This window comes from Epinephelus moara, chromosome 7 (genome assembly GCF_006386435.1).
Source record: "Epinephelus moara isolate mb chromosome 7, YSFRI_EMoa_1.0, whole genome shotgun sequence".
Taxonomy (NCBI): Eukaryota; Metazoa; Chordata; class Actinopteri; order Perciformes; family Serranidae; genus Epinephelus; species Epinephelus moara.
Genome location: NC_065512.1, coordinates 19,478,487 through 19,549,075, shown reverse-complemented (window position 1 = coordinate 19,549,075; position 70,589 = coordinate 19,478,487). Strand labels below are relative to the sequence as shown.

Genomic DNA, 70,589 nt, shown 5'->3' with positions numbered 1-70,589 from the left:
ATTTCTAAATAAACATTCACCTCGTCGCTAGATAGATCTACTCCTGAAAAACTTGTGCGCAAGGCTTTTTGTCCCTACGAGGCCACCGTCATTTACCCGACGGGAGGGGTGAGCGAGTGAGCCCTGCAATCTAGAATTTGACCACTGATGTCACTGTTTTCAACCCATTTTACACAGTGGCCCTTTAAGTATGAAAAGCAAAATTACTAACACAGAAAAGCAAGTCATTTTATAGTGGTATTTATTATGCATTATTATCATTATTGTATTTACATGTAAGCAGCTGGTTGAGCTGTAGCTAACTCTAACTTCTTATTCTGCTTTTTTTGTAAACTGATCATATGTTTTGCATGTATACTTTAAATCTGCAAAGTAACAAGAAATTGCAAGTTGTCAGAGGAGTTCAAAAAATACAATATTTCCCACTGAAATGTAGCAGAGTAGAAGTGCAAAGTGGTATAAAATGGAAATATTCAGGTAAAGTACCATAAAACTGGGATACAGTTGGCTGGTTGAGATTTTCAGATGCATTTATTTTATTTTATTTCATTTCATTTCAATTTATTTCATTGTATTTTATCCACAAGCTGAATGCCACATAGTTCCATTATATTTGAGAGAACATGGCTGACATCTCCAACACTCGGCAACACCAAATTAATCTAGACTGATAATTAACACTACAGGTAAGAGGAAAAAAATGTGTTTTAGACTTTGGGGTGAACTGTCCCTTTAAGTACAGCTCTTAAATGTACTTAGAAGCTTTCCACCCCTGAACACAGTATAATGTAATATAATACAACAACAACAAGGCAAACTACATCCTTAAAATGACCACAACACCTCTCTGTAACAGGGCCAACACATCTAAATACAAAGAGACAAACATTTCCCCTTTTATCCTGAACTGAAACACACTTATGTTCAAAGGCCTTGCCATCCTTTGGAGTTTGGGTCAAAGGTAAGCGAGAGGTCCAGTTTGTTTGTGTTTACAAAGAAAACGTCACCAGAGGAGTCATTATCCAGAGCCCTCTTTCCAAACCAAACATCCTTCTCCACAGGCGTACAAAGTAGAGAGATCAGGCAGGAAAGCACCATCCAGCTGGGTAATGGCTGCTTATAATCCCCTCTGATTAGTGTTAATCCCCTTAATGCTCCTTCCTGGGAATAAACACATGTTGACCCAAGTGACCCACTCCTAATTAATGAAGTTTGGTATGCTATCATCTCTTCGCTGTGGTCAGTCCAGTGTTACACAAGTTTGTATTGAAGCTCGTAATGATACAATTTACAGGTAATGACTCACAATGACACTTTTACATTAGGATCACCGGCTGGTGTCAGCTTTTTCACGATGCAACACACCCCCAGGCGTGACTAGTGATGAGGGGCAACTTTCCGTCTTGAGTTCTTCTCTCCTGTGAAGTCAGTGCGCGGGGTCGGTAGCCGGGCCTCAGAGGCGAGGCAAAGTTCACAGGTCAGCGTGTACCCAGGAGGATGGACGGCAGCGCGAGGGCAGGGCCCAGGCTCGGGGACAAGGGGAAAGGTCAGGGGTTGAGTTCAGATGGAATCCACACAGAGGATGTTAAAACAGATATCGTCGGGGGAGAACAGAGCTTCCTCTACTTTTCCTGCCGGCCCGCCGCTAAAGACCCCACAAGGCAGGAGCAGCAGCATCAGAGACCGTAAACACATCCCCAGCTCTGAGCACTAATTCAAAGGTGTTAATAAGATGATGCATCTGCCATCCAAAGTGGCTGTTACAGTAGAGGAGGAAATTATGACAGGCATAATTTGATGTGTAAACACTCGGCTTCGGCACCTCTGCTTCCTCAGTATGTCGAAATAAACTTGCGTGAGAGGAAAAAGAGCTGTGAAAAATGTGTTCTGAGGGATGTTTAGAGATTAAAATCCATGAACTCTTTTCGCAATAAACAAAAGAATCGGAATCTTGCTTCAGCTCAAACACAGTTGCACATTTTTAATTCAGAGTTTTCTCTGAGGAAAATCTGCTCTGTCTCTGTCTTGATTGTTCCAGATTGGCAAAGACTAAACAGTCGATCCGTTCGTCTGTCTGCTGCACTGTCTCTCTTCATGCAGAGGGACTGCTAAGGATCAACATCTGGTTTATGCCCAAAATAATAAATGTACCTGTTTGTTTACATGCGGAAAAATGGCATCAGAGGTAATTATTGCTCACAATAAAGGCACTGGGATGTTTTTTTTTTTTTACATTTCAGTTAAATCCATTTGTCGTCCTGAGAAAATCAAAATGAGGCATGAGCTGAAAAGGGAGCATGAAATCGATTACACTGTAAAAGAACGGCTTATATTTGCAATCACAAAAGCTTTTACAGCCCCCCGAAAACATGGAGCGGCAATTGACTCCACAAATAAATTAGCACCAGGATAATACGATTTTTTTTGTTTTTATTTTGTATGAAGACGTTGATCTAAATATATTAAAAACAAAGCCGGCACATGGCTCAGCAAACCGCAGTGTTTATATAATGAATATGCAGTATTTCATCCTGCCTCTGTGTGTGTGTGTGTGTTTGTGTGCGTGTGTATGTGTGTGTGCTCCAAGGCTAAGAGCTCATTTCCACCCTTGATGATCACAGGCACCATTGATTGTAATGCTGACGAGCAGGCTAGTTCTGCCTGTGGCGTACAAAAGAATCTGGACATGTTTAAAGCACTAACTTTCATGTTTTTTCATGCTGGTATGAAGTTGAATGCTGATGTTGCGGGCAGCTGGCTCTCATTAACAAAACATGATGTCAAACAGAGGGCCTGGCTGGTGAAAGTCAACCGTTCTCCTCCTCGGCGTCTCTTGGCGTATACCAGATACACTGGGTGCTGTTCGACCTGGTGGACTTGATGGTTTGGTTTTGGTCAGTATTGTCCTGCAAAGAATCTAAGAACATCCCTGAATGATGGCTCTAAGTTTGGGGGGAAAATCATGCACATGTTTAGGCCAATATAGATATAAATTCATAGCTGATACACTTGCTTTTCACGCTACTTGATTTCATATATCTGCATGTTAGAAAAATAGGTTCCATTTTCTAATAAGACATCACTCATAAAATTTAATGATGTTACTGTTCGTTATCAAATCATGTGAATGCTATGGGTAACCATTTGTAAGAACAAATTGTGGAAACACACTGTTGGCTGGAGTATATCGTCCTACAGCAACTTATTTTGTCTTTAACTAACTCACCTCATTTTATGTGAATGTCTCATCAGTGTTTGAGGTAAATGTAGTTAATTGAGGCAACAAACTGTGCGTTATATTGACAGAGACGTCTGAGTTCTCATGGTCACACAGCCGTGTGGGCAGTGCCTACATGTACCAGGATGCATTGTATATGAGCCTCAAAACATATTAGGTGACAAAAATACTCACTCAGTGGTAATCTGTCTTCTTGGTTGACTTTTCCAATTTATCTCCAGCAAGTGAGAAGTAGAACTTTTGTGCGTAGTAATGCACACACAGGCTCTCTCAGGAACAACAACAGATTTTGCAACTGCAAATCCAACTTTCTTGGTCAATCTAGCACGTGCTGAGGAATTCCTTAATTGACTACTTTTACCATCAACATTGATTAGACATTCACATGAATGGTGGGAAAGTTTCCCTTTAATGCATCAAGAAGACTGTGAGGGTGCCCTGGTTGCCTAGAGACTACAGCGCCAACCATGAACTGCAACGCTTGCGGTTCGCTTCCAGCTGGGGTCATATACAGTGCTCAGAAAAAAATTTAAGGGAGCACTTAATCATCACAGTATAACATCAAGCCTTTTAAACATCAAAGAAATCAATCTGTCTATTTAGGAAGCACAAGTGATTGTGAATCAATGTCACCTGCTTTGGTGCAAATGAAAGTGACAACATCTGTTATGGAGAAGCAGAAACAAGACAACCCCCACAGATCCCCAGGATACCATTCGCCGACTCATCAGGAGCATGCACAGACGTTGTTGGGAGTGCGTACAGTCATGCGGGGGCCATACTCACTACTGAGTCACATTATGACTCGCCGTGATAAAATTCACACATGTTGGATCAGCCTGTGATTTCAGTTTTTTACTTTGATTTTCGGTGTGATTTTGGATTCAGCCCTCAGTGGGTTGATGATTTTGGTTCCCACTGACTTTTGTTAGGTCATTTTGTTCTCAACAAAGTAAACAAGGTACATGAGTAAAGATTTTCAACTTGAATAATTTTGTCCATCTAAATCTGATGTGTGATTTGAGTGTTCCCTTACAACACATTCTCACTCCGACCTCGTCACATATCGATGTTTAGTCATGGACTTCTCATGGATCTTCCACGTCCACATACAACGTGCAAGGTACCCTGGGTGCGTTGGTTGTTGATGTTCTGGGACACCGTGTCAAGTTCTGCCTGTTACATGCATTGTCTTCTTTCAAAATACACTTCTGTTATCACAGGAAATGTACAGTTTACATACAGTCTCTTTCAAAATAAAAGCACTAAGTCAGTACAACAGTGCAAACTGACATCTCTTTTCCTGCAACAACAAAAACACATGGTTAGGTTTAGGAGAGAAGAACAGAGTTTGGCGTTAGGCGATGTTTACATGAAAACGATCCACTGAAAACAGAATCGTTTCTCATTTTTGTTTTGAAAAAAGTTCTGCGTCAAGACAACAACGTTTTGAAAACAATCGCCATGCCGACCAAAAACGCTGCAGTATACATGCCAGGCCAGTAGTTGGCGATGTGACGCTTACGCTTCCTTCTACAGAGCGCCGATGTATAAACAAACAAAATGGTAACCGCATGAACGTTTGTCTGGACGGACGACGAGGTGGAGTTGCTACAGCAAATCTACACTATGATGGGGAAGCGTTGATAAATTGAATAGGGTGAGCAGCACAAGCAGAGCTCGGGAGTCTGCCATTGTTGTTGTGATGGTCGAATTTCTCACGCATGCCTAGTGACTGGAAGCATAATGCGCATGTGCGAAAGTCTCCGTTTTCATTGGAACTGCATATTGCAAGTTTACATGACAACGGAGACGGTGCCGTTTCCAAAAAATTGCACTAGGGAACCCGTTTTCAAAACATTGCGTTTTCAGGCACCCAAAATGCAGCTGTCGTATAAACGATCGGCCAAAACACAACTTAAGTTTACCATTTTCAGTTGAAATCGTTGTTGTATAAACGGGACTTTAGAATCCTATTGGACGCAAACACCGTTCTCTCAGGTGAAGGGCGGTGTTTGTTGGACCCATCCACCACCCCACCAGCCCACCCCAATTGGACTTTCGTCACCTTAAGTTTCGTCCTTGTCCCGCCCTGTTTCCCCCGATGCCGCCGGGGGCCATTCAACTACAACAGCGATCGGCTGCATGTCATGCTGACGTTAAAGGACGCCTTTTATTGTTTGTTTCTGAGCGCCAGATTTCAATGGCCTCGGAGTGAGACCAGGCTCTCCCTCAGTTTTTCTGAGCAGTGTACACTGCAGTCATTCCTCATCTCATACTGTTTTAATTTCCTGTCATGTTCCTACTGTTGTCTATCCAATAATGGCATTAAAAGGCATGAAAATGTAATGTAGGAAAAAAAGAATAAAAATCGTTGTGATGGAATAACCCTTTAGTACTTACTTACCAATAAGCCATTAAGGCTACAGTTATGCTACAACAGCATTATTAAAGGTTAACAGCTTTGTAAGAACTTTCTAATACGCCTTCAGCTCTGGCCAAATGTTGTTCTTATGAATGCTTTATTGCTGAAAATGATGAAATGAATTGCAAATCAGGAAAGGAGTCATTGGAACCCATTAAAAAGTGTACCTTATCACCAAACAATGCGCAGCACAACATCTAATACTTTCATGACTTCAATTTATGACCTCAGTGATGGCTGACCATTTCCTGTGCCTCAGCATGCTCGGAGGCACAGCCTGCCTGGTCTTGTTTGTCTCAGAGGGTGCGTATGACAGTGAGCAGAGCATGATGGTATATATCTCAGTCACATCCCTGGAGCAAATTGTCCTATTTCAATAAAGAAAATACATTATTGAGGTGACAATAGAGCTGTATGCGGTGGATATGAGCTGCTAATATCTTGAAACAGTGTTAAAGGTGCATCAGCAACAGTAACATCCTGTTCATAAATCCCTTGTCTAAATGCACCGTTACAAGTGCGCCTGTTTGCAACATAAACAGTTCCGTTTGTGTGAAGGTGTTGAGTGGACCCCAGATTTAGGCGAGCTGAGGGAACCCTGTGATTCAGTGTCAGGACAGGCCACTGTGCCCGCGCAGCCTGTAACACATTTATGACACTCAAGAGGAGAAAAAAAACCATATGGTATACATGTTAGGGAGGTTTGCACAGCACGGCGAGACAAGGGATGATCTCTCTTTTTCCACGCTTTGATGGTAAGTGGCTGTTAACCACATCCCACCTTTGGGATAAATGACATTATCAGCTACTTATCTGAGGACAATCTGCTTTTCATCACGTGTGACAGAAACCTAAAGCGCATTTTTTCCAGGCTCAGTTCGCCCGCCAGTCCTTTATGCCGATATGTGATGACTGCAGCAACATATTTGGGGGTTTAAATTGCTTGATGTTTAATTACTCTACATGAGAGGCTCTTTCTTGTGACACATTAGCTGTCATTTGGCAGAAGCACAGCACCTCAAGAGGGATGATTCCTGAAAAACCACTGAGTTGCTGTTATATTCATATGTGCTAAACAAACAAACATTTTCCTCTCTCTTCGATTCAGAAACAGTTTACTGCTTTGTATGATTTGTGCCGCGTCTATCAGCCTTTTCTCTTCTCACGCCTGTGAATGCGCGACGTTGCCAAATATCCCCCTCAACTCAGCTCATCTCTGTGCTCATCTCTTCTCATATTCACAGTCCTTTCAAGCAAAGCTCCAAAGACAATGAAATATTGTGCAGATCTGATTGAAAACAGCCGTCATAATGTGGAGCTAGCGATCTCTCAGACTTATGTCATTCCAGTTTTAAAATAGACTGTTTGAAACATCACAGTAATTTGATTAAAACGGATTGACAACCCGGTGAGTTACTGTCAGTGCGCCAGTGGGAAAAGAGTGTTTCTGATTTCTCCTGAGGAGAATCCTTCACCTCCCCAGCAGTTCTTTTAATATAAGGGCAGCGTCTTTCATCTGTTCCTCCGAGCAAGGCTACTAATGCGTTGCAGATTCTTTTCAGCTCTGACAACATTTTACCATCATCTTTTTAGTGGCTTTCTGGATTGTGTTTCAATTAATCTTACGTAAAAGCAAACTTTGTTTCAAAGTCAACTTAATGAATCGCTCACTCCCATGCATGTGGATAAATAATGCCATGAGGGATTGATGCAGTATTTCAGATTATAGTATCTATAAATTAAGCTCTGATTGCATCAGTGGTGGAAAAAGTACTCAGATCTTTTACCTAAGTAAAAGTACACCACAGAAGAAATACTCTAGTAGAATACTGAAAATATTACTTTAGTAAAAGAAGTATTGGTATCAAAATATACTTGTTGCAGCTGATAAAGGTGACTTTCTGTATTACTTTACATACAGCAGGGTAGCTTTTGAATTTCCTTGGGGATCAATAAAGCCTTACTGATATCATAACACATCATAATTTTGTGTTGATAATCTGAATCTGCTCATTTGTAACTAAAGTTATCAGATAAATGTAGTGGAGTGGATTACAAGTATAAAGTTGGATAAAATGGAAATACTCAAGTAAGTACCTCTAATTTGTAGTTAGTACATTACATGAGTAATACAGTTACTTTCCACTACTGGATCACACTAATAGGCTACATTATATATTTAGGTAACACTTTATATTAAGGTACTGTAATAAGCGTTAATTAATGCTTAATAAGCACCAATTAACAGTTAATGGACACTTATAAGACAGAATAAGATGTTTATTACCATTAATAAGACTATATAAGTGTTAATTATAGCATAATTAACACAGTTATTATTGCATAGAGGAGCATTATAAGCACGTAATAATACCATTGACCAGGTGATGAAACACCATGAATGCATTTTACGACCAAATTTTATTTTTATTCTTTTTTGCGTATTGTGTTGACACCCAACACATTCTCACTCTGACCTCGTCACATATCGACGCTTGGTCATGGACTTTTCATGTCGACATGTGACGTGCAAGGTAGCCTGGGTGCGTGTGAGTTGGATGTTGACGTTCTGAGATGCAGTGTCAACTTCTGCCTGTTACATGCATTGTCTGTTTTCAAAATACACTTCCGTTTCCATAGGAAATGTACACTTTGCATACGCTGGTACAACACCGCGGATTGATGCTGTTTTTTTTCAACAACACATGCACGTGGTTGGGTTTAGGCAACAAAAGCACATGGTTGGGTTTCGGAAAAAAAGGAAGGGGTTTGGCTTTATATTCAAACAGGAAGCAAACACCAGTCTACCGGGTGAAAGTTGGTGGTTGTTGGACCCGCATGCCACTTGTCCCGCCCACCCACCTCAGACTTTTCGCCCCCTTCACTTTCATTGTTGTTCTGCCACGTTTCCCCCTGATGCCACTCACCACTGTTAAACAATAACAGCAATTGGTCACATATCATGCTGATGTGAAAGGACGGCTTTTTCGTTGGTGTCTGACACCATAAGTCACTGCCCAAGTGCTGGTTTTCGATGACTTCTGAGTGAGACCAGGTTGAGATACCACAGTCACCAGTGAACTGTTAACATGTTGTGCAAAGAAATACACTGATCACATGACCAGAGACAGACTAATACTGCTAACAATGTCAAGGAATAGTTCTATATTTTGGTTATTTGCTTTCTGGCCAAGAGTTAGATGAGAAGAGATACCGCTCCTGTGTTTGTATACTTCATTTTAGGCTACGGTGCCAGCAACTGATTAGCTCAGCATAAAGACCAGAAACAGGACTGTGTCTTGAAAGAAAAAGTAAATTTATGCACAACCTGAACTTTATACACTTTTGTTTTGGTAGAGATTAAACTATATACTGTATAAATAATGCACGTAGCTACTGTAACTACTGTGGACTCATGTTTTGAAGCTTCAAGTTTAGCATTTTGGCTGTCACCATCTTAGTTTTTGGGAGCTAGAAGTGATGATATTTTTGGTGAGAGTCTGGAGCTGTGGAGAAGTGAGGGGTGGATGTGACTGTCTGTGGGGTTTGACTTGCTTTTGGAGCCAGCCTCAAGTGGTCATTAGAGGAACTGCAGTTTTTGGCTTCATTTTTTAGCCCTGGGGGTTGCCGCTTGGATTCAACAAGCAAAATGTAGCCTTTTCATTTGTAAGCTTTAAGGCCTTTACACACGGTGGCTATTTGTGTGTGTGTGTGTGTGTGTGTGTGTGTGATTAATTTGCACATCAGTATATATTTGTGAACTGTTGTTTTTATCACGAGTACAGATTTTACACATCACATTTCACATATCACACTTTGTGGAGAAGGCGTCATGCCACACTGTCACAACAGTGGCGGACCTGTTGCTACTGTTGCAAATTTGCATTACTGCAGATATGAACCGTTTGATTTGGATATTCATGTTGTATATTTCTCACACCCCCAGTGTGTAAAAGCCTTTGGAGCTCTGCTTCCTTTGGACAGAACCAGGCTAGCTGTTTCCCTGTTTTCCATCTTTTCGCCAAGCTGAACTAACCATCTCCTGGCTGTAGCTTCATGTTTAGCTTTCAGATATGAGTGGTATTGATCCTCCATCCAACTCTTGGCAAAAAAAAAAATCAATAGGCGTATTTGCCAAAGCATCAAACTATTCCTTTAATCAAAGCACAGTGTTGCAGCACTCTCACCTGTCATTCATCCCCTTTCTACATATTCATTTATAATTTTCTCATGCTCATCAGAGTATATCAACCATTTGCTGCAGGGCACAACACTCTGATCTCTGATTAACTCAATTAGTACGACCAAATCAAGATCAGGAAGCCACAAAATGTAAAGATAACACAAAAAGCAAACATTACATTAACTAACCACTGTAGTGGTTTGCTGTAAAATCCCTCTAGTAGTCCTCTGGCCTTGCTGCACGATCTGTCTTTCATATTGGACCAGTGCTGGCTGCCAAGAATAGCACTCTGGCTGATGTGTCTGGCTCTTGTTAGCGAAGGATAGGTTTGTGTCAAGCACAGCTTCTCTGCAGGCTGAGCCGTGTTGTTGTTGTGGTTGAAAAAAAGATCATGGCACTGTTGTGTGCAATCGCTCACTGACAGAGATGTCGGGGCTGCTAAATGACACACTTCCAATCAACTGATCCTCTGCCAGTGTGAGTCATCTTTTTCTCATGGCAAAGGCTCGGGAGAACAGTCTTTGAACAGGTGTCCAAAGCTGTTGTTTTTCTTTCTCACCGCTCTTTTCTCATATATATATATATATTTTTTTTAACGTTACTGTTTGTGTATCTGATCCCATCTCACTCCACCCCTCCCACTCTCATACACACACCCACACACTCGCTTTCTTTTGCTCTTTTCATACAAAAGAAATAGTGTTGGCCTCTGGCATTTATCAAGGATGAAATGTGTTCAGAGAGAGAAAGTGCCTTTGAATTTGAGCCTATTCAACATACTTTATGAGAAAATATTGAATTGAGTTATACTTTCATACTGGGTACATTTTTTTTAACTAGAAAGGGGGATTATATTTCTTTACTGCGATTTTTCTCCTGTATTCTGATCCTCTTTAAATTGACTAAAACTTCTTATGAATTTCTTCCAAGTGCTGTGTCACTGAGTATATATCCAGTGACTTTCTTCTGCTGAATGTCTGCCAGCTATTGAGGGGCTGCTTTTAATTGAGTCATTGTCCACATGGTTGGTGTATTCACGGGCATTGCCACGGGCAGAATTTCCTCTCATCAGAAGCTGCTGTTGGTTGAACATCTCAGATCTGAGGCCAGTAATTGAATAGATAGGCTTTTGATTGATGTTTAGAGGAAGTCCCTTTCCTATTTAAATATTCATGGGTCTGTAGCCTGCAGGGGTGAGACAGGAATCCAAAGCAAACCTGTGCACAACAATAGCAGCTCAGAGTTCCTCCTGTCTGTTTCTCATTACAGTAAATACACTCTCAGAGCTACCATCCCTGCTGCATTCCTGCTCCCCGCTCCGCTGGGCTCCACCTAACGAAGGGTATTTGGCCCTCTGAAGACAAGCCTAAATGCATGGAATGAAAAGACAAATCTCCCATCATCATCGCTGTTTTGGTAAATAAAAATCACCAGCAACATAAATGACAGACGGCATGGGAAACCATTAGTAGGTCTCTATTTCTCTGGATTTAACGGCCCTGCTATGCTTCATTTTCTCGCAGATTGAAAGTGACTGTAATGCTACTTTCTTTGAAACACGCAACTCATATTACAGGTGTTGCCTTTGGCGCCGTGTCTCTACTCCTAATGCACTCACGGTCTTTCACTCCCACTGAATCCCACTTGAAATGTGTCAATCACAACCGGCCTGTTGCTACGACATCACAGACATGTCGTGGACTCCCCAGTCTGCAAAATGATCCCAAACGCATTAAACATGTGCAAGAAAACGGCATTATGCGCGATTTAGTCTGTGGCTTTTCGCTCTTGGATCAAGGCCCCCAGCATGATAATACTGTAAGAATGTCTTTAAACTTCATATCAAGTGGCTTTAAACAATTATTTTCATCGACATTAGCATGTGATGACATGCAAACCATTAACAGCCGCTTGAACGCTTATTGTAAACTAAGACAGATGAAGTAACCTGCGAGAGAGAACAGATAAATCAAAAGCGATCCGTAATGTCCAGCATAATATAAAGTGCTAGTTCAAGGTTCATGGGCAAACACTGTCTTTTTCTTCCTTGGGAACAGAGGTAACATTACAGACTTCTTCTTAGCTCTCAAAAACAACCATTTGAAAGACATGAATCATTAGAAGTGGCGAGAGCTGCCAGCAAACCGAGAATGCAACCTTTTCCAAGGAAACGCCTTCTGACCTGAGTTAGAAGGATGCCTCATTAGTGTTATGAAATCCCACCATAATGTCAGGTATGAAATCCTGGATGCCTTGAGTATTTTAATTGCCGGGCCTCTGTTTGACTGTCAGCTTACAGCAGTGTAAAATTCCACCACTGCCTTGCAAGACACTGACAAGAAGAAAAAAAAAAGAAGCCTGTTGGAAATAAATTCACCCACTTATACGCCAACAAACACAGACACAATCTGGGTTGGAGTGAGCGCAGCCCTCTTTGGGAAAACAAAGGGCCATGAATTGTCTGCAAAAGTGTTTTCAGCACGGAATATCTCATTTCTTTCCACAAACACATTTTCAATCGAGGATTTAATTAAGCGAGTGTGAGAGTTTGTTTGAGGAGAACCAGGAAGAAGCGGAATAATAAAAGCTCTGTTATAGAGCCAGGGAGTCAAACAGCATGCTGCTAAACACACAGCTCACATTTCTGTCTGATTTTTTTTCTTCTTTGCCATCGTGTGTTATTTGTCTACATGCTTTTAATTTATGGGGCTTGTCGGTCTGAAGCCAAGACATTCCTCCCTGATGTTGATGCTATGGGATCATACTCGACCAGAAGTTATGTTTTTATTGCTTGTTGGGTTGTGTGGATTTGTTCTATTCATTTTAATAGAGTTTGAAAATTAAAAATTATCAAGTAATACTCTTACAAATATGTTATATAATATGTTCTCCTCTAGTAGCTGTTCATAGAACAAGTAAGCCCGGTGAAATATGTCAGTCGATTCCCAGCAGTGTCTTTGAAGTGAGAGACAAAGTGGAATGAAGCATAATATCCCCAGGGTCCCATTTTGTATTTGGGGAAAATAAACATTTGCCAAGCCCGATCTTGTGTGACTGACTCTGTACGTATAGGTCTGGGAAAAGAGCCAGTAGTATTTCTACAATGTAATTAAAAGGAGAGGTATTTAGGAGATGAGTTGCTCTTTGAGGGGTAGTGATGATTTCATTATTCAGTCTTGTTGACTCCAGAGAGATGCTGTCGAGCGGTGATACTCAACTTATGGCCTCTGGGCCAAATCTGGCCCACGCCCTGGGTGGCCCGCCGACCATTGCCTAATTCAATATTAAATAAACTGAGTCATGCTGAGATTTTTTTTTTTACCTTGACTGTAAACAAGGTGGGAGAGTGTATAAAAAATAGGGCTGGGTTTTGTTTAAAAAGTGATGACACCAGTACCAATACCGTCATGGCACACGTGTTCCTGAGCAGCTTTTTTGTTAAGGTGCGACTGCTGTGTTCAACTTTTGGAACTCAGCAGTGCGCACTGCATGTCATAATAATAATAATAATGATAATAATAATAATAATAATAATAAATTTTATTTGTGTTGCACTTTACATTTTAGCAATCTCAAAGTGCTACAGAGCAGATAAAAAACCAAAACAAACAAACCAAAAAGCAACTGAAACAGTTAGAATTAATACAATTTAAAAGAATTATTAAAAATGATCAGAAACAATAAATAGTTAAAAGGAGAACCTATAAAAGACATTTAGTAGAATGCTTTTGTGAAAAGATAGATTTTTAGGTCTCGTTTAAAAACATCAGTAGTCTGTGGGGCCCTGAGGTGGTCAGGGAGGGCGTTCCACAGCCTCGGAGCAGCAGAGGAAAAGGCCCAGTCACCCATGATGCGGAGCTTGGTTCTGGGGGCTTGGAGTTCCTTGAGGTAAAGGGGGGCATGTCCGTGAATGCACTGGTGGGTGAGGAGGGAGACCTTGTACTCAATTCTGAGTGGGACAGGGAGCCAGTGAAGCGATTTCAGGATGGGGGTGATGTGATCGTGTTTGCGCACCCTCATCAGGATCCTGGCAGCGCTGTTCTGAATGTATTGCAGTCTCTGTATGCTCTTGCCAGAGATCCCGATGAGGAGTGCATTACAGTAGTCGAGCCTGGAGGAGACAAAGGCGTGGACGAGCTTCTCTGCATCTGCCAGGGTGAGTGTTGGACGGAGTTTGGCGATGTTCCTGAGGTGGTGGAATGAGGTCTTGCAGAGGTGTTTGATGTGGGTGTCAAAGGTGAGTTGAGAGTCTATTTTAACACCCAGGTTGGTGACAGATGTGGTAAGGGGGATGTTTTGGCCAGAGAAAGTGATACTGGTGATGGTGGAAGAACGGAGCTGATGGCTTCTGAACTGTTTAGCTGTAGGAAGTTGAGCTTCATCCACGCCTCTATCTCCTCCAGGCAGGTGGTCAATGTGGATGTTGGCAGGGGAGCAGAAGAAGTGGGGGTTGTCCTGAGGTAGAGGTGTGTGTCATCAGCATAGCAATGGTAGGATATCCCATGCTTGCTGATGACATTGCCCAGGGGGAGCAGGTAAAGGGAGAAGAGGGTGGGGCCCAGCACTGAGCCCTGAGGGACACCGCAGGTGACATTGTGGGTGTGTGATTTAGCTTTGCCCAGGGCGACGTGCTTGGTTCTGTCGGTCAGATATGAGGTGAACCAGTTGTGTACATTATGTCATGTGACAAGGACCAACCACTCACAGTCGATGGATATCTTTTCCTTCTTCTGTAAATTAGCCTGTGTAAATATGGAGAGCTTTACATCTGTCCCATGGACAATATTATTGGCCTAATACACACTTAAGTATTCAGACGGGATTAGTTTTACATAGGGATGTGGATTAATGTCAGTTTACCACAGGATGTAATATAAATGTACGATTCACACAGGACAAGAAATCTCCGTTATTCTACCAGAGATGGGAGTGGTAACTTGGTTTGCGCCCTGGCGTTACCTCCCTGTTGGCATGTGCGTGCTACATTGCTTCCTGTAAGCATCAGCTGAAGGTTAATAATGATGAATGATTACCCCAATAGTATGAAATATTGCCCATGATCAGGATTGTGTGTACACAACGATTAGCAATATGGATTTATATTAGGCCTACCTAACACAACCAGAAGTCCCGTGGCTCTGAAAAGTGTTTTCTTCTCGACCTTTTTGATCGGTCTCCCATGTAGGGCTATGCGATCATTAGAAGAATGTCCACTATCACGACTGCCGACAACACCGAATGCTTCTTCAACCGCCTCCATCAGCAAAAAAATGCAGAAAACTAGTCGTAAACGCGTAAAAATAGTTGTAAACAGGACGTGACGAAATATTCACATACATTTTTACAGAGGATCGCGTTCGCACGGGATTAATATTACCCGAGGTATTTTCTCCGGACCATTTTACAGAAGGTAAAAGTCGACGTTATTCTTACTGACATTATCCGTAATGATTACAGACATGGTGCGCTCGGACGGGACTAAAATCCCTAGTAATAATTACTTTACCCCATGTCTCCATGTTAAACTAATCCCGTCTGAATAGGGCTTTAGAAAACATGGGAGAAGATCTGCACTGCACAGGATTTCAGGTAAAAAGGCTATGATTCAGTGCTTGTTAATGCTGCTTAGCAACCTCAGACACAACCTGCCGCCGCGCTCTTGAAAGCTGGCACAGAAAAGACACAAGAGTAGCACCCAGCGCCTAACCTCATGTTATCCTGGCGGTTAAAGATGCATCATGTGTACGGCCACTTAAAGAGATACCAATACCATCAAGAACATCATTTGATACCCATAATGTGAATGGAGTGGTGTGTAGTAAAGCAAAACTTTCTAACAATTTGATGGCAAATTGGCATGCTGGATTGCCAACTCCATCAAATACACAGCGCTTAACTTCACCACACCACAGACTTTATGGGGTGAAGCTGCTGCTGCGGGAGCCAGCTCTTTGCTGGGGACAGTTGTGAGAGTGGATGCATGCACAGAGACAGGGCTAACTGTTAGCATCATAGGGCAAATGTTATGTAACAGTTATTATTGGGTCAAGCCGTTCAGTGTTGTGTTAGTTTGTGGTGGATGTTCAGTCCAGTTCAATTTCTTTAATTTTGTGAATGGAAAATAAAACAATAAAAACACTCGTATTCAAAGCACACATTGTTATATTCCCTTATGTTATTCTCAGTTTAGGATGTTTGAGACAACAGTCACCAAAAAGGCCATTTAAATGCTGATTAGGAGCTTTCAGTTAAATTATATGACCTTCATCAGCAGGAGGAGTTTTCCCAGTTGTCACGCAATCGCACTGGTTCAAATTTCCATTTTTGTGTGAAGAAATAATCTGAAATAAAGCATAATAAAAAAGACATTTTCCTCGTGTTGGGTTAGGAAGCATTACAACAATTAGATCTGATCAGTGAAAGCAGATCTGAAGACTAGAAGATGAAGTCAGACACAGCCGAGCTTTGACTCATCAAAGCTTATCTGTGCCTTTTTAATGACAAACTCACTTCTTGGCATTTATTCAGAGGGTCCTTTCCAAGAAGAGAAAAATAAAAATCTTTCTTATGACTGCGAACATATTTTTTTCATCCTACTCCAAAGCCCACACTCCAACCACTCACAATATTCCTGCTAAATGTCTTGATTTATTACATCTTCAAATTTCACAATCTGGGGACAAATTGGTCTCCTCAAAAATGCATGAACATGGCTAAGAAGCCCCATATTAGATGGAAATGCATTCCCGATGTTGCAACATGAGAGAATGCGGGCATGGTTATGTCACTGTGGATTAAAGGAAATGCCATGTTTTATGACCTGCAATACTGTTACTAATTTGGGGACACTTGATATGGTGCATTTCATTAGAGGGAGACACAAACATAGAAACCCACAGTGCTGTCTCACTCGGCCCAGTCGCTGAGCTCAAGGTGACAGAGACACATGGCCCGCAGGGTGGCTGGATTAAGCATCTCTTTCTAACAAGAGGAACAAAAGCATCGTGAAGCGGAACAGGCCGTCATGCCAAAACACTCATAAAGAGGCATGAACTGGCAAGTCCTCCATCTCCACATCTTGAGAAATAATCACTCCCTTCTGGATGTGTTTATGAGGGCAGAGGGGTCTGTGCTATGACGCCTGTACAATATACAGAGGAAGAAGCATACAATGCAGCTGATCTGTGCCTTGGACTCTCGCAGAAGGGCATGCCTGAAGTGACATTGTGCTTTCGTCATTTCGTTTATTTGTTGTGAATCTATCGTGGAGATTCAACAGAGCTGAATGTAAAATGTCAGTGACAAAGATGACATATCTATCAGTGACCACGCAATAAAAACATCACGCATTGTTTCACTTTACAGCTACGGCTTTATAATCGTAGGTGTTCTCCACATGTGCTTCAGATCAAATCATAAAAGTCAGGCGTACGTTAACTTTTGTAAGAAAAATCATTTATCCTAGCGCGAGCTTATATAAGGTTTGCCGTAAAAAAAGAATATTTGTCCCTTGGCACTGAGTTATTGTGAAGTCCAAGGAAAGAGAGAAGAGAGTCGAGTCCAGTTCCTCTGTGACTACAACACCATCCACTGAAAGGCTCTTTCTGATTCAAATGAATGGAGCCAAGGTCGGGGCCAAGGAGTCTGGACACCACGCAGCATGCAATCACCTCTCAAAGCAGCACTGAACACATGTTTTTGTGAGAGACCAGGGGCGGGTTTAGAAACTTTTGAATGGAGGGGCCGCACTGGGGCACAGTTTAGAAGAAGGGGGGTATATTTATAAAATTAGTAAAAGTATATTCAAATGAAACTCGAATCTAAAGTCTAATAATAAACTGTACATTATTAATAGTTAAATATTGGGTCTATTTGTGGTCATTTTTTTGTGTCTCCTTTTGGTTGTTTTGCATCTCTTTTTGGTTGTTTGTGTCTGTTTGTAGTCGATTGTGTCTCTTTGTAGTTTTTGTGTGTCTGTTTTTAGTTGTTATTCATCTGTTTGTGATTGTTTCTTTAGTCATTTTACATCTCTTTTGATATTTTGTGTCTCCTTTTGGTTGTTTTGCGTCTCTTTGTGATCGTTTCTTTAGTCATTTTACACATCTTCCTATGTTTTGTGTCTCATTTTGGTTCTTTTGTGTCTCTTTGTGGTTGGTTCTTTTGTCATTTTACATCTCTTTTGTTGTTTTGCGTCGCTTTGTGTTTGTTTCTCTTTAGTCATTTTACATCTCTTTCCATGTTTTGTGTCTCCTTTTGGTTGTTTTGCGTCTCTTTGTGATCGTTTCTTTAGTCATTTTAAACCTCGTCCTATGTTTTGTGTCTCATTTTGGTTGTTTTGTGTCTCTTTGTGGTTGGTTCTTTTGTCATTTTACATCTCTTTCAATGTTTTGTGTCTCCTTTTGGTTGTTTTGCCTGTCCTTGTGGTTGTTTGTCTTGTCATTTTACATCTCTTTTGATGTTTTGTGTCCCCTTTTGGTTGTTTTGTGGCTCTGTAGGTGTTTCTCTTGTCATTTTACATCTCTTTCGATGTTTTGTGTCTCATTTTGGTTGTTTTGCATCCCTTTGGATTGTTTCTTTTGTCATTTTACATCTCTTTCGATGTTTTGTGTCTCCTTTTTGTTGTTATCCATCTCTTTGTGGTTGTTTTTTTGTCGTTTTACATCTCTTTCCATGTTTCTGTTTGTAGTCATTTGTATCTCTTTGTAGTTTTCTTGTTTTTGGTGTATCTATTTAGCTGTTTTGCTTCTATTTAAGATAATGTCTTTAGCCAATTTGCATATCTTTAGATGTTTTATGTCTCTTTTTAATCATTTTACTTCTCTTTAGGTGTTTCACATCCTCTGAGTTGTTTTGCATCTAATTTTGTGTTACTTTGTGGTGCTTTTGCATTTGTTTGATTGACTCGCTAACAAGACAGAGGGGTGACCTTGGACACTGTGTGAGATGACAGAACAACATTGTGTGTTCAGAAAAAAAAAAAAAGTCTATAGACTTTACATTGGAATTATGTGGAAACAGATTGTAAAAGCATGACATATTGTAAAACAAGAAAGACGCTGAAAAATACTTTAGTGGGAATGAGGTATGTCATGTGAGCAGTAGACTGTTTACAAGTTACCACAGGATTAGGATAGGGTGGATTTGTGTCCCAGCAGAGGTTCAAATAATTCCATGTCAAATGCAGGGATATGTGTATTTTGTCCACCCATTTAAAAGCAGCCCTTTCAAGCTGATGGATATGGTGAGAGCACATGACATGCAGAGGATTTGCTATTCCCTTTTATGATTGCTGTGGCATTGTTTCTGTCTAAGCTTTGTGAGCCTCTGAGGACATCTGGGGGAAGCCAGGCATGTGTTTGTTTGTCAGGAGCCCATTTATAATAGATCCATATTTCAAAACAAAAGCAAACCATCAAAGTGTTTATCTTAATCATTACATCCTAGTCAGTACAGCGTTTATGAATTATGTTACAGTGAGGAAACGAGCTTCAAAACAGGAAAGAACAAAAGAAACTTAAGGATTTAGTGATACTCGATACAGTGGAATATGAATTAGCATCCATTTAGTGGATAGTTGGTTCACATAAAAACAAGTTTGTCTGAACCCAGGCCGTTTGTAGAAATGTTAAATTCTTTTTATAAGCCACTGTGCATGCTATGATGGTTAAGTCATGATTTATTTTTCTTCCAGTCTGATTTGCATTTGGAGGAGGACAATTCCTCTGAGAAGCTGCTCAGAAGAGTTGCATCAACCTTGTTCTCTGGATAGACGCAGAGGGCTTTATGTGTCTCTGCGAGCTTGTTAAAAAGCAAAGGAGAATGTCAAGGAAAGGAACACGTGGATATACCATTCCCAGTGGAACACCCCAGACTTTAAGAGCGAAATCTGCTCCAGTCGTTTTTTTCCTCAACGGCTTTTGCTATCAATATATTTTATTAAATATGAAAAGTTCACTAACAAACCATGCCACTGACCCGAAATGTCATAAAATTTTCCTGGAACGCAACTCGGAAGTTAAATAAAAGTGTTTTTGTTATTGCTGGTTCTGAGTCTGTGCTATTGTTCATGGAGTCACTGACGCTGCTACCTTTGAATTGATAGTTAAGATCATGATTTATTTCCTACAGATGACCTTAGTGTATTAAAAGGCTCTCACAAATAGATCTTCCATCTAAGCCAAAGTTACGCAAGTGGAGCAACAGAACAGCCCAGATCCTGAGGAGTCACTGAGGCTGGAGGCCACAGTATGTACTGTAATGGAATCCAGGTTACGACCTATTTTTGTTTAGATTCACCTTCGTTTGCATGTCATGTCTGCAGCAGTTTCTGTGCTGACATTTACAAGGCCTGTGATGAATGTGAGTAGCTGTTGCAGGCTTCATCGTCTCACATGAAGGGTGATGGGTGGGGTACAATGTCAGCCTGTCCAGCGTCTGCACCAACCACCGAGCATCCTGACAGGTCCATGTTGCAAGCCTGGTGACATGACGTCCGGACCTTGAGCTCCAGCTGCCTTGTAGCACCACAGGACCACTTCCTCTAATTAGTTTCTTCATTCATCAGTCAGACCCTTCACCACATGCAGTTGATGTACAGTGATCCTGAAACTAAGAGCTCTCCTTTGATATGGAAACAACACAATTCGTCACCTTCTCCGCTTCCCATCACACCGGGCAGCTTAACTCAGACAAACGACATTGATTGTAATGGTTTGCCATGTGATGGTGCTCCCTTGAGTTACTTCTGATTTGATTTTAATATGAATCTAAAGGTGTGATCACAAACAGGCCGAGAATCAGTGGAGCGTTTCACATTCGTATCTCTGGAACTCATTTCTCGCAGCGCCTGGACCTCGCTGAGAGGTGTGGATGGGAAACGAGAGACAACGTTGTAGTGGCTACAGCTGAGAGTAGATCTATCACCCTGCCAACTGTCCTCTCTACATCCCTCCTTGGATGAGAGCTTTAACCTTGAGGGCAAGCCAGTGCTGAACATATGCAAGTAATTTGTATAGAATAAATAACAGGATGATCTTATGACAGTCGGTGCAGCTGCTCTGAGCTTTGTTGTTGGCTTGGAAGAGGCAGCTCTCTGGAGGCAACGGTGCCAGGCTTCTAGCTGTCACTGTGGAGACCTGGAGCTCTTTGTAAGTTCAAACGAAGCGGAAACCTTTGGGGCTAATGAAAAAAAAAAAAGCCAATATGTAAGAATCAGAAACTGCTGTTCCTTGAATGGCCATGTGAGGCTGGCTCCAATAGTGAGTCAATCCCCATAGATGCCCATGTTAAAACAGCTTACTTTACAGCAGCAATAAACATGTTTACAGCCTGGTACAGAAAACAGTTTTGACCTCTATAGCTAATTTCAACATTCATGACAACAGTACGGTGGGTGAATTTTTAAACAACCCAGCCGTTTAAATTTTACTAAGGCTCAAAGTCATACATGATTAAGGGCATGGCTGCTCACAGTGACAGGCTGTGTGCGAGGCGTCACCACAGTCTATGAGTCAGATCCACCCTCTGCTTCTCCACAGCTCCACCCTCTCATCCAAATATGGCTACCTTAGGTCATTTGGTAGCCCCAGATTCATGAAAACTCCCACGAGATTTTATGTTCCATGTTTCAAGTGGTCATTTTAACCCAAACCCTGCTCTTTCCAAAACCTTAACCAAGTGCTTTATGTGCCTAAACCTTACCAGACCTCAACCACAGTGTTGCCATATTATTAAACAGCAAGACAAGAATATTTACAAAAGGCTCGTGAGAGTTTCTCAGATCTGGGGTTACCCTCCCCTTGCATCACTTATGGCTCCAGAAGACGGTGAAGCTTTGTCACACCCGTGGCATCTCATAGCAACGCACAGGGCACCCTTTAGCATCTTTGCGTGACTTACAGCTGAAACACATTGTAGCACTTAGTTAATGTTGTGAAACGGACGCTGTTAAGTAGTCAACCAGTTGTCGTCATTTAGCACCCACACTTGTGTGATCCCACACTTTGGATTTCCTGCCCGACATGTCATTAACTTCATTAACATTAACTTTCTGCGACTAAGTGACCAATGACATCTTGCCGACTAATGACCTTTTGCTCGACCAACATTTGGTCAACTATTAGAGGGCAGCCCTAGACTTGTATTTTCACATAGGACATGAACTGCGGTCTCCTAAATGAAAGTCCTGTTTTCTTTGAACCATTCAAATCACAGTGCGTCTCATAAAGACATTAGAGGGTGCCTTTAGCATCTATATCACATGCCAAGGGGCGTACAAAGTATTAGTATTTGACAACTTGGGGATGCAGATGGGCTAAGGTAACGTGGGCGGAGCCAGACGTTGTAGACATTCAGGGCTCAACCGAAAAAGAAAACCTAAAAGACTTGGAGCTTTTTAGAAGGCAACCTGATTTATTGTTTTTCCACATCTATTTTTCACATTCTGTGTAATTAGTAATAATTAGCCTAAACTGGTGGCCACAATTGTAAGAACATCAAGACAGCAGGAGAACATGTTTGTGGACTTGAACTATGGGTACAATATGATCCAAAGGTCCATCATTATACTGAGGGTAAAATCTGGGCATGAAAACACTCACGCAGCCGAACACGACTTCATATTCACACACCATCATATGTGAAGGGTGGGGAACTATTTGGGAAATGTCTAACAGCGTGCGAGTAATGGGTCATAAACTTTCGCGTCTCTGTAGCTGCATTTTTTTCTCTTTCTGTCTTTTTTTGATGTTTGATGATTCATGGTATTGGAGAGCTCAGATAGTGGAAGCAAACAGCTTTATGCATGTTTTTTTTTTTCACCCGGTGATTCCACTGAGATGTCTAAGCCAAACAAAAATCTCCTGGAAAGATAAACCTGAGCACCAGATCGATCATTCCCGTCACCGTGTCGGATCAACTTGCCAGTGCAGGTACAGATTATGGATCTGCTCATTTCCTCTATATGAGCCAAAGAGCAGATGGATTGCACATTAACAGACCGCAGACGTGCCAATGGCCATTTATAAGAGCTAAAAACGCGGGATAGCGGTGACATCCTTTCATGAGAGAGAAAGATTTAAAATTGTGTGATTTTCCGAAGACCTCAGTAACCAAAAGGCAGTTGGACAGAGGGCTTAGGGTGAAATATAACCATCTTGAGTTGTTGTGATGTGTTTTGTATATGAGTTCATAACATTTCAGATGAATGAATGCAATAAAAACTCCATGCAGCAGCTCAAGGTTAAGATGCTCATTAGGGAGCATGGCTAAGGAGGATCAACAAATTACACACTGGGAATTCAATTAGGTGCAAATGGATGCATGTGTGTTTATGGATAAATGTTCAGCCCACATGTTGAATATTGGCATCCTAGTAATTCTTACCAGGACTTATTCTGGCTCAGCTATCGGAAGGAAAACATTGCCTGATGCTTTACAGAGATTAATAACAACCTTGGTCGCACAGTACATTTACATTAGATGGATGAGAGAAGAACATTTTATCAGACATCTGTTCAGCCCGACTAATCTCAGACAGTTGGAAGTGAGGCTCGTTTGCAGAACCAAATAAAGCCGTGAACTGTTGCTAACACTGCACAGTGACTCGCCGTGGACTGTCATCCAAGAATACCACATAAAACCAAATCATTCTTATAAAGCTCTGCTGTCCCCACGGCTTTGAGCTGGGGCTTCAGAGCTTATAAAGGGGATACTAAGCCCCTTTAAGAGACTCCATGGCCTCGGGGTTAAGGTAACAGTTAATTGTTTCGCTTGTGTCCTGAAGATATTCGCAGTGAGCTCATGAATCAAGCATGTGACTTATGCATCAAGCCACATCCCCTCGCTCTCCTCATGCAGCACGCAGCCTGTGATTTATGGCTGGACAGTGGCCTGCAGAGGTGTTGGATTCAATGAAATACAGGGGAGAACATCTGGAAAGCTTATTAGCTCCGAATCACAGCTTGGGCCAGTTTGATAGTGACGGCTGATGCAAGCCTGGAATTGACATGGTGGTGCACACCGAGGGACGCTGTGTCTCTCTCATCGAACGGACCTGTGCGAACCGCGGTTGTTCATATTTTAAGTAGATCAATATTAATGGTCCTACTTAAAGCGCCAGGTGAGCTAACAAGAGCCTTAAATGAGCCTCTTCCATGTGTCCCTAATGTCTCCCAGATGTAGAGTACTTCAGTCCTGTTGGCGTCCTTGGTTGGAAGCAAGAGGAACTCTTAATCTGAAAAATGAAAAGGCCTTGATAGGATAAAACATCCATTCCAAAGCTGCGTGACACAGCCAGCATTGCACAAGTCATTCTAGTCAAGGATAATTGGGTAAGAAAGAGCATCGGCGGGGAGTGTCTGAACAAGGTACCCCTGCCTCCACTCATCTCAGCCCCGTAATAAGAGCATGGGGAGGTGTGTTGAAATACAACCCCGTCACTATTCATCCTCACCCCCTTGATGCAACAATGACTAGCATGCAGTCTGCTTTTCATTTAAGGGAATTACCTTTGGGAGGCCAGCAGACGTCTCCTGAGTTGCTCTGTGTGTGTTCTTCTCATCCCTGCAGAGCTGTCTCATTAACACAGAACCCAGCAGGCTCGGTTTTAGCATAGCCCTATCTCTGTCCTGCCGAAACCTGCAGCCTGCTGCATGGAAGCTGAAAATAATGACTCACACATTACAGAGTCCCTGTGCGCGGTCCCCAGCTCCAGCACCACTCCCCAGGTCGCTGCAGCTTAGACCTCCAGCCTCTCTAACGAGTTGACTGTAATGTTGAGGCCACTAAGACTGAGAGCCAGGAGGGAGAGCGGTTATGTTATGTGTTACGTGAAGCAAGAAAAGCAGCACTACCTTAGTCTGATTTATGACTTTCACGAGAGATTCTGTGACAGCTTGTGTAGCTTACCTAATGAGGTTTTTGACATGGTACATGAGTTTAGATTTTCAGTATGAAGCATGACCTGTTGTCTCATTTAAGTTTGGAGTGGGGGAGCTATTACTCTTCCTCTGTAAAACATGTTTTACAGCCATTGAAAAGACCTAATTATTCAATCATCAGGAGGGTGGCTACTTCCTCTTGAACACTTATGAGTTCAGGCGTCATCTCACCGGGGTGTAGCTCATATCATTTACATTTCATTAAAGCACGCTGTGAGACATCATTGATTTCTCAGTAAAGCCGCAGTTTCCATGATGCAAGCTCATGGGTGGGGGGAGCGGTAGACGTGTCACCCATCAGGAGCTGTCAGGAGCTGTCAGAGGACAGGATCCAGACCCTTGGCCAGGAGAGGCCAGGCCAGCCAGCTGTCACCTCTCTGACACTGGCTGAGACCATCCATCTGGCTGAGAGAGGCCCACCATGGGTGGAGAGAACCTTGCCAGATCACAGGCTACATGCACATGACGGCAGGAATGCACATGCACAGGCAAGACATGTTTCATGTGCATATGAACAAACATTTATGCTCGCACAATGACATGCACGCACTGCTCTACGCATGTATGCACGTATGAACTCGTACAAAGCTGCATGCCAGGGCTATTTTGGGTAATCACCAGCACAATCTGCGGCGCTGTCCACATGAATCATTCCCCCACAGACAGATCCGGGAAACAGAAGTGACATGCTGCCATCAAGCTGAACAGACACAAATAAACAGTTATAACATTTGGCTGTAATGCTCCCTTTCACATACAGTAACCCTCTGTCTCACAGAGTGAGCTTTAACAGCAGGAGGGTTTCTTTTCCCCACCATATACCTATGCATCATTATGGAGTACATAAAAAGTCCTCTGCTGGCAATAACATTTGAATCAGTGGCAAGCTTCATCTACTCTAAATTTAGACACGCCACAGTAGTCGATCTATCTCTCCTTGTTAGGTTTCAGTGGAATTTTTATTGCTGTGATACTCGTGTAAAGTAAAACAACAACATTACCGCACATTGGCCGAGCGTGGAACACATCCACCCTGGCAATGTTTAAGTACGAGGGGTCAGTGGAGTTGCCAGACATATGGAGAGCATTTGGACATATTCAGACTCCGCATTGACCACAACAGAGCCAGACGGAGTGTTGTACATCTTGTTTTGGTAACATCTCATTTTCATAAAAATGTTAAATAGCCACAATTGTCCCCCAAAATTCTGGATCTATTTTACTAAAAGAAACACTCAATTATTCATTTGCTATTTTCAATATTTTTAAAGCCTTTTTGTCGTTTTGACATGTTGTAACTGAAAACACATCACCATGATTATAGCTCTTAGCATATTAAAAATGGAATTTCTGTCTTTTGGGTCAGATTTTAATTGTTCATTAAGGGTTTATTCAGTTAGTGGGGACTGGTTAAACCAATTAACCAAGACACAGTTTAAATGTGGGTGACCTCCATGTCAAACCTTCAGTTTCTGCCTGCTGTGCTGTAAAAATCTCGCCTTTTCCCACAGTTATACACTCAAAGCGGTGATTATGTGTTTGAATATTTCTCGGAATTGATTTTATAATTGCTGTGAACAATGCTCCTTGCAGTCAATGAAAATACCACAGGAGGCTCTACAGTTGTGGCAGAAAGCCTACTTTTTGGTGTGAAGACAAAATACACCACCAGACTGGCAACAATTACCCAGAGTTGAAGTCTCAACACATTATTTCCTCCCATTATTAACAGAGGTTAGTGAGTGTTAGAGTCAAGTAAAGGTGATTAGATTCAAAGCCTGGGACAAAAACAGTTAAAAGTGCATCTCTGTGCACTCAGTATGTTATTCCGGTGAAGTCATTGTGATTTCTTATCGCACTCAGGAGATGAGAGGCAACAATGAGCCCTGAGAAATGTCACTGAAAGACACAGGAAGGCAAAGACAGACAGAGCTGGAGAGAGGGAGAGCGAGATCAATGATAATGTGATCTGATGACATAGTTGAGCGAGCTGTTCCCCTCTGGTGGTCTCACCATCGACCAAGTCAGAGTTGAGGAGAGTGAATTTTGTTTGGATTGGCTTTAATCTTCCCATCAGACAATACGAGGCGAGCGGTATGCTGCAAGTGTTTTCCATTTTGCCACGAGAGAATTGTGTCAGGTTCTGCAAGTGCACAAGCGCAGATACGTCAGCGTGGCACGTTGACAGGCAGCTTGTTCAAATAAAGAACTGACAGAGCCCCGAAACCGAGCGGCTCGACTGTTGCGCAAAGTATTTACAGAAACACATGCACATGACAACAGAAAACAAAAACAAAGTGATGCTGGTTCTCAGAAACTGTCTGTCCATGGTGCTGAAAGGATATTGCAAATTGCTGAAAAGAGCTATGCATAGTTTTTCCGATCCAAAGTTAATTACAAATGGTTACGGAGCTGTTTAAAAATGTGAGCAAATGGAAAACATTAGCTTTTGTGACAGCTTTGCATATGCAAGAGCATTCAGCAACTTGTGTGGAGCTTATCTTTGATAAATAGCATCATATGGGGCTGGTTGTTTTAGATAAAAGAATGTGAAACCAGACGATGAGTGATGCCCGTTGCTACAGAATACTGCATGTAAATCAAAGATACTGATGTGTCATCATCCATCTATTGAATCCCTATCGAAAGACTCCCTGCTCAACAGCATCTTTATCAATGACAAAATGCTGATTCTGTGAAGAATGAGGACGAGAGAACAGGACAGTCTCCAGCCACGCTAGCAGCTTTGTTAGGCTGTAGTTAGGCAAAGTGGTGCTTTGAGCTAAATGCTAATGTCAGCATGCTAACATGCTTACAATGACGAACATGCTGCTGTTTTGCAGGTCCAATATATCCTGTGTTCACTATCTTAGCATGTTAACATGCTAACATATGCTAATTAGCACTAAACAAAATACAGATGAGACTGATGGGAATGCAGTTAGTTTTACAGGTATAGCAAGTAAGTGGGCTTCAGAAATTCATGGCTATCAATACGGGTCCATGTCATTGGTCCGACAGCCCATTGGTTCAACATCCCATTAGTCCGACGGTCCGCGGTGCTGAACGGCTCCCGGCAGGTGTATTTCTACCTTGATGGTGCGCCGCAACCGGCTCTGGGTCAGCTGGGAAAGGCTTGAGGCGAAGCAGGCTCACGGCTTATGTGTTTGTCACTTTCTTTTTCATTTTAACCCACACCATGATCTTTTCCTAACCCTAACCAAGTGGTTTTTGTGCCTAAACCTAACCAGACATTAACCACAGGGCATCATGATGATTTCGGAACAACGGGACTTCCGAACAATGGGATGTCGGACCAATGGGCTGTCAGAGTTCCCATCTATCCAGTCAAGTCCACTTTAAGATCATGTAACAAAAAAAACAAAGTGTCAACGTGATGGTGGTGCTAGAGGAAAAGTCAGGGGATCACTAAAGTCATTAGGATTCTTGGCAGCCCAGTCTCACTCCCAGTATGTCAAAATACACTGCTTGGGCTAAATGATGCCCCCCATTAAGAGTCTGTATCAAATGCACCGGGCTTTCCACTTACTCCATTGTAAACCCATTAATGTCATTAAAAGACGTTCAGAGCAACTGGCGTACCAAAAGAAGTGTGAAAGTCCACTCAGGGTGGGCAGGATAGGAGGAGGATGGGTCTCACAAACACTTAACTTTTTTGGCAACATCTGTGACCTTTTTCTATCCATAACCAATTGGTTTTGTTGCCTAAACCTAACTGCTGACCCCTTATGAGAGTTTCCACACGAACAACATTAACCATGATCTTTAGGCAAGTAGTTGTGTTACCTAAACTTGACTGCCGACCCCTTACATGGGTTGCCTCACGTGAATAACATGAACCACGATCCTTACTCTATCGTAATAAAGTCGTTTTGTTGCCTAAACCTAACTGCTGACCTCTTACAAGAGTTGCCTCACATAAACAACGTTAACCATGATCTTTACCTTACTGTAGGCAAGTAGTTTTATTGCCTTAACCTATCCGTTGGACCCTTAAGTGAGTCGGCTCACGTAACTAACGCTATCCATGATCTTAACCTTACAGTAATCCGTAAACAGTAAACCTAACTGCTGACCGTTACATGGGTCGCCTAACATGAATAACATAAACCATAATCTTTTCCTCACCATAACCAAGTAATTTTGTTGCCTAAACCGAACCTGGCAACCACTTCTTACTGTTGTGTTTGTGGCACTCAAAGCCAGGTGTTTTCTGGTAGCATCCGTGATCTTTTCCTAACCATATACAATTGATTTTGTTGCCTAAACCTAACTGCTGACCCCTTACGTGAGTTGCCTCATGTGAATGACATCAACCAAGATCTTCTCCTAACTATTATCAAGTAGTTTTGTTGCCTTAACCTAATAACTGACCCTTCACGTGGGTTGCGTCACATGCATAACGTCAAACAAGATCTTTTCCTAACCGTAACCAAGTAGTTTCGTTGACTAAACCTAATTGCCGACTCCTTCTGCTTTACGATATAATGCAAAAAGCTGTCCCTGGTGTCATTATAGTTACGCCCAATTCTTCTGCCTAAGTGGCAAAATATGACAAGTAGGGATGAGATCACGTTTGTTCTCTGGGACTATAAACGTCCAAAATGTCATGGCACTCTATTGAACAGTTGTTGAGAGATTTTAGTCAGGACCAAAGTAGTGCACTAACAACTGACACTGGCGTCCCTAAAACAACATTATACTACTACAGTCAAACTAATTTTTCTGATGCTTGACAAAAGAACCAGTGCTTTTTCTTACACCAAGAATTGCTTGCCTCTGTTACTTGCTCAGTCGTGTGCCAATACTGTTTAGATAAAATGCACAAATTAGGCCAGGTTCTGTGTTTCTACCACAAAGATGAAAGCTGTCTCCAAAGCAAAAGCCCAAGAGAAACCATAATGAAAACATGTAAATGCTCCAAGATTTTTTCCTGGCCATGCAGAAGAAAATATTTACTCATTGACTTAACAATTGATGTTTCAGAGGGGAAATTATTGCCAAGACGTTGTGTGACAGAGAAAGTGTGCATGCAGGCACAGAGATGCGACCGAACTCCAGCCAGGCCACAAGGAGATGTCTGAGACTCTGTAATTACCTCTAAGCTGTCCTGATGTTAAGGAATCCGCCATGAGACTCACGCAAACACGGCTGGCGCTGTGCACACCTTCACTCAGCCTGGGGGTCTAATAGCCAGTGTTTATACTGTGGTCGGCAGATATGAACGTAGCAACGCTGGTGTGTTTGATAGACCTGGTGTTGTTCAAACTCAACCAAACAGTAGATAACATCCTCCAATTAAGTTCCTTATTAGTGGAGCAATAACAACATGATGGCCGTATAAATCTCAACAGTGACCTAATCAGGTTTTTCCCTCGCAGAGCAAGGCTTCTGTTATCGAGACCACAAAGGAGCTGAGGTATATTTGTAGTGACTTGAATTATTTCTGACTACTGAGATCATGTTTTGGTTCAGGGAGGACACTGAAACAGCTTTCAACCTTCCACCCTACACCTATTTATCTCTCCCATTTGTAGCATTTATAGGTATATAAGTAGTATATTAATACGTGTTTCCATCATGTTGGTTGCTGCCATGGGTGTAATAATCTTTTCGCCTTGGGCACACTTTATATGATGACCAAATGCAGCAGAAAAATAAGAGCATAGACATTTAGCTGGACCTAAATATACAGCCATAAACATCATCACCCAGGAGGGAAACTTTGTTTAATATAGTACAATAATAACAATGACAAACAATGCTCTACTATCACTTCTCATAAACGCAGGTTCCAAAGACAAATCAGGCCTTAATGGAGGCCTTTTATAGAGATAGGAAAGGATTATTTCATTATAATGTCTCAACCACACTTAACAATTTATCCACATAATTATGGTGGGCGCCCAGGTTGCGCTGTCACGGTAAAGAACGGCCCAGTGAGAGCCAAGAACTTTTATTGAGCTGATATTAATTGATTTGTCCTAACCTACCCAGACCTGGCCTCCCTGGGCTCAGCTTCCTCAGTGGAGCATTGCCAAGGTCTGTCCTAACTCTGCATAAAAATAAATGAGAAGCTATGGGGCTAGTCTCTAAAGCCAGAGGATATTGTTCGATTTCACGTCAGCCCTCCAGGAGGCAATTTAAACAACCCAGCATGCTAATCAACCTGGTATAAAAGGCAGCTCTGGAGGGTGGCCCATTCTTTTTTACTCCCTTCTCTCCTATTGCAACAAGGCCAAAAAAGAGACCTAAACAATCTGAGGGAGGAAAGTGTAATTGTGCCTGTATCTGAAGGAACATTACACTCCAGTGTAATGTAACTATATGATGTGGAAAGGGAAACAAGTACTTTAAAAGGCATTCCCTGGCCAGTCAGGCTGGCATGCCATTGTTGTATTTCTCAAAATCCAAGAAAAACAAAGCCTCTTCAGTGTAACAATCATCCCAGGGAAAAGATGCTTATATAAAAATATGTTGGCGAAGGAGGTACAGTTGCTCCACTGGAAGACTCTCCAGCCAGGATGTGAGCTTCCCTGCTGCCGTCGACACATCGACAACGTCTCAGTGGAACCACATTGTGACCCTCGTCTGAAAGAGGCAGAGCCCCGTTCCCCGCAAATAATTCAATACTCTAATATTCCCCTGATATTCGTTGTGACCACAGAAATACGATAGTGTTCATTCTCTGCTTGTGCCCTGAACCTACAGGTCAGGTGGTAGCAGATCATAGACTCCTCTGTGACTCAGAGGTTAAACTAATCATGCATGACTTTCTCACATGGCCCAACAAGCACCTTTAGAAATCTACACCGGCTTGTCATCTAGCAGTGGGTGAACCTGCTTTTCAATGCATTTACATCTTTGTGATTTCAGCTGCTGGATTACTGCGGCAGCTTTTCACGAAACTCACCTTTAATTACACAGAGCCACAACACGCTCCTACACACTGCATTCATACAACTCATCATCAACACCCTGCCCTGACCTATCTGTATGCCTCAGACTTTAGAGAAATGTTCTGCAAAAATTCCTGTAAAGCCTCATTTTTATTATTTGTTAAGCTTCCCTCTATAGCTGAGGATGTCCTTCAGCTCTCTCTGTATTAAGATCTTGAAAAACATTCATTTTAAATAAAAAAACAACAACTCAGTCCATTAGAGGTAAGAGCTAATAAACACTGCCCCCTACTGACACAATGATGTTCTTACAGTTACTTACCAGTGTGCTGATGCAGTGTCAGTGTTTAAGTGTGTAGGTTATACATTTGATTTGCTGCACTTTCCTGCCAAACACACCATCAGTTTATCACCTTATTTTTCTCCTATTTCACTGCAAGTGTATTGCATTTCATTTCAACCATCATTCCCCCCCTGATAGACGACTTCTCCTGTAAATAAATTCCTTGAGGTTTCCGGCTCCATTCCTCAGCTTTCAAAAGGACTCTCAAAGCAAACACAGCAACCTGCAATAACTGGTGCTCTTACTCCAATATGTCTTTTGAACACAGTTGAATCTAAGACTCTTTTAATATAACAAAAAGAGAAGAAACTGGACATAAACTACTCACACTGGCACTGCTTTTACTAGCGCAACGAAACCTTTCCATAACATTCATCATCAGCAAAAACTGCAGCGAAGAGAAATGAAAACAAAATACAAATAAAGTCCAGCTGTAGCTTCATACATGGAAATCACATTAATGGATAATCAACAATGACAGACATACCCTGCAGCCCAAAAAAATCAATTATCATCACAGTAATGAAGTAGTAGAAACTAGCTGGTGTCAATAAAAATAAAGGTATGCATAAAACATTTTTAAAAGTTGGTATTAGATTACTTTAATATTATCATATGTACACTATTTACATACAGGTGTTAACTTTGCTGCGTTCTGTTTTTATTCTACTCTTATATCAGTCTGTTTACCTCTTATTATTTATTTCTGCTACTTTCTTTTATTAATCTGTATTTATTTCTGTCATCATACTGCTGCAACAATTGAATTTCCCAGCTGGGGATCAATAAACTCTATATAATCATACACACCACATATGTTTGATGTGGGATTATTTGAAGCTTGTAATGGTTTCACTCTCCGTCGACACTGTCAATACAGCATTTTGATATGTAAAAGGGCAAAGATCTGTTGTCTGAACCTCGTCACAGTCACTGAATGTCCAACTAAGCTGATGCCATTTCCTTTTAACCATATAGTCCTCCTTATTATCACAATGACATTAATAAGACAGTTTTTTACAGTTCAACATATAGCTTATAATAATAGCTTGATTCATTACAAAAAATAAAAATAAGGAAACATTATGTAGCATCATTAATGGATGCTTTTTTGTAGTGTTTAAAAGACAAACAATAAAAACACAATATTAGTCATATTACATGACAAAGGCATCACATGACTAACATTAAAAGTAGCTCAGAAGTTTAAAGTAAGAGGACTGTGGACATCGTGAGACGAAGACAGAAAACTGTAAAGTCACTTCCTTGTGAAATGCGAAGTGCTGTTTCTGCAGAGACATGTACAGTCAAGTACATGCCAGCTCTCTGACACGGCCTGTTTCACCATGTACAAGATGGCGATCTCTGCTCAGTTAGCATACCGATACATACTAATGTGACAACCAGGCAACAGAGATAGATGAAGCACACGTCTGCTTTCAACCTCAAAACTGTCCTTTTTTACTTGGTGACTGTCTGTTTCTTCTCTCACTATACGCACATCTTTTCCTAAATTCCCACAGCAAACATTTGTCTGCATTAAACTGGTGTGAAATTCCTCCACTCTTTTAACTCTGCCTTTATATCTTTACATTGATCTTATTCCCTTACTGCCTTCTGCTGTGCTGTATTTACAGCTTCACTTTCACTATGATGTTCCAACTGAACTTTGTTTCAGTTTGCCAAGCTGCTTGAGGGCCTATGCAACGACTTCATTTTTCTTTTGTCCTTCTCTATCCTCACTAAGCCTCTCATTGTATGGTTTCTTTTGGGCCACTCTGGACCTCTTTTTTACTTTCATCAGTTTCACCCTCACCTTCCTCTTCATCTGACTGCCCCTCTGAGTCATGACTGGTCTTGTTGTCTTCTCGACATGGGTCTGCATTTACAGCATGTGGGGACTCTTGAGAGGTGTCAGTGTTCCTGTTGTCTGGGTCTGTTGGGGGCGGGCTCGGAGGTTGCGGGGAGGTGGCGTCTTCACTCTCACCTACACTACCTTTTTCACTTTCAACTTCAGCAGCTGGTTTGACATTTTCTTGCTGGTTGTCTTCGCTCGTGTGTGCTTCTCTCTGTGGCGACTCCGGCTTATCCAGTGATGTTTTTGAGTCTTTCTGTTCAGGAACGGTGGGCGACTCTCTGTCCTTGCGAGAGTCGTCTGATTAATTTCTTTCTCCTTCCCCTGATGAGTCAGATTCTCTGGCATTATTCTCCAGAGTTTCCTCAGTGGCCTGATCTGAGTTGGCCTCTTCCTCATGTTCACCAGCGGTGTCCTTGGGTGCTGTATTTGGAGAGCTTTTGGTCAAAGCGGTGCGTGGCCGAGCAACAGGAGGAGTTACAGCATTGGAAGGAGCAGGCTGTGCTTCCTCATCCTCATCTGCCTCCTTCTCTGGCTCTGAAACAGACAGAAAAATGAGTAAAAAATGCCTTTTTAAAAAGTGGAACTGACTGCTAAGATTAAATTGTGCAGAGGCAGTAAATAAATCTTACTCCATGGAGATTAAAAAAAACATAGCAGAGCCGAAAAGCCATTTCCCAAGTAACCCACAGACTGCATTAAATAGCAATAATATCAATCAAATGTAGCTCCTCCTTCAGCTTTAACATGCTTAAGTTTGAACTGTCAAGAATAAGAAATGCTGTGGTCATACTTAACGTCAAGATGAAATGAAAAATGCCTTTTAACCCTTTTAGATCACATCCCCGCCATACTGTGCACCTATTAATATATGCCAAAAATGACAAAAGATACATCTTTGTATTCTTCAAAATACAATCAGGTTTACTTCCTGTAAAACAAAATATGTCAGTGCGTACGTAAGCTACTATCAAACCAATTTAAACCAACAACATCATGACATCCACCCATAAATCAATCTGCAACATTTAGCTGCACAGAGATTTATTAGTTAGCCAGCAGGCAACAGCTTGCAGCTTGGCGTGGCATCATTTCCCGAAAATACTGTGGTTACGGGCCCGCTGGCTAGAATTTATCTGCAACAGCTCCAGATTATGCGCAGTGGACTGCTTCAGCAACTACATGTCGCATTTGATTGGCTTCGTCTCTCCCTGACGGATAGTTCTATCCCTGCGGTGTACACCATGTCTGCTATGACATGCCCACTTTTTAGTGATTAAATTAAATTCCTCCCAACATTGTATCCTATCCATGGAATTATATATCCCGCCCGCCTAACCTTTTCACTCGGAAATCCATTACAATCTTACTATATAATGACGAAAACTCTGTCTGTGTGTGTCTGTTCCACGTTTTTCTCCTCACTGACTTGGTCAATCCATGTGAAATTTGGCACAGTGGTAGAGGGTCATGGGAGGATGCGAATGAAGCAATATTACATCAATTGGCCAAAGGGGGGCGCTATAGCAACCGATTGAAATTGCAAACTTTGAATGGGCATATCTCATGCCCCGTATGTCGTAGAGACATGAAACTTTGCACAGAGATGCCTCTCCTCATGAGGAACACATTTGCCTCAAGAACCCATAACTTCCGCTTATATAGATTTTCCGCCATTTTGAATTTTTTGAAAAACACTTCAAATGGATCTCTTCCTAGGAAGTTTGAGCGATCTGCATGAAACTGGGTGAACATAATCTAGGGACCAATATCTAAAGTTCCCTCTTGGCAAAAGTTGGAAAACTTACTAAAACTGAGCTTCTATAAGGCAATGAATATTGCGGAGGGCGTGGCTCATCACATAAAGGTGTATAACATCTCAAGGGTTTCACCGATCACCACGCAACTTTGTAGGCATATGACCACACATAATCTGAGGGGACCCCTCCATTATTGACCCCATCAAACAAAATGGGGGCGCTAGAGAGCTAATTTCTTATCTAGGCCTAACCGCCATATCGATTTTCACTAAACTTGGTAGATATGTAGAACAGGACGCCTCAAGGTGACTGGAGAAATTTAACTCTAATTGGCAACTGGGTGGCACTATAACAACAGAAAAATGCTTAAAAATGGCTAAAATGCGACCGATGGCTGTGGCTCCCCCTGTGGCCCAATGTTGTTGTTGGTTTTTTTTTCTAATTTTTGGTATGACTAAGTCATGGTATGGTATGCTGTACTCAATGGGTATGGACTAGTACTTAAGATGGATACCCTCAAAGTGCCATTTCATCTCTACTTTAAAGTTAGATCATTGGTTGAGGTCAATTCCTAATTCTTACTATGTTTTTGTCTGTCTGTCATTGCAAAGAATGATCAGTCAGAAGTTTCCAAACCTGGCTGCTCAGGAGCAATGAAGCGATCAGAGTTCGTGTCCTCACTGAAGTCGTCCGACATTCCGGCTGGGTCTGCTTCATTTGCCTTCTTCAAGTCTGAGAGGTCAAACTGTGGGACTTCTACCTCTGTGTGTTCTCCGAGCTGATCTGTATCCAGATCACCTTTGTCGCTGCTGGCAAGGTTATTCTGATACAGAGGAGAAGGTGGCTCACTCGGCAGAATGGAAGGAAGAGACACAGGCTCCTTGGGCTTCTCTGTTTTATTTTGTAAACCTGAAACACAGAAAAAAGAAAATGAAGGAACATAATGCTTTAAGAGATGAATACACACAAGCAGTCTTAGAAATCTGGGAGTTAAACAAACCAGCAAAGAGCAATGTGTGATATTATCAAAAGAGAGAAAAATAAATGAATAAGTGACAGTAAAAAATAAGTATTAGTTGCAGCTGTTAGCAAACGATCCTTTTTTCTTTTTTTTTCTTACAGGTATACTATGCAGGATTGTCAATTACTGTTCATGAACACACTTGCCTGTAAAAGTGAAAGTAAAAGCCAACCCTAGATTTGCTCTTGACTTTTTTTTTTTTTTTGGCACTGTGTCTCTTGAATGCCTGCTGCTTGCAGTCTGGCACCTGGTTGCTACCTTTTTATAAAGCCCTGACCCCACCTTAGAGCTGTTGGGGTACATATATGTCCCCCATAAACATCTTGAACCCAGAAAACAAGAGGTAAATAAGAAAATACAGGCAGAAGGCCCTGCAGAGAAATACACCGCAATACACTTCTAGTGGGTTAAAAGTGGGTGATATTGAGAGAAGGTTAGTTCTGTACCAGTCCATATATTGTTTTTGAGGAAAATTCTTTACCTCTCCTGACACTGATTTGCTCAAACCTCATTGTAAGCTCTTGAACACCTAAAAAGAGTGATAAGTCACAACCAGCAATGTTAATATGAAGCAACCTTTATATTTAGTATGTAAGCTACAACAAATAACATTTGTATTAATGTCACCTTTTTGTGGCGTCTCATCTGGTTTATCCATGTCACCTGCTATCACAAAAAAAAAGAATAAAAGATAGGAATTTCACAAAAAATGCTTCTTGGTTCAGTCCATAATAATTTGGGACACATGCCATTCTCAGAAACAATCTCAATTCAAAGAAAATGACACAAAGCATGATGCTCTTTCGCCATTATCAAAAATACATTTTTTTTCTATCAATTTGCTTTTAACCCAGATTTTGCTACTGGTGTAGCAAACAACACGCGATACATTTCTTAGCAGCCTCTTACTTTTAACAGTCTCAACATCTGAATGTGCGTCGTCGTCCTGCCTCATACTCCTCACACCTGGGGACAAATGGCGAAGTGGCTGAGTAGAGGCAAGTGTGGACTCTCTGTGAAGGAGGGGCTTTCTTTCTACACCTGGAGCTGCCTGCTCATCTGACCCTGGAACAGTTGAAATATAAAATACAATGTAACATAACACATAATGTAGACATTATGACCTTTGAGTAGAACAGCACATTCAAGAGCAGTGTGTGATGTTAATAACAAGCTGACAGACATTTTCACGAGAGCCATGGACTGCATCAAAATGGACCTCAGATTGCATTAATACCCATCATTATGGATTCATCAGTATAAAAAATAAAAAGAGATTTAACAGTGGCTGAGAAGTAGGTTATGAACAAAGGAACAATCAGTTCTGAATTGTGCCCAGGGAAATTTCGAAAAGGGTTTGTTTATATTGCGATGTAGTGCAAAAGGTTTCACAGGATATAATTTACTATCACTGTGTGTATTTGATGCAGATTTGGATCCAGATGCAAATCATTAAACATTTCAAAACATGCTCGATTATTATCTATTTACAATATTAAAAGTATTGTGCAGCTTTGCAGGTAGAGTGCTCTCTAGCTCTTATCTGCGACACTCCCTGCGCTGCACACAATGAACAGTCAACACTTGCCAAATGAAACTGCTGCACCCTGTTTTTATCACTACAAGGAACAAAATCGATAACCAAACGTAATTCTCATGTTCCATCTGGTGGAAATACCTGGTCATTGTCTTACCTCATGATGTCTTTAAAATAGGAAAAAGAAAATGAGAGAAAATAGAAAAAAACGAAAATAGGAAAATAATACGTACATGGTGGTGCTCAGTGGTCTAGTACATAATAGGTCAGTTTTCTACTGCACTATTAATGACATTCATTTTTTTATTATGAAAACTGTCCAGCGGCTTGACAATTTGAGCAGCACCCAAATAACAGATTTTTTTCTGAGTTTTTTTTTAGTGTTCACTGCTTGTTCTCTCATCTGAGTGATGCTGAATCAATTAGCTGATTGATACGATTAATCTATTGACAGACATTTAATAAAAAATCAATTTCAATATTATCATTTTATATTATTATTTAATATCAATTAATCATCTTAAAGGCCAAACATTGCTGCTTTAAGCGTACATACAGTGTCCTTCTTACCTTCTGTTTTTTTGGTCGGTGACTGTTTTTCCAAATCATCGTTTGCGAAACATGCTGAAAGCAAGAGCGAGAGGTCAGAAAAAGAAGGAAGAAAGAAACAGTATGTTGTGGTTAAATACATAATAACTGTTGCTTGTGTTCAGTAACACTGCACATAAACAGCTTTCCATACATACAGTTGGTAGACAATGTAATACTTATCATGCATTCTGTCAACTGTTACACATAGCTTTGAGAATACATGGACATCAGTGCATACATATGTCAGCTAGTGCTCCTTAATGGCTGAAAAATACATATTTTTGGAGCAGTTCCTCTCGTTAAGGCGTGTTTTTTGTCATTTTTACCTTTATGGCGTAGTTTGCAGAACAGTACGCCCAGACCCACGAGAAGAAGCCCAATTAAAATGATGCTGACCAGGCTGGCAATCAGTGCTGCAGATGAACCGTCTGCACAGAACCACAAACGTTTTATCACATTACATTAGTAGCTAAAACAACGTCGTACTGTCACACTCAGTATTTCAGTCTGGATTTTGAACATGAACTTTCCCGTCTCTCTTGATGCTATAACAAAGGATATATTTAATTTGTAAATCACTTTGAAAGCCTATTTTTGATTAATTATAACATTTCATTCCATTATTATAGGTATCGAGTATGCACACATATGCTGTGCACACATCATTTGTGTTTCATTTTCTTTTCCTCCACCAGTAAGAAATGATCAACTGATCAACTTTTGTTTAAATGTGATAGGATGTTTAATATTTAACATTTCTCCAGTACAAAGCTCGGGCTGACCTGCCTGCAGCACGTGAGCGCGCGCTATATTAAATAATAGGGCACTCAGACAGCGTCAAACAACGTCCACTAAAAGTGCAGTTTTTTCACACAGATAGGCTCGGATTGTTAGTATAATTATCCGACAACATAACGGAAACTAGAAATGTAGGTCTGTGTTTACCTTTAGCTGGATTCGGACATGTTCCTCTGCCTGTTGCAATTTTAGTATATGTGCTACCGAAATAAATATAAACTACGGGCGGTCATCAAATTCAAATGGCTCATCCAGATCCAGTTGGTCAAAATAGGGTAAAAATTCGGACATGTTTGTTGTGGCAAGTCAAAACACTCACTCAGAGAGTGAAAGTCTGGTTCTGAAATCTCACGTCTCGCGAGATTTGAGTTGTTGCAGGAAGTTACCGCTGGAGTGACCTTACCAAACGCGTGGAGTTACTCTGTTTGGAGTAGACATGGCTGAATTTTTACCCGATTTTGACCAACTGGATCTGGATGAGCCATTTGAATTTGATGACCGCCCGTATTTATTTGAACACGGAGTACACGGATGTACACGGAGGCAGAGCTCATTGAAATTGAAGAGCAGACGAGGAGAGAGTGGGAGCAGTGTTACTTCGGTAGCACATATACTAAAATTGCAACAGGCAGAACAACATGTCCGAATCCAGCTAAAGGTAAACGCAGACGTTCATTTCTCCTTTCCGTTATGTTGTCGGATAATTACACTAACAATCCGAGCCTATCTGTGTGAAAAAAATGCACTTTTAGTGGACGTATTTTGACGTTGTTTGTCGCTGTCCCAGTGCCCTACTGTTTAATACAGCGCGTGCTCACGGGCTGCTGGCAGGTCAGCCCTAGCTTCGTACTGGAGAAATGTCAAATATTGAACATCCTATCACTCATTTAGACAAAAGTAGATCGGAAAATAGAGCCCAGGTTGAAAAAAAACATTAGTTCCCCTTTAAACCAAATCACAGTTTAAGATTGTTGTAACAGTGGCTAGATGAAGCAGGACAGTTTTGTGAGTTGCAATTTCTTTCTGTCAACTTTGAATGAAGTGTGTACTACAATGATAAAATTACTGTTAATATAAATAGAGTCTGGTGGGTTTGGCGCAAGTGATTTGTGGGCTGTTTCTGATTAAACAAAAAGGATATTACACTTTAACACAAAGGTCTATCTCTGAAGGGTCCTTTCCACAATGTTTTCAGACAGTCAGAATAACAATCTGAGCCTGTCAGTGGCAAAAACAAACACTTTAAGTGGACATACATTAACGATGCACAAATGCCCCAAGTTGTTACATTGCAGCCTGTATTGCAGCTGCTCTCGCTCAGTACACGACCAATTTCAAAAATTTCCGTTGTTCCCATTACTCACTTAGACACAAACACATGGGAAAATAGGGTCCATGTTGGAAAATAGCAGTTACCCTTTAATGACTTATGGTGGGTTATTTATATGAATATCCTGCCTAAATTAGCTTCTAAAAGTACATTTGCTTGAAATGACAATTTCCACAAAATGAACAATAAATATATATGCAGCCGAACCCTAAGTGAAATCTTACCTGGGTGGCAATCCTTTGCAGTGAATGTAGCAGTTTCCCTACTCAGAGGGTTGCTCACATGACAACTGTACACCTCATCATCATGTTTTTCCCCCAGAGATATCAGTAAATTTGGGCCACGCTGCACTTTTCCATTTGAGCTCCACTCAAACTTCATCAAAGACTCAGGTCGTCTGGGCTCCGTGGTGCACACTAGCTTTCCAGATTTGTTAGAGCTGCTGCCGTCGATCATCTCACAGGATATGGTGGGCTTGGCCACTTCATCTTAATGAATAGATAAATGGATAAATAAATGAATACCAACTTAACTGATTTAACTTAACTGTAATTCTATTACGCTACATCATGCATAACAACATTTTAAACATAGTATAGAATATAAAGGACATAAAGCTCTTATCAGAAAATCTTAATAAAAAATTTGATATAGTTATACATGAAAGGCATATCATATATATCAGATATAATAGGGATAATATAATTCACAGTAATTTCCCCTTTCTTTGTCTTTGGCACTGATAGTAAATGTATATTGCTTTCAGTTCTTTGGACAAACCAATACTTTCTGCAAAGCAAAGTCTCTCAATTGAGGCTGTCATAAAAACCATAGCAAATAGCCAGCTATAAAATCCATTTTTATAGGTGATATATTAAGAGATAAAATTGGTTTTGATATCTGGATCTCCTCTTTATACTGTTGGGCGTGGGATAGCAGTCCTGACTCAGTTAACTGGAGGCCAATGTGTGAATGCTCTGTGGGGCTGGGTTAACAAAACTACAAATATGAACAGTTTGCCTGTTTTAATACAAATTAAATTGAAGATTAAAACTTTACAGATTAATTCAAAAACAAAAAAGCCTCAATAAATCCTCAACCATGATGAAATCAGCAACTGTACCAAAGGTACAGTGCCTATAAAAAGATTCCCCACTACCACACCTCTTTCAGGTTTTATTGTTTTATACTAGTGAGTATAGTTTTTCTGAAACTGATCAACAGAAATGACACTTGAATGTGAAAACAAATCCCTACAAAGTGATCTATATGTTACTGATAATAATACATGTATTGACTACCCCTCAAAAGCCTCTTTAGCAGCATACCAGCCTTGACTCTGTGTGAAACTGTCTGTCAGGCTTGCACATCTGACCTCTACAATTTTCCCTCACACTTAGTTGCTTGACGCTACATATTCTGAACTGAATTCCTGGCAATAAATCTTCTGTCGAGCTGCTGTTCTCTTGTCAGCTTCAAGATTTCTCTTTAGTTGTTGCATTCATTTCCCCCTCTGCCTTCACAGGCCTTCCATGGCCACCACTGTGCTTCACGTTGGGTGTTTCAGCTGCGGTGCTCAGCTCAGTTTTTGTCTTGTATGAATATTGAACTTTTCTTCACTTGTTTCAATGTCTGCTAGGAAACACTATCACAGCATTGCAAGTTTATTGCAGCATCCTCTTTGCCACTTTACTATAACGTTGTGACTGAGCAACAGTTGTTTTATGCACACTATCTCCCATTACAGTCCCGGAACTCTCACAGTAAAGAGTTTTCTGATGATCAGATTCAAAGAGACATTTAAAACACATTGTAAGTTGTAAAACAATAAAACATGGAAGGATGTCATATTTATTGCTGGTAGTGGCAGTGGCATTAAGCAACTGTATTTTCTTTATTGCAGATGTCCATTTTCTTTTGCACGTTTGATTTTACTTTAAAGACCTTTAAGGGTACGGAGTTACTTTGGCAACATCTCAACTTCCAGCTATAGAATGCACGTACCAATGTGATCAATTAACCACTTTGTTAAAGAGGGAAACAACTTACCTATGACCTCCAATTCATGAACTGAACGATGCAGCCCTTTGTTGATGTCTACTTCCAGTTCATACTCTCCGCTGTCTTCAAATCTGAGGTTAGTGATATTGAGTTCTGCAGTGACCCAGTCAAGAGTGATCCTGTCTTTATATGGGTTGTACACGTGTTCCTCGTTGCCGTTAAACTCTACAACTTTGTTGCCATTGTGTTTCCACAGAATCCCATCAGGGTGTCCATTAATGCCCGGCTCCAAGTGGACTGTGTTCCCCTTGAGTGTATATTTTGGAGACTGTCCAGCAACTAGGCACAGAGAATAGAGACGTATAGAAACATACCGCATAATGTCTGAAAGTATTTGTATTGTGTATAATGACAACTCAAGATCTCAACACTATACAGTACATCGAGTTGCCCATCTATTAGACACACCTGTACGATCTAATATAAATCAAATAAATAAATCTGCTCCACACACGTAAAATGGAGCATGAGATGGGCGTCAGCAGCGATGCCAGCATTGCGCTGGGCCGTTTTAGTGAAGAGGGAACTGAGCCAGAAGGCAAAGCTCTCGAATAAGCAGTCAAATTCCTGCCCTCACCTGTGGCCATTAGCTTTGGGCAGTGACCGAAAGAATGAGATTGCAGATACAAGCGGCTGAAATAAGCTTCCTCAGTGGGGTGGCTGGGCTCAGCCTTAGAGATAGGGCGAGGAGCTCAGACTTTTGGAGGGAGCTTGGTGTAAAACTGCTGCTCCTTCAGGGCCTTTTGAGGGGGTTCGGGCATCTGATAAAGACGCCTCCTGGGTGCCTCCCGTTAGAGGTTTTCCAGGCAAGTGGTAGGAGTCCCCGGGGCAGACCCAGAACACGCTGGAGAGATTGTATCTCTCATCTGGTTTGGGAATACCTTAGGTTCCTGCAAGAGGAGCTAGAAAGCATTGCTATAGGGAGAGGGACGTCTGGAGTAGCTTGTCCCCATGATCCAGCAATAAATCCTATTCGCGTGAATGTTATAGTGATTGTTTTTGCTAACACTGTGCCGGAGAGGTGCTGATTCCAATCTATCATTTTTGAGACTAGTTCATTTTGCTGGTGTCCTGGACAGCACTACAGAGAGCTGTTTTTATTTATTTTTGTACCCTTAATGTTTGTTAATGGAGGCTGTCAAAATTTTAGAAAGCTTTTCTATATAAGAGAGTACCCTGACCTTGCAAATAAATAGTTTGACAATCTTAACTCAAGATCTACTTTTTTGTGGAGCTTTCACAGCGTTTCATAGTTTTTTTTTGCTCAGTTGTCATGGAGACAGCCGTCATCACATGACCCAAGTATGGAACTTCTCTCGCCACATGTCTGCCTCTTCACTATGGATCTAATTGGCAAAAATGTCCCTCGAAAATGAATAAAAAATACAAATAAACAGTCAGAAAGTAGTGGGCTGCAAAGTATTTTAATGTCCAGCTCTGCAGCTGCATTTAAAACCCTGCCTTGTACTAACACTACTTTATCAGATAACTAATATAACGTGATGAAAACTGAGCCATTTTTCAGCTGAGCAAACTTCATCTACTGATGAAGACTATGAAACACGGTTGAAAGCTCCAGAAAATCTGTGAAAAGACCATATATCAATACTATTGGGTCAAACTTTGCAATATCATTTGGTCAGCCTCAAGAAATAGCACCACACCTCTCTGACACTGTAAACAAAAACTTTATCAGCCTGTCATCGTGGGATAGGCATTTCAAGGATGTTGTTTTGTTTGATTGTACTGGTGTAACTACCAGTAATGTATGTGCATACATAGACTCGTCATACATAGTTATAATGTTATCGCTGGTGTCTTATGTCTTGGTATCCCAAGGATAGGCATACAGCTGCATAAAAAAATACACTATAAATTATACAGCATTAATTGGGCAGTTGTTATTTTTTACTAAAGCAGTTAAAACATTGGGTCAAACCTAGTTTATACCACAGACACATAGTTAGTGAAGTATACTGCTCTGAGATATCATGAACTCTTGAACCCCACATTAGGTGAATCATTAACTTTTCCCTAACTTGTCCTCTCGGGCCTACAAGATGCACACAGTGGTTAATATGGCGACATGAAAGTGCACATTTAAAAAACCGCAAACACAATCCAAACACACAAACTCACCTAGGTACCAGGTAAGGGTGAGATAGACCAGGAAATACCGAACAGCCATTTCAGAAAAGCCGATGAAAATCACGTACTCAGCCGCCGTCTTACATTCACTTTCACTTGGTCGCAGGTGTTGCTGGAATAAATAGGGTAACTGTCTTCTTACAGTAAGTCGAAAGTAACTATTAGCCTATCTTCCTTCGAACAAGTCGGAACAGGCGTAAAATAGGCGTAATCCAATGGGTGTGTTTGTAGGGTACGGGCCGGTCACGGCTCGCAAACAGCTTCGCAAACTAAAGTATTTGGTCTAAAGATAACTGGCAGGTGAGACACCTGAGGGTTTCCGGTGTGTTCTGTTTTCCTTCTTCAAAATAAAACCTGATTAAACACATCAACATGGCAGTGGCCCTGGGCTTGGAAATTTAGATGTATAAATCAAATATGTCCATAATCATTGAAATATTTAAAACTATTTCACATTAGTGCATGTTCATGGACAGACAGCCAAATCTGTTTATCTGTAAAATGATAAAAATAAGACAATAAGAAAATAATATGTGCTAATATGTGCTGTTTTTCAGTACATATTGTAAATGTGTTATTATAGTCCTATAAATCAATAATCAATAAAAAAAAATTGCAAATGAACTTGTTCAGAAAAATAATCAAGAAAATAATACAGAACACTGTAAAATGATTATAAAATGTGCAAAATAACTTTCTAATTGAACTGGGGATGCACCGATGTTTAATTTCTGGGACGATACTGATACTAGTGTTTAAAACAATTTAACAATAGCTGTTTTTATATCGGTGTTTCTTTTGTTTGTTTGTTTTTTGTTGTTGTTATTTTTTTATTCTTGTATGCTAGATATCTACACTATTAAAAAAAGATCAGTTATAAAGTCATTCAGTCCTTCATTACACCAACTTTGAATGAGCAGTCAATAATACACAGGCTATCTATGAAACAACCTTTAACATAACCTTCTGTCACATGAAATACATCTTTAAAAAATAAGCAAAAGGCCTTTTTACTATACATGATACATCATAGTTCCCTCTGTAATATCTACTTTATGCTGCTTTGTGCTGTGAAAACATTAACAATTTCCTCCTTCAAACAGCTGTATTTACTCAAGTTTCCCGCTACATTTTACAAGATTACATTAAACACATCCTGGAAGGTGTAATCGCTTAAAATGTGGACTGGATGTGGCAAACTCTTCCCAAACTCCATTATTAATATGACAAGAAAAAACAATCTGTTTTAATTTAACACATTTTTCCAGATAAGTTTTGCTTGATTTCATAATTTTAATGACTTTTGTTAGTTATCACCGTCATGTCAGTGTGTTTTATTTTGAAAATATACCGGAAGCTCGGCTGTTTTGTTTGTCAGTTAGAGTTTAGGCTGAATGCCAGATTTTTTTTTCTTCATCCTGTTGTACGAGAATGTCAAGTGTGTGAAGGTGTCAGGTGTTCAAGGAATACATGGAAATAAGTTTGATTCAGTAGTTCTGTAACTCTAATCTACGAAACACATATTTTCAGTGATTAGTTTGACACAAAAGATTGTATTTTTAACACCTTTGCAGTGATGTGCAGGACATCTAAACTATACTCTTACAGTTAAAATGACAACCTGCAATAATACGGTCTATGGGGAGTTAGGACGATATCCACTACACACTTGCTCCCCACAAAAAATGGTGATATCAATTTGTTGGATAAAAAAAAGTGACAGCAAATCAATAAGCCTAGTTTTTAAACAAGTAACATTTGGTGACCTTAAGTCATGCTATATCTAGAATGACATAGAGGCCCTCTCTTTTTATATATCTTGTCCTGTTGCTCCTAAAGTAAAAGAAACACATTTTGAAAATAGTATCAGAAATATACTCTGCCAGTGACCTTCTGCACAATAGATTTAAATTTGCTGTTGGTCCAGGTGTCGCTTTGCTCTTCAGAGGCAGAAACTATCTGTTTTTTAAATGTTCACATCACTTTGTTCTGGTCTGAAATCCATAATTGGTTATCTTTGAAAATGGACAACATACCTCCATTTACCTACAGTGTATTATTTATTTTATGGACAAGATTTCAAACATTTCTGATACTGTCAATCTTAATCTTTGTAATTATTATGGGTTAAAATCATATTTATATTTGTTAATGAAACAGAAGCTCTCCGTCATTCACAGTGTTCCTGTGTAATTTTGCCAATTACTTTAGGTCGCTGAAAATTATGGCAAAAAGGAACCATAAAGCTGGTAAACTATTTCTCGATCCTTGCTTCTCTAATGTGTCTTGCCTTGCTCTTTTGTGTCTCTTTTTGTTTACTTTGCTTTTACCCTGGTTTTTGTAGATCCTTGTCTAATAAAAGTTTGAATTTTAAAAAAATGAAGATATCCACTCTGTATTGCAGTTAAAAGGAGAATTATTGGCGACTGGGGGAGGCTGATAGAGGGTAAAGAAACTAGATTCAGTCGAATAATGTACAACTATTTGCTCAGGCTGCATAATAAGGGTGTATATGTGTCACCATGGGTCCTGCAGGTTAAGCAGATACTGGATTAATGTGACTTGTTGTACCTCTGGCTCAAAAGTGTAACAACATCTACAGGTTAAACTGTTGAACAGAGGCTAAAAAATCAGTTCATGCAAACGTGGCAAAGTGAGCTCAGTGGTGTGACATTGTGTGAGTTATGTGTCGAAGTTAAACAAGAGTATAAACTGGAGAAGAGCAAATAACACCAGAACTAATGCTGGAATAAAAGCTGGACAGAAACCAGGAGATGTGGAACCTCTGTGATGATAATCGCGTGGGAGATGAGTATCATATTTTGTTTCAATGTCAGAATGGAAGCTGTTGTACTTAAGGCATGCTGTGTGCCACTGTTTTGTTATTGTATGTAATGTTTGTACTCCATACTATGTGATATGGTCGAGAGTCAAATAAATGAAGTGAAATGAAAACAATATTTGCTTTAGTTAAGTTTCTGCATTTATTTAAGACTTAATTAGTTTGAATACAACGAAACTGGAGGCAAAACAAGAAGTTATATTGACCACCAGATGGCAGTGTTTGTGTGTATGTGTGTGTGTGTGTGTGTGTGTGTGTGTGTGTGTGTGTGTCTGTGTGTGTCTGTGTGTGTGCGTGAATTAAAAAACACCAGGTGCTATAGGGCTTTTGTATAGTTCCTGTATGAAAGTCTCACACTGTGTTAATTTGCATATTTTTAGTTAATGATATGCATCTATTTATTTTATCCAAATATGGCTCCACGTAAAGCAATATGTCATTGCTTTACGTTTCTGAAATATTTGTGTTAACTATAAAGCCATAAACAGTGTATTTCTCGGTATTAGAAAGTGTGTCATACCAAGTTATGTGTTATTACTGTTGTACATGTAATTATTCATCAGAAAATATAGTTTGATCAACTGCTGCTGTAGTATAGCATTATACTGTTATAGGTTAAACACAGGGATTGACTCCTAGCTTTTAAAGTGACATAAATTGACATCAAACGAACATAGTGCATGCAAGAAAAAAAAAGAAGTATCTTCACTTTCCTCTTCAAAGCTTCTCTCAACGGCAAAAATGTCCTGTTGGCAGAAGCCTGTGTCATTGGCACTCTGAGGCAGGTGTCACCCTGTGTATGTGTGTGTAGGACTTCATGAGTGTCACACTGCCGTGGTGCGACACCCCCATCGGTAGAACACACTCCTCTGTCAACACCCCTCGGCTGACGTCCCAGCACATCACTGTGGAGATGACTTGGTTCTTGTTATCCCGTCCCCCTGTGATGAAGAGTTTGTTGTTACAGGCAGCGATGGCGCAGCTCGCCCTCTCCCCCAGACGGGTCACAAGGGACCAGGAGTCTGACAGAGGCGAGTAGCAGTACATGGCATGCATGGCACCACCTGGGAGTAAACAGAGGAACCGTATATGTGTCAGGCATGTACAAGTACTTCTCACACAATATAAGGCACAGAAGACTAGTACTACTCTGTAACCGCTTATTCTGAGAGGGCTCGCAGGGGAGCCTGGAACCTACCACAGCTGACACTGGGTGAGAGGCGGGGTACACCCTGGACAGGTCGCCAGACTATCACAGGGCTGACACACAGAGACAGACAACCATTCACACTTACATTCACACCTACGGACAATTTAGAGTCACCAATTAACCTGCATGTCATTGGACTGTGGGAGGAAGCCGGAGTACCCCCAGAAAACCAATGCTGACACACAGGGAGAACATGCAAACTCTGCACAGAAGGGCTCCCCCACCCCAGGTTCAAACCAGGAGCCTTTTTGCTGTGAGGCGACAATGCTAATCACTGCAGCACTGTGCCACTGCAGCACTGTGCCACTGCAGCACTGTGCCACTGCAGCACTGTGCCACTGCAACACTGTGCCAAAAATATAATCCATCCACTTGTTCATATCTTTATCTCTTGGAAGGCTATGTGTTGATTTTTTTGGATGCACCGCAGCCAGGAATAATTCACTTTTGGTGGCTGGTTTTCGCCATGGCTACACTCCATCTTTGGACTGACTCATCTCTTGCAATGATGCACCCATCTGGAAAGGGTGCAGGGCTATGCAGATTTGTATCTCAACAAGGATTGGTTTTCTTGTAGGTGGTGGTCTACTGACGTCTACACTACTGTTTCCACATTTTGTTCATCTCATTTTGGACTGAAACTCTTCATGTGTGTCATTGATGACGCACACAGACACTCATACATATACACAAGTTTAAAGCCACCCCCTTACAGTGGTGGGGGATTTAGGTCCTTTCCCTCGGGAAAAATAGTGATACCTCAACATAAGAAATACTCAAGTATAGAGAAAAGTGATTGAAAATGCCATTTTAGGTAAAAGTTTCTATATATTATTGGCAAAATGTAAAAAACACAAATTCTTATAATACAGAAAAATATCAGATAATGATGGATTCATGTTTTAGTCAGCTGAGGTAATGTTATTTATATTATTGATTTGATATTTTTCTTCTTTTTTTTAAACTGCTGGGTATTTTTATCTATAACAATGCAGCATATTTCATGGTGTAAAATAAATATTGTGGAGTATGACAGAGACAAGTTTCCCTGAACTGTAGTAGAGTTGAAATATAAAAAGCATTAAAGGAAAATACCCATGTAAAGGTAGCCCACAAATACCTTAAATAGCACAGTGTTTGAGTAAATGTAGTTACCATCCACCGCTGCCAACTTACCGACTATATAGATGCAGTTCTTGAATGTGACTGCATTAGTGCATTTGGTTTCGATGGGAATGGGCGCTCGCAGCTCCCAGCAGTCTGTCCCGGGTTCCCAGCACTGAACCTTATCAGTTGCCAACTTTCCATTGGGCCCGCCACCGATCACATAGATCCATCTGTCAAAGCTTGCAGCAGCAAAGGAGCTCACGCCTACTGCAAGTTGGGTCACCTGGAAGCACAATCAGAGGAGTATCTAAATATGTGTCTGTAATGGAGGGCAGCCAAACAGGCATAAATGTTAATATATGAGGGGTGTTTAAAAGCAGTTTACTTTATGTAGCATCACATGCACAGTGTTAACACTAATGTTTAATATATAAGTATTAACCAATATTAAATACATAAATTAGTGATTGTGAAATAATCACATTGATAAACTGTGGAAAATATATTAATGAAAATAATTTGTGAGTTTTGAAAAGCTCAAGAGAAGGAACATTATGAAATAAATTGTGTCATTATGAAAAGTGATGATAGACAAAACTAGATAAAATGTCATAGTTGAATATAAGAAAATACATAAATAAAATGTTAATGATGAAATTAAAATATTTCTAATAAAATTCAGCTATCATAAAAATGAAATTACATTTAATCATATTTAATCTTAATATTTTTTTTACAATAATAATTTTTACAGTCACAAAATGTTGGTTTATTTATATATTTTACACAATTTATAATATAGTGTCTTTTTTAATTCAATATTGAACAATTTCAGGAGGACTGAAATTTTGGGTGGAGGCCAAATCGTAACTTTTAACTTTTAACATCAATTGATATTTCTAAGATGGAGCAGCAGAACCAAGCTGTAAACTTAAAATTTTGATACTGTGAGCACATCAGCAAACAGTTACAGATGGCCAAAAATTAGGATTCGTATGGAGTTGTGTTTTTGCAATGACAATATTCATTCTCCTTTTAGCTCTGTTTGGGTCTCCACCATTTTGAGAAAGGCTCCACTATGTTCAAACTGCACTGTTTCACATGTTGTTGTTATTATAAAAATACAAATTCCAGCTGCTTTAAAGAACATTTGATGTAAAATTAATGGCACTACTGTTATATAGACCTCTTGTATGTTTACCTGTGACCACCGATTGTGAAAGGGATCATAGGCCTCTACGCTATCCAGTCTCTGAGCTCCATCAAATCCACCCAGTGCGTACACCTTCCCCCCGTGGACTGCCATCTTGTGTCTCCAGCGCCCAGTTGCCAGTGGCTCAATCTGGATCCACTTGTCCAGGGCACCGTTGTACTTCCAAACATCATGTTGTGTCTCTTTACCTCCTGCAACAAGGAACATGAGAAAAAAAACTGTCATGTGATGAACAGACTTTGTTCCCAAAACATTAATGTGTCACTAAATTTTAAGCAATGACTATATTTGTTCACTAAATTGGACGACACACTTTTCATTCTGATTAAAGATGTAAAATCCCATGACACAGCGTCGTGTGACTGAACAGTTAAAGTAACCACAGCTGTGGTGTCAGTTCCTGAGTTGGGAAACACCTAAACCCACAAGAACTGTAACTGCAAGCTTGTTTTGCTCAGTTGTACACTTTTGGTTTTATGGAATTAAACACCATTATTTTTCAGTATGAGAAGCCTTGAAGCATTGATAAAAATCTCTTTACATGATAAAGATGCAAAAGTTAAACTTAATAAAAGGATATGATAGAAACCACAACTTGGCAGATATGCAATCACCAGGTGGGGAACAATTTCACTTTCAATCTTAGGTGATAAAGACGCAAGAAAAGTAATACTTGATAAAAGGAATCATCGAAACCATAACTTGGCAGAAACAAAATCACGAGATGGGGAACAGTCTCACTTTCACCTCCACAGCAGGGGGTCTGCTACACACTTTACCGTAAGCCTTTCTAAAAATAAGTGTGACGTCTCTCACCAGATATGTACACCTCATTGCGGAAGGTGATGCACGCAAACTCCACCCATTTCCTGTTTTGGGATTCATCCTCCATCTCTGTGATTGGCAGCCTGGCAACCTCCAGCCTGCTGCGTCTCAGGGGGTCCAAACACGTGACGGTGGAAATGAAGCGTTCGTCTTTTGTGCAGCCTCCGATGATCAGGAACACTTCTGACAGGAAGTGCCGCACACGGGGTTTGGTTCGTTCAGAGACCACCTTTGAACAGATGTACAAAGCACAATGTCAGTGTCATACAGCAGCAATTTTATCACAAAAAATCGTCTTCTTTTTTTTACTCTTACAAAGTGGCTGTTTGCACAAGACTAAAAGTGTGTAAAACTTTAAAGGAAAGTAGTCAGCTTTTTCCACTGGTGGTAACGTAAGACAGTAAATTTTGGTTTTCCCTGTATACTGACCTCTCTGCCGGACAGGTGATAGATGCGGGCCTCTTGCAGCAAAGGAAAGGCCTCACTGCAATGGCGAATCAGTTCATCTGACTCCACTTTTTCCACAAAGTATGCAGGCTCCAACAACGGCAACCGCACGTGTGAGAGCAACCTGGCCAGTGAAGGCGCTCGTTCATCCTGCTGGGCCCTCACCCAGCACATGAGTGCTTCAAAAACACTCTCCTCGCACTTCACATCAAGGTCGTCCCTCTGCAGTACGGCCTCCAGAGACTCTGTCGGCAGCTCCAGGAAGTCCTGCTGCTGGACTATCTGGGAGAACTGAGCGGCGATGTAGTCCTGAGCCCCGGTCCTTAAGGCAGGCAAGGCATGGCTTTCAGCAAGATTCAGGATCCCGACACAGCTCTCGAGGTGCAGAGACTTGCTCAGGAAGCTGGCACATGCATCCACCACACGCAGGAACTACAGGAGACAAGGCCAGCATACAGGCGTTAGTATTGCAGATGAAAAGTCAGCAAGCACTCTGATGTACACATACAAGGTTTCTCAATAACGTCAGTGAAAAGCAGATGAAGTGACATTACATAAGATTGATGAGCTGCAGTACAATTTCAAAAGTGTGCACAAAATGTATGTATATTATATTGTTTTACTTTTTACTAAATTTCGTATCCTACATTTTTTCTTGCAATCTAATTATTGTTGGCATTTTTACTGTTTACCAGAGCCGACCCTGCCCATTAGGAGATATAAACAGTGTGCTTAGGGCTCCCTGGTCTCTGGAGGCCTCCAAGAAAATGTATTTTTAATGAACAAGAGACAATAACGTAATAAAAGTTAAACTTCCTCAACAAAACAATAAGCTCAGCAGCCCAGTCACCAGAAGAAAATGTATGTGTCAGCATTATATGTTCCTTCAAACCACGAATACGTCACATTTGCACATTTTATATGTCTCATATCAGTGTTTCTAAAGTGACTTAAAGATAAACTGGTCATGAGGAGGTGAAAGGGAAGGTAGATGGTCCACAGACTACTGCAGACTATACGACAAGGGGTCGTTGCTGTTTTTCCATCAGCTATTTAAACTGCAACAGTGGGTGTTCAGCGACCCATCAGTGTTTTTCCACCAGCATTTTAGGCTACAGTCGTGGGTGTTTCGTAGCAACCTGTCCATGTTTTTCCATCTGCTTTTGTAGCAACCCATCTGTGTTTTTCCTACGGCCATTTAGGCTCTATTCATGGGTGTTAGTGCCCCGATACACTGAAATATCATGGCTTTTCCTGCCTGGATTAAGCCCCCCAGATGAGGTATTTTAAGCCAAAACATGATGTTTTCCTCACCAAAATGAAGTGGTTTTTGTACCTGAACGTAACCACGTGTTAACCACAACATTACTGAAACGTGAAGTTTCAATATATTGACTACACAATAACTGGTTGAGCTCAATTTCGGATAAAATGGACAATTTAGGTGGGCTAAGTAACTTATTTTGTGTCCCTACAAAACAAGTATTCCCATGATTCTGTGGTTAAAAAATGAGACACATTTTATGGTTGTATTAGATATGGTAAGTTAAAATAAAATCAGTGAAAAGTCAACACAAACTGGGATAAATATCTTCACAAACTTTTCTTTGACAGTCTGCTAGCATTGTAGCCCATGATTTAAGTAAAATAAATTACGCAGGGATGTTGGTTTAAAGGGATAGTGCACCCAACATGAAAATTCAGCCATTATCTACTCACCCTCATGCTGATGGAGGATCAGGTGAAGTTTTAGAGTCCTCACAACACTTGCAGAGATCCAAGGGGAGAGGGGGTAGCAACAAAACTCCACCTAATGGAGGCTTACGGCGCACACGTGAACGCGGTGCCCAGAGAGGCAGTTAGAACTACAGGCTACAATGAGGCTAAAAACAGAATTCAAATAACGTTTTTCCAAACAACTTTTTATGTCGGGGCTTCAGGACATTTGGATCACTACGGATGAGCAGTATGGAGATATTTTGTGGTTTCAATTATGTGTTTTTGGACGTTTGAATCTGGGGCGCTGTAAGCCTCCATTAGGTGGAGTTGTGTTGCTACCCCCTCTCCCCTTGGATCTCCGCAAGTGTTGTGAGGACTCTTAAACTTCACCTGATCCTCCATCGGCAAGAGAGTGAGTAGATAATGGCTGAATTTTCATGTTGGGTGCACTATCCCTTTAAGAGGATCATTCATAAGGTTTGGGAGAAATAGACAAATACTGTATTTACTAGTGTATTCAAAAATAGCGCTGCTGCTAATACGTCACACTTAAGTCTTTACATGCTTATTTGTAAATTAAGTGTGCTACTAATATTACAATACACAAAACCGTTCAGTAAAATGTGAAGTGGCAATACGTTACAATGAGGGTGGCCCCCAAACCAAATTCTGCTCAGGGCCCCCAAAAGTCTAGGGCCAGCCCTGCTGTTTCTTGTTTGTTTTACCAATAAGCACTTTAAAACTCTATTCAGAAAAGTATACGTTGTAAAATGATGATTATTATCACATGCATGTCCTCAAATTGTACCCTAAATCTAAATTTGTAACTCTAACCTCAATCTAAATCCGAACAACCTGTTAAAGACGCGAGTGCGAGACCTGAATATTTGACCCTTCTGTTCATTTTCAAAAAACTCAAATAGCTCGTCACAAAAATAGAAGTATAGGAACACAAACCCCTGCCTCCTCCCTTGTGAGGTGCAGCTGTGTAGTTAAATTAAGCCTGTATGGAAAACCGATCCTTAGTGTAAACAACTGGGCAACTTTCACTTCCCTCTTTCACTCATCTCTTACTCTGTGTGATGTTTGTTCCACTGAATGGAGGAAAATTGTCTAAAGAAAGAAGATCAGAGCTGTTTGAAGATTTTAAATGTAGTACTACACTACGGCAACAGTCACAGCACTTATAAATATCATCGCTGTACTAGAACTTGTCTTTCTGGATGTAAATAAATGTGCTTTTTGCTGCTAGTTCTGTATCACAGTGTCTCCTGGGATGCTTTTAGTGCGTCATGCGTCCCAGTTGATTGATAGTAAGTCGATGACACTGAGCTAAATTGCCATAATTATTTACGAAATTGTAAAATCAGTAAAGTGTTCCTGTTTGGTTGGAGACTCAAAGTCTGTAAGTTATGTTTTAACTTCCAGTGAAGTGCCACATGATCATGCATGTGGCCACAATTACGTATAAAGGAAGTGTGTACCTGATAAAACCCTTACAGCTGAAACAAAAGTAAAAATTTGTCAAGCTAAAAAAATGATTGTTGGTGGATTCATGTTTTGAGGATGTGTTTAGGATCTTGTGAAATTTATGGTTTAGGATGAGTTTTTTGAAGTCAGTGACTTTACGTAAAAGACGCGTTCACATGAAATCAAAAATCAGCTTCTAATATAATTACAGTTCACATTTCGAAAACTTTTTCTCTTCACCAGCAGTCAAGTTGTAATTCTAAAAAAGTCATCGCTGCTGATTTACAGGGAAATTTCTGTGTATCAGACAATACTCAGAATCAAACTGACTGAGTATCGTCTTTAAATTCTATTGTAAGTTACTGTAATTTCACCTGAAATTGACTGGCAGCCTCGAGTATCCTCTGGACGTTAGAGTGTGTGAGGTGGGCTCGGCTGGTGTAGGTATACTCCAGGAGAGACTGCATCGTCCCACTGTCCACTCCCTTCATTTCCACACGCTCCTCATGACTCTCCTTCAAACCACTGCAAAACATGGCCCTACACAGACAGAAAACACATCAGTCATTAAAACCAGTGGTGCCTTGACGATGGAGTTAGACAACATGGGATCTATTTTACCTGAAGTACTGACTGGCCGCAGCGAGTATGGCTCTATGGCAAGGGAAGTCATGTCCCTGAACGCTCAGCACCACATCTGTCAGCTCTCTGTTCATTCGTAAGTTCTCCATCCCTCTCTGCAGCTCCACAGGTAGACCCCCATCTTCCCAGCGTAACTCACTTGAGCCCGTCAGGCTGTTTCTCTCCTCATCTGGGCCGGAGTCATCTTTAAGAAGTGGCAAGGGGCAGTCTGTAGTCCTCTCCAGTGACTCGCTCATCTTTCACAGCAGAGGCTCTTCAGAAACCCAGAAGAAGAGCATGCAGCTACTCGAGCTGCACCTGCACCAGTTTAAAAGACCTCTGTGGTTTATGCTTGCAAGAGTTGTGTCGCTTTGAGCTGTGGATTTGTTTTTTCCTGTGCTCTTCATACTTCCTACTCCTGCTCTGTGAGGAACATGCGTATGTAGCAACGCTCGTTTCTAGACACTTCCTCTTCTTGTGCTGAGTAAATTCCCCCTAAGTTACCCAATTTTCCTCTTCTCGAAAGAATTACAGACACCAGGTCTCTGCGGACAGACGGCACCAGGTAGATAATACTGTGGTTAACACTCAGCATCTTATCTGCATGGGATAAGATGCTGATCATTAAAGTGATAAATCTTGAATACATTTTTAAAATGATGTGTGTCCTTTAATTTGCTGTCCACCGGAACTCACTTCTTGTCTTACATGACTCTGTCATTCTGGCTCAAGGCAAGTGCTGAATGTCATAATCACAAGACTGTGCCTCGTGACCAGAAGGTAGCATGTTTGATCCCCAAACCGTCAGGATGAATCTGAGTGGGGAAAGTGAAAGAGCAGCTTTTGCCTGTCATTGGTTACCACAGCTGAGTAACCCCTGATACAGTGGTTCACCCATTTTGGCTTGTGGCTCTTTAAAGTGGTGCAGTGTCTAATACTTGTGACCCCGTCGCACGGTTACACATGTTCATAGTTGGATTATGAGAAAACAGGCCCCTGGCCACAACTATGCAAAAGGCCCCTCTGTCTCTCTTACACAGGAGTAAGGCACACAGATTTGTGGTTTCCCCCATTTGTTGTTGTTGTTTTTCATTTCTTGGTAGTTTTGAAGCATCTTTTTGTTGTTTTGTGTCTCTTTATGTTCACTATTCTCTTTGAGGTCATTTTGTGTCTCTTTGTGGTTGTTTTGCCCCTTTGTGTAGTTATTTTGTGTCTCTCTGCAGTTTGTTTGCACTTCTTAGTGGTCATTTTGTGCCTCTTCCTGATCGGCATGTGATAATTTGACTTTTTTAATTTTGCAGGTGAAAGCCAGGGGGCCCCCTGACACATTGGGCCCCTGAGCCTTTGTCCGACAGGGCTGTGCAGTAATTCATTCATTTACATGTCTTTGGGTTGTGGGCAAGAGAATTAGATTCTGAGATTGTCTTTTTTAAGACCTAAAGAGCTAAAGTTCTGTGGGAGATATTTTTCTTTATAATTACAACATAGTCAATTAAATTTTCACTATACTTATATTACTATACAGTAACATTATTCATTAATTCATTCACTTTACATAACCACTCATCTTGTTAGGGGTCATGGGAGGACTGGAGCCTACCACAGCTGACATTGGGCGAGAGGCAGGGTACACCCTGGACAGGTCACCAGACTATCACAGGGCTGACACATAGATACAGACACATTCACACTCATATTCACACCTACGGACAATTAACCTGCATGTCTTCGGACTGTGGGGCGGAAGCTGGAGTACCTGGAGAAAACCCACGCTGACATGGGGAGAACATGCAAACTCCACACAGAAGGGTTGCCCCACCTAGGGTTTGACCCCCCCCCCCTCTTCCAGGATGGACAGATGTGCAATAGATGTCATAATAGATGTATTTATCATGAATACTTACCTATATATGCTATTTTGTATTTTCTACTTGAATAGTTCACACAAATTATGGCTACCAGAGTTGCACTGCTGGATATTATCACACATATTTGCACAATTCTCTTATGAAGTGCAATGTATGGGTATATAATGTATATTTTGTATACTGATTTTTATGTCATATATAAAATATCAATAATGATATAAATTATATTAATAAAAATATCTAAAATATCAGAAGCAAAAGGAAAGTATACAAACTAATGCCAGGTGTCTGATTGTAGACTTTTCATTTTGCTTACAGAAAATCTTATTTTTCGAGTTTAATCTTGATAACAATATCACTGGATGGATTCTAGACTTTTTGACAAACCGGTCACAGTGTGTGAGAGTTAATGGTGTCCTTTGATTCAAACAATCTTCATGTATTCACCGGTTCACCTCAAGGATGTGTTTTGCCTCCCTTCCTTTATATTGTTAACACAAACAGCTGTCAAAGTGAATATTAGAAAAGACACAATAGAAAATTTGGCGATGATGGTGTTGTACTAAGCATCCCAGGGGCAGAGGAGCGAGATCATCGGCCAGTAGTTGATGAGTTTGTGTCATGGGGTACCAATATTAGTCACCCTCTGTATCAAAATAAGATGGTCAACAGTATCAAAAGCTTTGGACAGGTGAATAAATAGAGCTACACAGCTCTGCTTCATATTGTAATGGTGCTATGTTGCTTTCTGTTGCTTTCTAAACCAGACTAGAATGGTATTATTACATTAAAATCTCCTTTAACTATGTTTCATAGGTGGTAACAGCTTTGGATCAACTTGTAGGTTATCTCATTGCTGCCTCTTATTGACAGACAAATAAAATTACCCAGCATTTATTTACTCAGTCAGCTCAATTAGTCAGGCTAGATGCTGAGATAGGAACATATTGAGACAGACACAGCTGCAGCAGAACTGCATGATTTCATCTTCACCACTGGGTGGCACTGTTGCCTCATATTTTTTACAACACCATTCAAACATAATTTAAATGAATCCAAACTTATTTCCTGTTTCAATTTTTGCCAAAATAGGTTAAACTTGGACCCCAGCTGGTTTCTAGCAACGGGATTCAACCGCAGGCCCTTTATCTCCCCCTCTCTGTGCGCCACTGCATGATCGGATTTGGAGATATATTGTTAATCATGGAAATTAATAATCGAATGCTGGAAAACCGGAAGTTAGACCTGTTTTATTCAGAGATAAACTATAAGGAAATGGTTGGTGTGGTTCGGTTTAAACAGGATAAAACTTGTCGACATGGAGGAGCTTCAGTGCCTGAGGATACCGATAGAGCGCATCACCTGTCTGCAGAGAGCATCACTTTATTTCACCTCACTTCACACTGTTGCAAGTATGTTGGGGACAAATAAGCGCTCATGGTCCCTTTTTATTATTTGGTAAGGGTGTAATTTAAGTCCAATTCACTTTGGATTACATTTGATGATGGTGTGAAACAGTGTGATGTATCCAACATGAGCCCTAATGGGCACAGTGTGATTTTTCTAATGTGTGCCTCATCAATAATCACATATAGGTTAAGGACGAACACTTTTGTGGGTCTGTATATATATTTTTTTCATCTGCGCAGGTGCATTTGTGACACACACGTTATAAATGACAGTGCTATTTACCAGTACAGTATGCTGCAGCTGCTTGTGTAAATGCAGGAAATATCAGACTTCCTCTTACCTTCAGGAAGCATTAACCACTTCAATGTCTCTGTGAGAACAGACACAGATTGTCACCGGCTGACTGAGGACTTGGTCACAGCTGCTATGGTGTGAACACTGCTGTTACTTCTGAGGCAGGTTCAGGATGAAGTGTTCCCTGCAATCTTGTATGAGGGCCAATTTGCTCCTTTGTCTGGGACTACTTGTGCACGGCGGTGAGTAGCACACTGGATTTCCTGCAGTTAGATTGTATTCTGGGGAGTGAGCATGCTGGGTGAAAATATGGTAGTTACTTCATTTGTTAAAATCTTGTTAAAAATAGAACAGAGACAGAGAGAGTGATTTTTAAAGTCAGGGGCTATTAAGTGGGGCAGAGAAACTTGTAGCTGAAGTGGAAGAATTTGAAAATACCACCAATGAATAACAAGAAATAACAGCTAAAATACTCACTGTGTTTCTGGTGACGTATTTTTAGAATCTCATAAAATTGTATATTGCAGTTGCAAAGATTTCCAATTATTCATAATTGATGATTCACTTATGTTATTCTCTCTGACTTAAAAAAAATAATTGATGTAGGCAAACAAATTAGTGGCAAATCATTTTCATAGAGCTGGAAAATAAGCAATAATTCCCTCCCTCCGATTTTAGTGGAAGTGCTAATTTTTGCTTTTCATTTTCACTGACAAAAATATGAGAATGATGATGATGTGATTTTTGCTGGTGTCTTCAAAGCGAGCTGCATCATGTCATGCAATATGATTTATAGCGCTGGGGCATCTCACAGTGCATCATTTTTAATAGTATGTTGTGACACCTTTATCAAAAAAATTGCAGCTCCTGTGATCTGAATATCACACTTGGTCATATTGTGATTTTGATTAAGATTTAGGTTCATTTTGTGATTTTGATTAAGATTTAGGTTCATTTTGCAGCCCTACTATATACTGTGAGGTGTTTATGCATCTTGCAATATGCAAAGAAATTTGAAGGCTACAGAGTAGGCCAAGCGATATGGAGAAAATTAAATACAGTCACAATAGTTTTAAAACCAGGGAAAGACGATATCTATCTCATATCACGATATCGGTACAATGTCAATTTATTGCCCTGCCCCACTATGGATTTTTTGCTTTACATATCAAGGCAATACTAAAACATAGGTTAGACTCCGGAGTGTAGCACCTTTATAAAAATAGCCGACACTTAAAGTCGCAGTTTTCAGCTGACTTCTGTTTTTTGTCTGTGCTCAACACAGGAGAAGCCGGGAGTGGTCCTGTGCACACCGAAGCACAGGCTGGGCCTCTGTATCGCGTGGTGGGCTATCCACTCTCCATCTCCTGCAATGTGAGCGGCTTCGCCAGCGCCACCACAAGAAAAGAATTTGAATACCGTATTAAGAAGCCGGCAAAACCAACATTTGAGATCAACATCATCAGCACCAATGACGAAAACTTCGGCTATGCAGTGTATGCAAGCCGTGTGAGGAGAAAGGAAATTACTCTGACACATGTGAACCCAAACTCAGTCTTATTTGAGATAGACAACCTAAACAAAAATGATGAGGGGGAATACGACTGCACTGTAGTCAACTCAGAGGAGACTTACCATGGGACCTACAGCGTTAAGACAATGGTGAAAGGTAATCTGTTACTCATCTACTTTTGAGTTTTAAGACTTTTCATTGCTGTATTGTAAGATGGCAAAAATGTACGACTTTCATGTCTTTGTCTCTGTTTCTGATGTGATTCCATAGTGATTGACAACTCCCTCAGTGTTTCATCACCTGCCCCCACCACACTGAGCTATAACGAGGGTGATGCTTTCACTTTAACATGCCAAGCCTCCAGCAACACCGTCCAGCACACCCACCTGTCTCTCACCTGGTTTCTTCGTAAAGACAGCGAGGACAACCCTCAGCCTATCATTTCTCTGGATAGAGATTTCACACTGAGCCCAGGCCCGTTGTTTGAGAGGCGTTACCAAGCTGGACTCATAAGGTTAGACAAAATGGGAGAGGCCACATACAAGCTACACATGGCTCAGCTGGAGCTGTCAGACCACGGCAGGGTCTACTGCCAGGCCCAGGAGTGGATCCAAGATCCTGACCGCTCCTGGTACAATATCGCACAGAAAGATGCAGAGGAAACCCCCCTGAACGTCAAAGCAAGAGGTTAGAAGCAGCCAACTGATTTTATCTATTAAATAGCACATCTTGATATGTGTCAATACATTTGTCATTGCTCTTCCTCTACGCAGTCATTGTGGCTTTTTGACAGGATGTCTGCGTCTGTGTTTGTCTCACTTTACTTCTTTCTTTTTTTTTACCCTGAGTAGAGGTGGCGCAAGACATGTCGTCTCTGGTGGTGAGAATTTCTGCACAGCCTGAAACTCTACAGGAAGGACAGGAGCTGTCGCTCACCTGCAATGTAGACACACAGAACCTTGCAGAAAGGTTCTTCTCTGTAGCCTGGCTCAAGGAGGGTGTTGAGTTGGCCCACATTGGCCCTACAGGCATTCTGTCCGTGGGGCCTGAGTACAGTGGGCGGGCGAAGGAAGGGGAGCTGAGGGCAGCCCGGATAGGAGACAGGGATTACAGTCTTACACTGCAGCCTGTCAGAACTGAGGACCAAGGAGGGTATATCTGTAGAGCAAGTCTTCAGGACAGAGAGCAGAATGGTGCTTTTACACAGGGAGCAGTCCAGAGCTCCAGCTCCCAGCGGGTCAGCATCTTAGCCACAGGTGAGTCAGCAAGTGAGCCCATAGTGACTGAGACACACTCATACACACACACACACACACACACACACACACACACACACACAGGGTTTAATTTTGTTATCTGTATGAATTACCCTGGATTTTAAGTTTCATCTTCTTAAAATAATGAGCAATATTATTTATAACAAAGTTACTAAACACACTCATCTGTCTGTGTCTCATCATAGAAAGTGGGCTCTCAGTTGAAATTCAAAACACCACGAGCGTTAACGAAGGCAACAGACTGAACCTCACCTGTAAAGTGTATGGGGTCAAAGGTCAACTCTCCGTCACCTGGCAACGCAAATCAACACCCACATCAACAGCCATATTCACCAAAGTCATCAGTCTAAGTCAGGATGGCGTCACAGAGAAAGCGGAGGAGTTCATGAGTCGCAGCGTGAGGGCAACACGTCCAGCGACCGATACCTTCACCTTTGAGCTCGATGAGGTCACACCCTCAGATTCAGGAGTCTACCAGTGCACCGTGTCCGAATGGCAAACCAACAGCAAGACCAGCAGCCAGTCGCAGAGTGCCACTGTGTCAGTGGCTCCTACAGGTACGCTTTGTTTCCCTCTGTCTTTGTAGTACAGATCATTCAACACAAATGATAAAACCTGCATAATGACACAACAGGTTTCTCTTGTCACACAGATGATCTGATTACTTTCTAAAAAACAAAAAAGTCATTTTCATCATGTCAGTTCTGGCGGCTCTACTCAGCTCAGCTTGCTCTTTTATGTTGTGATTAGTAACTGCTGACTTTAAGTTACCACCTTGGTTGAGGCGTCAAGAAAGCTGAGCTGATACAAGATGGTGGCGTTAAAACACTGCAGAGCAATGCTCACTCAAAAAACACTGTGACTAGAATACTCACTACGTAACACGGGATATCCTGCACAAACCCACCATTTAGCAACCACAAATTTTCAATGCACTCGCCCTAAATTTTTGACTAAAACGGCAGCCCACAAAATTCCGCCATACACTTTAAACACTTTGCTGTACAATCGACTAAGTGGCAGACATTGTTGCTGATATAGGATCCAGCGAGCGTGGCGTTGAAGATGATGTCATGGCAGTTTCAGGTGGTGTTGCTATGGCAATTAGCTGAGAATCTCACCTACACTTGGGGAGTAGTATTTGCAAGTACATGACACCAAAAGCACCAGAGTCAAGTCGAGCTGAACCATGCTGTGGAAATGAGGCATTATAAGCCTTTTCATTTCGGCACCACCTGGTCTCCCCTCTTGTGCCACCTCAGGTCGAAATTTTAAGTTTGCACTGAAGACGCTGCCATGACATTTGCACCATCACAAGGAAAAATTATTTTGGATTTTAATTAGACCATGAGCAGCTGTCTGAGGAGGAACAAAATCTTTAGGACGTTCTTGATGTGGTCCAACACTTTTGCGCTGTATTTTAAGATATAGGAGGGTTCACTTCCAGGCCTTTAGACTGGACATTTTGTCAACATGCATTTGTTGAAATGACACGTTGACAAGTATAGACTCTGGTGTGCTCCAATGCATATATTTGCATACAATAACATGAAAAAATGATTTTCTCGAGACTCTTAAGAATGCTGAATGCTTTAAGTTCTAAGTTTGATGTGAAGACAAGTATGTTAGCATTCTGGATATGTAATGCATGAATGCTAATTTGTTTTATACATTTCGATGATTATGCACGTATTAACCTCTTCTTGTTTTAAAGAAGGAAATCGTATTGAGAAATGTGTGGGAAAAAAATGAGAGAAGAGTCAGACAGAAATGTGGAAATGCAATTTACGCACATCTCTTATTCACTTTGTACACTCATGATTGCATGACCATGAACTTCTGCTTACTTGCTCACCACGGCTGTCTATTTTGAATTTGTGTTAACAGAATCGTTTTTGACCGTGCGTCTGATAAGTCGCAAAAACATGGTGACTGTGGGAGAAAATGTGGAGCTGATGTGCCGGGTCAAAGGTCCACGCATACCAATAACACTGACTTGGAGCCTGCAGCGTGACGCCTCGAACGTAGATAACATCCTGACACTGTACTCTGATGGAGCCATCAGCTGGTCTGCAAATCAGCACCGCTACCAGCTGAAAGTCGAGAATAATCAGAATGAAGCCATACACTATCTGCTCATCAACGGTGCGAGCCACAGGGAGGCAGGAAGCTACCAGTGTAGGGTGTCTGTTTTCCTGGAAAATGTACACAAGAAGCTGCCTCCATCCTACCCAGTGGCTGTTTTGGTGCAGAACCCAGGTACTGCTGAGATTTGTAAACCATCTGTGGAGCAATTTTGGGTGAAAGCTGCACTGTGCATCCTGTTTCTCTATTTTTCTAACCATATATGAATTCACTTTTTCTCCCTCTCCTAGTGAGCAAGCTCGACCTGACTCCCACCCCCGCCTTGACAAGAAATATCAACACTGACATAGAAATAAAATGCTCGGTTATCTCCGAACCCTCTGCGTACTCTCGCTATGCTGTGACCTGGCTGCTCCAGCAGCAGGAGGAAAATAAGACCATTGTGAGCTCTGACCGGGATGCCCTAGTGACATATGGACCCCAAGTACCGCCGACCCACAGACAGCGAATCAGCATGAAGCGCACTCAGGGCCCGAGTTTTGAGTTGAATATTCAGCAAGCTCGAATCTCAGACAATGGCTCATACGTGTGTGAGGTGGTGGAGTGGCTGCAAGATCCTAATGGTGACTGGTATCAGCTCTCACCAGTGTCCAGAACTACAGAGCTAACAGTTATTGAGCCTGGTAAGTTTGTGTTAAAAAGCTCACTGATCATTTCTCCATTAAGCATTTAATATATATCATCCATAAGCTGTATATAAAGATGGACGACCTGGTGGCTCCCCAAAAGTGGAGCCCAAACATATCGATCAGCCCCTGGTGGCTGGCTGCATTATGGATTAGTGGACTGGACATGGGCCAAACTAAAAAGCCAAAATATAGGTCGGATAATTTTCTGCAAAAGATGGTTTCTGTCTTTCAACATAGTTCTTATCACGTTTGTTCATGTATTCATTTTTCTGATAAATTAGTAAGTGGTGTGACATGATTGACAGCTGGGATTGATGGGCAGGACCTCAATACCACTACTGCACAAACTCTCGCTTCAAATGACGTCACCAATGTAAGATAGCAGCGGCCATATTTGGGATATTTGGCTCCACTTTTGTGCACAGGGAGGAAGTGGACAGGTGTCGTCCAGCTTTATATAAAGTCTATGACATCATACAATTTTAAACATATTTTCTTATGCAGCTTCAATCTACAAGCATTGAGGCCCTACATGAATACAGTGTTCTGCCAAAGTTCAAACAGTTTTGCTCATTTCAAATAAGATATTTCCATATTTATCTATCTGTAGTTTCCTTTCTCGCTGATTTTAAGTGGCTGGGACTCAGTTGGAAAAATGTGGTGCATTTAAGCAGCATTTGAATCAAATGTGTCTTCAGTGTGTTTTCAGCACTGACATATAGGCTTACTTGAGAGTTACAGCCAAATTTTCAGTGGCTTTAAACAAAAACAGTTGAAGGAAATACTAAGTTTTCTTTTCTCTGCCCCCTCTCTTTGTTATACTCCAGCCAATGACCTTTCTTTAGACAAGACAGAGCAGCCGGTGACTTCCATGGAGGGAGACGAGGTGGAGCTCAAGTGCACCATCATCACAGGTGCATCCGGTCCTTCTTTCTTCTACAAAGCCACTTGGTTCTACACTGGCCATGATTCACCTGCCTCAAATCCTCTGGTGGAGCTTGACCACACGGGCCTGCTGAGTTACCCAGAGAACAAGGAGCTCAGCGGCCTGCAGGGGCGGCTTCGTCTCTCCAGGCCCACTCAGAGCAGCTTCTACTTAGGAATTCAGAGGGCCCATGTGGATGACAGTGGGACCTACCGGTGCCAGGTGGAGCAATATCAGCTGGATCATGAGGGTCACTGGCAACAAAAGGCCTCAGACAGCGCTGGCCTCATTGTGCTGAGTGTAAATGTTACAGGTATGAGCACATCTTTGAGATCGCTGTGTACAGCCTAGTCGCCAGAAAATGTTGGCATTGTACGTTTCTGCAAACCATGAATACGGTACATTTGTGCGTGACATAATATATGAGCTGACTTTGTCATGAGGAGGTCATGGGGAGGTGGAGGAGGTGGTGGATGGCGTGACACCTAGGCAGGATGCCTGTATGCAGATCATACTGACTATAACCAAAAGCTTTTTGTGCATAAACCTAACCACACATTAACCACAGCGCTGTTGAAGTATAACATAATAATGTGCGAATGCAATATGTGGTTTTTAGAAACGTATAATGCCAACATGTATTCTGGCGATTGAGTTGCTCTGCTCAGCTCTATAAATGTAGTTGTGTGTGTCTTATGTTTGACAGTGGTATCATGTAACTCTTGGTAGGAAAGCAAAGAAGCATATTTTCCAAAATAATGCACTATTCCCTTAAAACTTGCAATCCAATTACCAATACCAGTATCATGTGATGGTGTGTGTGTGTGTTCTCTCTGGCTTGTGCCGCACAACCTCACGTACTGTCAAAAAACCCACTTCTCTAATAGTGCTGTCATATGTTTTGCTCTAGTGGTGTTGTTTATCTCTCCTTTGTTATGTACATAAGCCCTACTTGCTCTGCTCTTTTAGTATTACAGATTAATTTTGTTGTGTTTACTGTTTCTGCCCTTTGCAAAGCCTCCTAATCTCCCCTTTGTCTCCTTTCCCCCGACTTCTCCCTTGTCTGTCTGTGTACGCAGGAATTCAATTTAAAGTCCCATTGATTAGTTTGTCTTGTAAAACTTAAGTTGAATAAAATGTGTCTTTTTTTTTCCTGTTTTGTTTTTCTCTCCGCAGAAAAAAACCTTCACATCGAGAAGAACGAAATGAACTTGAATATAAGCATTTCCCGTAATATTGCCATGCCCTGTCACATCGCCAAACAATCCAGCAGCCAATCTGAGTTCCAGGTCACGTGGTTTTGGCAGAAAGAGAGAGAAATTAAACAACACCCTATATTCACAGCTTACCGTAACTCCACCCTACAAGACTGGTCTAGTAAGGTTGATCAGTTTAGATTCCGCCACCCTGCACCCAACCAGTTCATCCTTACACTCATGAAACCAAGTCCTGAAGACAGTGGCGTGTATTTCTGTGAAGTAGAAGAGTGGCTCCCATCTCTGTCTCAAGAGTGGAGGAAGGTTGCAGTGGAGAAGTCGGGATATTTGACGGTTAATGTCTATGCAGAGGGTAAGCACGTGTTTAAGTGTTTAGCAGTATCTCTCAATAAACACCAGTGTTGAAACTCTTGTTAAAACATGCATATGTGGTTTTCTTTGTCTTCTTCTTTGCAGGGGATGCTAAACCCGTCTCTGAGCCAGAATGCAGGTCAAATATGTGGATGGGGGTTTTCATAGCTGCAGTTATCTGCTCATTGTTGATCATATTCCTGCTGTTGGTGTTGATATGCCGGAGCAAGGTCTCAGGAGGAAAGCAGTCGGGCCAAAGTCTGTGGACAGAGCAACACCCTCTGAACACCAAACCCGGTGTGGAGAACTGAACCTTTTAGACTAGAAGAGAAGAGAGGAGAGGAGAAAAAGCATTCATATTTTTATGTGCAATGTAAAGTATGCAATGTTTTATATGCAATTATTCCAAAAGTTGTACTGTACTGTACAAATTTTTTATTCAAAGATCAATAATTCTTGTTTAAATGAATCTGTTAATAATGTCCCTGTGTAAAAAAAAAAGTTTAAATGTTTTCCCTCTGTGCAGCTGGGAATAATTTTGCCTTTATGAATTAATGAAATTCATTAAACCTTTAAAATTAAACAGGCACTTTTCATTTTTACAGCTAAAACTTCTTTGCATAATCGCCCCCTTCTTACTGCCTGCAATGGACAGTCGAGCTAGGCAGGAGATCAACTTGGTGGCTTTGCACCTACAAAGCAACATACTCAGACTGACAGATTCCTTTTTATGTAGCAACACACCAGGCAGCTTGATACTATGTCTTTGATGAGAAGAAGTCAAAGCATATAGCATGTCTGAGGGAGCAGCTAAGCACGACATGTGGGTGAGATTTGAAACTTTTCTCAGTAAGCAGCGCCACAGTGAATCAACGAAGGAAGTGCTCTGTGGTTCTGTAAGAACACAAGGACGACTGCATGGTCTGCAAATCTGCTGAAAACTGAGTGTGACAGGCATTTGGGCAGACAGAGTCACGCTATTCTCACAGAGGTTACCTTTGTACATTGGAAGCAGAAATCTGCTAATGCAAACATTTCATGTACATGTGACGTTGGATGCACAGTTTCACTTCAAGAATTCTGCACTAGGAAATGTTCTTAATTGTTTTGACTGAATTTGAAATTATACAATTAGTATGAGAATAAATGTGACATTTAAGGGTGTTGTATGGTTCTTACATCCATAATTGTTGAACAATGAAGGGATTTTCACTTCTTATACATTGTCACACAATGTAGGACAGTGCAGCAGATCAAAGATCCTAAATACACAGCCAAAGCATTTTGGGCTTGATGAATGTTCTTGATTGGCCAAGTCAATCAGCTGAGCATTTCTTTAAATTCTTAAAGACCAGACTGGAGATAAAACCAGCCTAAACAAGCAAGGTCTGGTAGAGCATCACCAATTTATCTTACTTTTATTGCTATTCTTTTCGGCACTGGTGTTTACTTTTCCTGCTAATATACTTTTATTACTCTACTTCTGTTTGTTCTGTTCTTAAGCTGTAATTTTTAACAACCTCTGGCAAAAGAATTTCCTTCGGTATTAGTAAAGTTCTATCTTATCTCTTATCTTAATGTTGCTTAATGTCAGTGAGTTGTAGACTTCAGGCTGTCTTGATTGCAAATGCTTTGCAACCAGTTAAACGCATTTGAAATTATCTGATTTATTTTTTTGGTCACTTAAAATTGGGGGGCTATGCATTAAAAGCAGCCCAGTCGCCGGAAGACAATGTTGGCATCGTACATGTCTGCAAACCACAGGCAGGTTACATTTGTATGTGTCAAATGTATCGTATAAACATTGTAAAGTGACGTAGTATATGAGCAGACATTGTCATCAGGAGGGGGAGGGGATGGTGGTACCTTGGTGAGACGCTTGCCAAATTGCAGATCATTGTTTGAGAACGACTAATAGCAAAAGCGGTTATTTTTTAGCACGTCATTGCTGCATTTCCAGCAGCTTTTTAGCCACCAAACATGGTTGTTTTTTAGCGATCTGGTGCAGTATTTCCACCTCGGATTGCGCCACAAAATACGACTGTTTTTCCCCCCAAGATATTGCTGCCGGGACAGTGCTGCAGAAAGAGGTTGTTTATTTGCAAACTGTTGCTGTGTTTCCACTGGGGACAGTGCCATGTAAAGTGGTTGTTTTTTTCAAGACATTGCTGCATTACCTGTGCCACAAAAACAGTTTGTTTTTTAGCGACATGTTGCCATGTTTCCACCAGGGATAGTGCCACATAAAGCGATTGTTTTTTACTGATTTGCTGCGTACGTTGCTGCATTTTGTGCCAGAATTGTGCAACCAAAACTGGGTATTTTAAGCTAAGAAAAAGACATAACCATTTCAGCTT

General features: G+C 41.1%; 3 protein-coding genes across 7 annotated transcripts; 1 reads left to right on the top strand and 2 right to left on the bottom strand.

Moving 5' to 3' along the window:
- Positions 1-32,375: 32,375 nt before the first annotated feature.
- LOC126393272 (hepatocyte cell adhesion molecule-like) lies at positions 32,376-45,457 on the bottom strand. Of its 4 annotated transcripts, none has more exons than XM_050049282.1 (10): positions 45,141-45,457; positions 42,990-43,280; positions 41,165-41,428; positions 39,139-39,240; positions 38,792-38,845; positions 37,594-37,749; positions 37,312-37,350; positions 37,166-37,213; positions 36,300-36,572; positions 32,376-34,440 (listed from the first exon to the last, which is right to left on the bottom strand). In XM_050049282.1, the coding sequence occupies exons 1-10, from the start codon at positions 45,187-45,189 to the stop codon at positions 34,208-34,210; spliced, it is 1,509 nt and encodes a 502-aa protein (XP_049905239.1). In that variant the 5' UTR covers positions 45,190-45,457; the 3' UTR covers positions 32,376-34,207. The 4 variants fall into 4 exon arrangements, with proteins under 4 accessions (XP_049905239.1, XP_049905240.1, XP_049905241.1 ...); XM_050049283.1 differs by having other exon boundaries at positions 37,312-37,347; XM_050049284.1 differs by lacking the exon at positions 37,166-37,213.
- A 2,667-nt stretch (positions 45,458-48,124) lies between these two features.
- On the bottom strand, positions 48,125-57,031 carry klhl6 (kelch-like family member 6). The gene is made up of 7 exons (XM_050049833.1): positions 56,604-57,031; positions 56,357-56,522; positions 52,776-53,225; positions 52,338-52,575; positions 51,510-51,712; positions 50,378-50,591; positions 48,125-49,055 (listed from the first exon to the last, which is right to left on the bottom strand). Exons 1-7 carry the CDS (start codon positions 56,858-56,860, stop codon positions 48,757-48,759), a joined length of 1,827 nt encoding a protein of 608 aa, XP_049905790.1. The 5' UTR covers positions 56,861-57,031; the 3' UTR covers positions 48,125-48,756.
- A 2,749-nt stretch (positions 57,032-59,780) lies between these two features.
- LOC126392782 (immunoglobulin superfamily member 3-like) lies at positions 59,781-69,390 on the top strand. Of its 2 annotated transcripts, XM_050048393.1 has the most exons (11): positions 59,781-59,883; positions 60,264-60,417; positions 61,461-61,844; positions 61,959-62,375; positions 62,540-62,944; positions 63,151-63,522; positions 64,853-65,224; positions 65,341-65,733; positions 66,567-66,977; positions 67,841-68,233; positions 68,338-69,390. In XM_050048393.1, the coding sequence occupies exons 2-11, from the start codon at positions 60,348-60,350 to the stop codon at positions 68,541-68,543; spliced, it is 3,423 nt and encodes a 1,140-aa protein (XP_049904350.1). In that variant the 5' UTR covers positions 59,781-59,883; positions 60,264-60,347; the 3' UTR covers positions 68,544-69,390. The 2 variants fall into 2 exon arrangements, with proteins under 2 accessions (XP_049904350.1, XP_049904351.1); XM_050048394.1 differs by lacking the exon at positions 59,781-59,883 and having other exon boundaries at positions 60,244-60,417.
- The last annotated feature ends 1,199 nt before the right edge of the window (positions 69,391-70,589 follow it).

What these genes read in the sequence shown, in the direction of transcription:
- LOC126393272 (XM_050049282.1), bottom strand. Translation starts at nt 45,189, where the DNA reads ATGGCTGTTCGGTATTTCCTGGTCTATCTCACCCTTACCTGGTACCTA. An exon ending in CTGCAAACTACGCCATAAAG is followed by an intron (nt 38,846 to 39,138) that starts GTAAAAATGACA and finishes TCTTGCTTTCAG; the next exon opens with CATGTTTCGCAAACGATGAT. An exon ending in CATTGCTCCTGAGCAGCCAG is followed by an intron (nt 34,441 to 36,299) that starts GTTTGGAAACTT and finishes TGTCTGTTTCAG; the next exon opens with AGCCAGAGAAGGAGGCAGAT.
- klhl6 (XM_050049833.1), bottom strand. Translation starts at nt 56,860, where the DNA reads ATGAGCGAGTCACTGGAGAGGACTACAGACTGCCCCTTGCCACTTCTT. An exon ending in ATCACCTGTCCGGCAGAGAG is followed by an intron (nt 52,576 to 52,775) that starts GTCAGTATACAG and finishes ATCTGTTCAAAG; the next exon opens with GTGGTCTCTGAACGAACCAA. An exon ending in TTCACAATCGGTGGTCACAG is followed by an intron (nt 50,592 to 51,509) that starts GTAAACATACAA and finishes TTGTGCTTCCAG; the next exon opens with GTGACCCAACTTGCAGTAGG.
- LOC126392782 (XM_050048393.1), top strand. Translation starts at nt 60,348, where the DNA reads ATGAAGTGTTCCCTGCAATCTTGTATGAGGGCCAATTTGCTCCTTTGT. An exon ending in GGGACTACTTGTGCACGGCG is followed by an intron (nt 60,418 to 61,460) that starts GTGAGTAGCACA and finishes TGCTCAACACAG; the next exon opens with GAGAAGCCGGGAGTGGTCCT. An exon ending in TGTTTTGGTGCAGAACCCAG is followed by an intron (nt 65,225 to 65,340) that starts GTACTGCTGAGA and finishes TCCCTCTCCTAG; the next exon opens with TGAGCAAGCTCGACCTGACT.